Raw genomic sequence first — 55,452 nt, 5'->3', positions numbered from 1 at the left:
TTGTGAACAAAATCCGCACCTATTTCACGCAAATCATTGACAATCTAATATACAATATATAATGCACACTATTCTTGCTTTAGATTTTTTTCCTTTATAAAATCACCTACACAATTTGAACTAAACTAAACTAAACTCAACCCTATATTCCGTGGATGCATATAAAACCATGTACTATTAGAATTTTATGTTGGATCTAACTCAATCATACAAAACAATTTATAAGGTGAGAACTGCACTCATTTATAAACATATATTAAAAAATAACTCATCTAATGTGAGACACTTAAGATACCCCCTCACGCTCTTGACTAGACTAATATAGAGCCTGACCCGAGTGGCATGATAGCAGAAATATGATAGCAATTGGTCGAACAAATCTAAGATATGCTATGATATTATCTGAGTTTTGGGTTGAGTCCAACACAATCTTACAAATCGATATGTAAGGTGATCATTATCATCACTTATAAACATATTGTTATATTATATATCATCAAATGCGAGACACTTAACAACTAATCTAGTGGTTGTGCTAATGCCTTGAGAACACTTGGTCCCAAGTTTGAACTCCAAATCTCCGGTTTCTGAATTTAAAATAATAATAATAATAATAATAATAATAATAATAATAATAATAATAATAATAATAATAATAATAATAATAATCTTAAGCCTAAAAAATTTCTTTTCAATTTAATTAAAATAAGAAATAAGTGAAGAATAAAACTAGATGAAAAAGACTTCACTAAAACCTGATATTATTTAAATTTATAGGTATAGGCAATAATTTTGTTATTTTAAAAATATTTTTTATATAACATCAAGACTTATTTAAAAATTAAAAAAGGAAAGAAAACGAAAAGAAGAATAAGCCAAATGCAGAGAACTTTAGGGAATGTTTGAATTGCTTTATTTTAGAATATTTATTAACGTAAATTTTGAGAGACTATTTGGGAGAATTTATTAAAACAGTTTTTGAACATCATAAGTTGTTTTTAGCTTATTTTCTTTCACAAGTTCTTCAAAATAACTTCTAACTACTTAACTTTATTTTATCTTTTGCTATGAAACATAAACATTTATCATGATTAATAAACGATTATGTTAGTATAATTTATAAACTCCAAACAAGGTCTAAATTAAGCTAACCTTAGCGCTTATTTGGGCTTTACGTCCTACCATCATTTTCTGCAGCAACTCTTGTAATATGAATAATATTATCACATTATTATTAAATAGTAACATTATAATATAATGTATCTTCTCTCTTTTTGTAAGGTACGCATCCTTACATTGTTGACAGATCTGACATTCCGTAATTCTCAAACTTAAGTATAAAAAAATGTTTAATATCTCCTCATTGTGTGCTCCAACTTACATTTCCCTATGTATATTCACAATACTCTATGATACTCATACTACTATATGCTACGTAACTAAGCCTTGTACAATTTTCAACGTGGTTGAAATTCTCACACCCCTTGGCCACGCTCACTAAGCACATACTCCCACATATTATTTTTGTACCAATTGCACCCTATTCCACAGACCAATCGTCTCACTCTTCTCCAACTTCTATGTCTTCCTCATTGCCCAATATACCTCCCTGATTTTGCCACGTGTCACATTGTTTGATCACAAGACATACTATGTAGGAGTAGCATGCACTAGTACTATGTACTGTTGTTTTCATGTTATGTTACTATTTGAGTAATTTTCATTAGAATTGATCACTTATTTAGTTTTGAAAAATAGATAATTAATCACATATTCTTACTTTTAAGGGTCAAAGTTGTGAAGATACTCTAAAAGTGTTACAGAAGGTTAAAGATCTTAATTACAATGGTCTATAAAAAAAATTGTAAATTCAAGACAATTTGATTCTTGATATTAACAAAAAAAATCAAATATGTTCTTGAAATTAAAAGTTATTATCAATATTAAGCTGATTTAAGTAAAACTAGATTCAGATTTGTTAAATAAGATCTTTTGTTCGATCATTGTGAATGAAAAGTCTGTGATTGTAAAGTCGGAGTCTACTAAATGTGACAAATGATGGTAGATTAGTCTGTCACACATCAACAAAACTGATAGATATTTTACATAGTTGAGTACGACTCATATATAGACACAAGTTGAGGCAAGGGGCGGAATACAATTCAGAGGTAATTTTTTAAGGAAAATGCTAACAAGTGTCTTAAGGGCATTGTTTAAGCATCTAAAAGTAGCAATTTTTGCATTGAAAATTGTACGGTTATGACTTTAAAAAGTGTTTGACTTGTATTTTCAAGACATAGTTTCTTTTTTTGGGTTCCTTAAACAATGCCCTTAGGGCACTTGTTAGCAAGACCCATTTTTTTAATTTGAACCATAGTATTATATAGATGACTTGTAACGCTCCAAGCCCTAATTCACTCAAGTAATATACAAAACTATAACGCTCTATAGTCGTAGAGGTAAGCACACAATTAGTCGTTTAAACAATCGTATTCCATTAATTACGATTTGCATTTGCTTTAATCTTCTGTCACTAATCGTTGTTTAACATGCATGCACCCATAACATACATAGAGATATATTAAAATATTAGTTTAAAAATAAACTTTAGAGGTTAAAGTGATAAATGAAAAATGACTAATACAATCAAATTATTTCTATTTTAAGGATATTTTTTGGACCCTTCAACACTTTTCTGATTATTTTTATGTGTATATGCGGTTTCCTCTATACCTTCAACACTTTCTCATTATTCTAAGATTCACTTGCCATTATTATGCAATAAAAGGGAGTGTCATGAACGCATATTGTTTTTTCTTTAACACCTAAACTCAACAAGTTCTTTCACTAGCACTGTCACTGCCACTGCTACTAGCAATGTTTAATGTTGTTGTCCTCATGAAATCTTTTGTTACTAACATTTTTCTACTTCTTTTGTTCTTTCCTTTAACTTCTTCCCTCCAACAAGTGCAAACAAAACTAGTTGAACCACCTTTGCTTCCAAAAAATTCATGCAATGAAACATGTGGAAAACTCCATGTTCCATTTCCTTTCTACATCAACAACACTTCATGTGCTTCATTGTCAAGTTCTTTCCACCTCTCTTGCTCAAATTCATCCACCCTTTTGATCAAAATAGGTTCACAAAACTATCCCATTTTGGAATTCTTTTCAGATGGTTTGTTAGTAGACTTTCCAGGAACCTCATCGTGTCGACAGTACAACGATTTGAATTCATTTGGTGAGAGGAGTTTTGATGGAAGAAACTACTTTGGTGTATCAGTTGATAATGTTGTTGGTCTCTATGATTGTGAAGATTCTTCACTTTGTAAAGCAGATTGTGAAACAGTTAATCTTCCTGGTTGTGATGGAAGTGTTGGTGGTGGTTCTCTTGGATGTTGTTATCCACTTTCTGATCATAGTATATGGCATATTGGTGAAGGGTTTTCTGTTTTTTCACAATTTGGATGTAGGGGATTTTCTAGTTGGGCTGTTTTAAGAGGGTCTTATTCAGGTAAAAGAGGGGTAAAATTGGAATATGGTATTCCTAGGAACTTTTCTAAGGAGATTTGTGCTAAGAATGCAGATATGGTGAATGCTACAGCAGTTAAAGGTGGCTTAAGGTGTGTTTGTCAAGATGGATATGTTGGTGATGGTTTTGTTAATGGAACAGGATGCTTACTATGTGAGTAGTTTTCCCTTTTCAACATCATTATGTATTATACATTATTTTCCTTATTTTGATAATCTGCATAATTAAGTGCTTATCATATAAGTTCTTATGTATATAAGTTATAAGGTGTTTTCGTAAGCTGTCATAGAGAGCTTATAGAAATTAGCTGAAAGCTGCCTATAGACATGTCAATGATGTCATATGTTGTTTTTATAAACTCTCTCAACCAGTCTTACAGGTACTTATGTCAGTAGATAAGTTCAAATAAGTCAATACAAACAACCGTTGACTTCATTCAACATGTATACAAAACAAAACCATTAATTTCTAAATAGAGCCAGAATGTTGTGAAACTGCAAATAAAAGCATGGTTTCTCTTTTTTCTTCTCCTTCTCAGTTCGACCTAAACTATTAAGGCGAAATTTAGAAGAGTTTATGCAAGCTTATGTTATGATATAAGCACTTATGCAGGTGTTTGCAAGAAGTTATTGATTTAGCGTATGATGGTAAAAAGTTCTGTTTAGCTTATTTTCATAAACTCTCTAAACTAGCTTATGTAAAGGACTTTAGAGTTTTGCATAAATGGCTGAGCATTTTTTACAATAAGCGCTTAATTAAGATGTTTATCCAAACGTCTCCTAAAAGGAAGAAAATTTGGAAACCTAAGTATTGCTTGATGTATTCCCACTGCAGCCTGTATCAAGGATGGAAAGGAAGCATATGGAAGTGACTGCTACATCAAAAGACATGATCAAAGAAAAATGGTTATTATTGCTGGTAAGTAGCATGACATTGTAAACTTCTTCTAATGATTTTGCTATCATAAAGTAATTGGAGTGCTAAATACTCAATTAAACTATGTTATCAACCACATTGTCCTTCTATTATGTCAATCTCATGACATCATATATCATGCAGGAATTCTTTGTCCAGTTCTTATTGTTGCCTCCTTAGTTACACTATTCTATCTTCTAAAAAGAAAACAAAAGCCAGGAATGTTCGATTCCGAGCAAGCTTATTACCACAACATTTCATTCCGAAAAACGTGTAGAACTCGACTATTCAGCCACCATGAGCTAGAGGAAGCCACCAATGGTTTTGAAGAAAACAGAAAACTCATGCAATGCAATAACGGCACAATGTTTGCTGGTGTTCTTGGTGATGGATCACATGTAGCTATACACAAGTTATTAAAATGTGAGAATGAAAAAGACATGATGCAAGTCATGTCACAAATTGAAGTCCTATCTGCAATTGTACATAGAAATGTTGCATCAATTCTTGGTTGTTGCATTGATTCTAGCTACACTCCCCTAGTGGTTTATGAATATCCTTCAAATGGTACCTTAGAGGATCATTTACACCAAAAGTTCCAAAACATAGGACAAAAACTTGGTTTGCATTGGTATAGGAGATTGAATATTGCAACAGAAATAGCCAGTACTATTGCATTGTTACATTATGATAAATCTCCTCCAATATTCCATCATAACCTAAAGTCTAGTTGCATCTTCCTAGGTGATGATTTTTCTGTCAAGATTGCAGGATTTGGAATACTTAATGCTGATGTTAATAATTATGATTACAAGAATTGTGAGAATCGCGAACGCTTTCGCTCGTGCAAAAATGATGTCTATGACATAGGTGTATTGCTACTCGAGATTATCTACGGAACAAATCAATTGGACACACCTACATTAGCCTTGAAGAAAATTAGGGATGGAAAGATCGAAGAAATTGTCGATCCACTTCTTAATTATCACGAACAACTGCGTCATTGTCAAGAACAGATTCAGATCATTGCTGACCTTGCCACAAGATGTTTGCTGTTTAGTGGAGATGGAAAGATGGGAATGATTGATGTTGCTAGGGAATTGGTTCATTTGACAAAAGATAGTGTTGATGGAGGAAATGTGAAAGGAATTGCTCTTGAAGAAACATTCTCAAATTCTAGTCTTCTTCAAATGATATCTTTGTCTCCTGATTCTATGAATGTTCCTTGAATTTCAATCTTCAACAATGTTTGTTAGTCACAACAATATGAGATGTCAAAGTTATATGTATCTGTGGATTAGAAATTTCCTACTATTGTACATTGGGACTGGATTCTAAACTATGATGTATAATTAAGCAAGTGTATGTGATTATATTGACCTTAATCAGTTTAATGACGATCCACATGGAGTTTTGCATTTAATGTTAAAAACATATTTATCTTATATGTGATTAATGATTATTCTGAAGGTTAACCAAATTCTTGTTAAGACTATCAAGAAAAGCTAATTAGTTATGATAAACTCATGGTATTAGAGAATTGAAGTGTTCTTTCAGTTGTAAGTTTGATATGGCTATCTTGCATACTTTTTGTTTCTTTGTTTGTTTTCGACCTCAAATCGACAACACTGCATTTTTGAGGTATTGTTTGTTTTGACCTTGTCTGGAAGGTGCCTTGTTGAATTGAGGAATGTGAGTGTTGTTTATAAACTACTATTGGCTCCGACTCCTAAACATTGTTGGATTTTTTGTGTACCGGAACAATTTGTTCTATGTTCAATTTCCTATTCAAATTCAAAGTTATATAATTAGGCATTTTGGTAGAATCAATTTACTAGCATTAGTTTTTCTACATAATTTTTTAGAAGTCCTTGTATTGTTTTCTCCTTGTTTGGAATTAGTTCTACCATTAACAAGGATCGTAAACGATGTAGTCTACCCCCAAATCTACGCTAGAACATATTTTTAAAAAAATAGAAAACACTAAGTCAAAGCTTAGTAAAACTAGACAATGAGACACTATATACACACTCTTTGTTTATAGCGTCACCAACCACAAGGAGTGATGAGTAAGAAGACATGTTTTGATGAAGGGATGCACACATTGGACCTTGTCAATTTATCATACCATGAAGTCTTAAGTTGAGAGCTGAACATCGGGCACCACGAACCCCCTCAACGAGGGAAAGTTAACACATTGCCCACGCAAATAGTCGAGCATGGCCAAACACTGTAGGTCATATATTTTTTGGCAAGTAGGAATAGTTTTGCTTATAAATACTGGATCAATACAATGTATTAGAGACAATCAATCAAAGACAAACTATCTACGCTATTTTGATATTTTACCTTTATTTACATGTATTTCTTAGTCTTGTAGTAAAAAATCCAAAACAACCGTACTTAACACCTCACTGAAACTGTTAAGAAACCCACAATTGAGGGACTAACATTTCTTCCTCATTTCTTCCTCAGTGTTAATCACCTAAAGAAATCATAATCGAAGACTATCAACTTTTAAAATCTACCCAAAAAAAACTTAAAAAAAAAGTTGGTTTGAACTTGTGAACATGGGAATAGATTATATTCTGCATGTGCAAACGTATCACCAGATTCAGCATGAAGCTATAAAAGTCGTTTTCCAGTATAACGTGCAAGCAATTTGTCTTCGTGATCTCAACTACATACCAAACAGCCAAGACTCTCCACAAATCAAGGGCTCACCTTTTATTTTTTATGGGAAAATATTGCTGTGAGATATTATCATGATCATGAATGGTGTATAAAATGTGAATTTAAAATTTTCTTCTTCATTGTAGTTCAATCGGTAGAGATGTTGCAGTATATAAGTTTGAGGTTCAATTTTCGAACTCTAAATTATACATTTATTCGCTTTAAATTGCATTTCTAACCATTAAGTTATTTGACAAAACAATGAATTTAAAACTCATCAATATTTACTTTTTGAGTAATGCTATATCTCTAGAAAAATAACATCAAGAATTCTTCAAGAATAAAGAGCAGCCAATCATAATGCACTATTTGCCACAATTCAAGGAGGTGCGGCTGAAAAATAGGAAATGAACAAATAAATCATGCAATTAAAACTTGCCAATTGTGTCTTGAAAAATTCTTGATGTTATTTTTCTAGAGAAATAACATTTTCCTTACTTTTTTTAGCAAATCCTTTCTTATTCCTTATTTTTATTTTATATGAATTTTGTTTATTCACGTATTTTCCACTATCTTATTGCATTGCTTAAGAAAAAAAACTATGAAATTGGATAGGGAATATTTCCCTTAAATCACGTCGCTCCATTTCGATCATTTTTTCAGTTTTTTTTTTTTTTTCATAAAAGAAAGCATGTGAGTCACTCCATATATTCCACCAAAAAATAGGAACCAATCATATAAAGTTACTATATTTTTTGAAGAAGATATAAAGTTACTATATTATTCCTTTCTTAAGTACAATGATCAAAATTTTGCCTTGTAACAAAAAAAAAAGTAAAATGGTTTATAGAAATTCTTTACTCTTCTTTTTTATATTTTTTTTTGCTAATATTTACTCTTCCTACATTGTTATATATAAATTAGATTTTTTTAACCAAAATAAAAAAAAAAATTGTGCAACTGCATAAACTAATGCATCAAGCTAGACTACATGAATGGAAAAACACTTCAAAATTTGTAACAAAACGACAACAACAACCAAGTCTTATCTCACTAAATGAGGTCAGCTAATCTGTCTGTTATTTTATTTTTAGAAGAATCTATTTGTTATTTGGTCATGATGAAATTATAGTACATGAATAAAAATAAAAAACCCTTAGTCGGTAGTCTAGCTCTAGTAAAGAAGAAGATAGGTGTTCTACGACTAACTCGAGAATTAATTCCTTAGTGATCAAAATAAGCTAAGACGTGGAAATACCTCAAAACGCTTGGATGTCAACAAAGAATAAGGTAAAAAAACAAGAGTTTAACAAAATGAATGAGTAATTTAAATGAAACTAATTAACCTTAAAATCAATTAAACTCTAGGTTTGGTAATATTGTTTGGCTATGATTTACCTTTTGAAAGTTCCAAAGAACATGTGGAGTTGTAAGCTAATTTGTCTCATGCACATACAAAAAGAGTGGTAAAACTTGACTGACTCTATTATTTCCTTTGACTTCTATATATAACATAAACATCACAAACACAAGCCATTACACTTCTTAGGATCATTGTGCACTACCCTTTACACCTTTTCTCAATATTTCCTTTTGCTGTTATTCAAGGTTTGTTTTTTTCTTTGTTTCCAATCATATAGTTAATTTTATGTATCTAGTTATGATCTCTTATGAGTTTACTATCATGGGTTCAAACTAGCAAGTCTCTTTCAATTTTATTCTATTGGGAGTTTATTTCCATTGATTAACCATTGTATAAATTAATGTCATAGTTCTTGAATCATAAATAATCCATTTTTGTGATTTCTTTGATATGTGGTAATAATATAAAGGTCTCTTTGAGATCCAATAATAATCAAGTTTGATTAGATGATCAGCAAAAGTCATTGACTTTTGATGTATAAAGATTGGTATTTGCAAAACAGTGATTGTTGGTATTTGAAATACAATGTTAAGGTGAAAGAAAGTAACATATCATTGAATGAAGCAAATCCTTTTGGTGAAATGTTGACAAATAAGGGTCTTTGGATTTGGACTATGCCTAGATACTGGATCATAATCATTTTCTAATCAATCTTTTAAAAACCGAATCGGACAGTTCAAGTTGAACCGTGAACCGGTATTGTCTACAAACCGCGGCCTCGTTCTGGTTGAATGGTTCAAAGTAGTTGAACCATGACTGGAGGCCTAACCAGTTTGATGTTCGATTCGGTTTTTAAAACATTGGTTCTAATGGAACATAATTTTAGTGAAAGGTTCTGAATTTCTAATTGTGGCTGTGGTTGCGGTTACACTGTGATCCTTGATATTTAGGACAAATGCGACTGCAATTGTGGTCTCGATGCAGTTAGAGATGTCTCCGAAATCTGTATTAGAGATGTCTCCGAAATCTGTATATTGCAGACCACAGTTTAGAACTATGTACTAGGCTTGACTGTCTATGTCTTTTTAAAACATTTTTTGTTGTCTTAAACTAATTTTACTCTTAATGATTCATCAGAAACATTTGATCTTAATTTTTGTTGTTTTCTGTGTCATGTCTTTAAAGATGAGTGAAGAGAAGAGTGAAGAAGTTCAAGAAACCCGCCCAACTCCCCGTTTGAATGAAAGGATTCTTTCATCTTTGTCAAGGAGATCAGTTGCTGCTCACCCCTGGCATGATCTTGAAATTGGTATTCTTATTGTTCATGTTACTAGCTTGTCCTATTTAGCTTGATTTGTGCATTGACACAATCATTTTAAAATTAGATGAATAATGAATTCACTAATGATCTTAATTTTCATGTGAAGGTCCTGGTGCACCAAATATTTTCAATTGTGTAAGTCCAAAACTTTGATCTTCATTTATCCCTTCAATACTTAACATTTTCCACTGCGTTATGCTGTTTCTGCTTGTTCAATGATTAGTTGCTACATGCAGGTTGTAGAGATCACTAAGGGAAGTAAGGTCAAATATGAACTTGACAAAAAGACTGGATTAATTAAGGTATGAACTTATCGCTTTCATTTTGAAATTCGAAATGGACAAAAATATTAACTTCGAATTTATCACTTTAATGCTTCCAATGTTCAGGTTGATCGGATTCTGTATTCGTCAGTTGTTTATCCTCATAACTATGGTTTTATCCCTCGAACTCTATGTGAAGACAATGATCCACTCGATGTCTTGGTTCTCATGCAGGTAATTTCTTACCTTGTTGTGAGTTGTGACCTATTAAACTTTAATCATAACAATAGTTCCGGTTCTGGACAGAATTATCGAACCATGCTTTTTTCTGAATAGTTATTAATTTGATAACTATGTTTGAGCTATATATAAAGAGTTCTATTCATTAGTGAACATTCTGAATTACTTATATGGCAGGAGCCTGTTCTTCCTGGTTGTTTCCTGCGAGCAAGAGCCATCGGACTAATGCCTATGATTGATCAGGTATTTCTTTCACTTTTTAGACAACAAAGCAATTCGCAATTCTATTCCTCTAGTTTACTTAACAAACAAGTTATTATCATACTTACACAGGGGGAGAAGGATGATAAAATCATCGCGGTATGCGCTGATGATCCGGAGTATAAGCACTATACTGACTTCAAAGAACTTCAACCTCATCGCCTAATGGAGATTAAACGCTTCTTTGAAGACTGTATCCTTTATTATCTCATGTTAACAAAATGTTGCATAACAAGCTCATTGGTATAACAGAACATATTTCTTCGTTTACTTTTTAATTACGAAATTTTCATCTTATTTTCTATTTTTAAATTTTTGGTATATGAAAATATTGAATAGAAAATGTTTTCTTAAACCAAACACACATTAAGTGCCTATTTGGATCGACTTTTTTGGACTTATCTACTAACATAAGCATTTGTGAGACAGTTTGGAAGATCGTACCGAAACAACTCATAAAATGTCCATAAGCTGTTTTAAGCTTATTTTCCTAAAATATACAGGATAGCTTATGAAATCAGCTTATAACTTATCTGAAAATAGTTTGACTTTATTTTATCTTCTGTTGTAGAAATAACTTACATACAAGCACGTATATAATAAGCATTTGTGTGCTATAAGTGCTTAATTAAGCAGTACCTCCAAACATATCTTTGTCCTTTTGAAAAATTAGTGTTTCTTAACATGTTGTTTAGACAAGAAGAATGAGAACAAGGAGGTAGCAGTTAATGAGTTTTTGCCACCATCTACTGCTGTTGATGCCATCCAACACTCGATGTAAGTATACATACAACAACTAATTTATTTCTTTTTATCTTTCTTGTATCTAATTAAAATTGTATTTTAGTGAAAGAATTTATCATCTATGGCCAAAAATATTATATACCATTAACAAATATGCTTAATGTAACTCAAGAATTTATCATCTATGTAATGTGCATCATTTGACCTTAATATGATATTTTGTCTCTGATTTGGTGCAGGGATCTTTATGCTGAGTATATTCTGCATACCTTGAGGAGATAGACAAGAATATTCTTCATGAATTTGAATAAACTGCATCACTATAGACAATTTTAGAATGTATTTGGATGAAAATCTATTGTATTTTTTTGTATTAAGTTGGATACTATACCATTTATTTTTAATTGGAGAACAAGCATCAAGTTTGATATATATATTTCATGTAAAATTTGGTTGATTGAATTTTTTTTCCCCTTATATTTCTGATTTGTTAGCCAAAATCTTGTGGCATTAATATGTGCTGCTCCTGTGATATAGTACAAATTTTTCACTTTTCTGTATGTGCTACTAGAGTTGATATCCTCTTCATGTCTTAAAAAAACATGGATGACTCAATTGTTACTATATAGTTTTAAGTTCATAAATGATATAAAATCCTATTCTTTAACATGTATTTTAGGACACACGTTAGCATTACACATGATATAAAATCACATTTTCACTTTATACAAATTTATAGTAATGGAGACCTTCACTTCTCACAATAAATGGAAAGTATCGTTACTCATGCTAGCATGTATCCTAAATTTTACTTAGAAACTCTATGAAGCCCTTTCAAAAATTTAAGCATCGTTGGCATATTGTCTTAAATCCAAAATTTTGGTAGTTGTCGGTGTAAAACTATCACATGTTAGCATGACCCATTATGCAATTTAGACGAAATTTTGCCTTGTTCATTGGTGGCCTAAAGAAATATTAAAGTTTTGCAATTTTTCTGGTCAATAAAGTTTTGCAATTATATGCCTAAAGAAAAAACATGGCATAGTGGTTCCAAAGAAGAAGAAAAATAGAGGTATACAAAACTGAGCCTAAAGGAAAAATATTAGGTTAAGCAACTTGGGAGGTCTAAATAGAAATGTCCAAATATTAGAGGCATGAGCTCACAATGAAAACCATTTATTAAGGTGTTGCATACACTTCCTTTTCTTTTTTCTATTCACACCTCCCCAATTTTTCTTGTTGGCCATCCACCTCCTCCCACTCACCTGCCTAATTGCAAGTTGCAACTTTAAATGAGCAATTATGTGTGGTAGTTTTAGCAATGAGTGATGATTATGGAGGATAAGTTCTAAGGCTCACAGTTTCAAAAGTGGATATGTTTGGGGTGGGGGGTTGGAAGGCAGTGTTATGTTTTCATTAGAAATCTTGTTGGGTATGCCTTGGTGGCATTAGGAGGTGTCATTGTAGGAAAAAAAATAGTCCACATATACGTCACATTGAGGAATATCATAAGGGATCATGAAGGAATAAAGTTACTCAAAAAAGGAAGGCATCATAATCATGATATTTGGAGGGTTGAAAAAGTAATAACTAGAGGCTAAATATTTTACACCATTTGATTTGACCCAAGTTCTTTGATACGCCACTATACATATATCTATCTAAATATATTTGATAAAGACAGTACTGTACAAAGTGATGAAAATGGAATCAAATTCACAAGAAACCATGCATGAAAGAATAAAATCTTTATAGTAAATTCCCCTATAGAATTAAGGAAGCACCGTGGAAGATCATGTAATTCAATTCATGCATATGGTGCTACAGAAACCAGCCGCTAAATGAGGGACCCCCTTGATTCTTTGTTTATAATTTTGGAAGGAACATTGCGTCAAGGAACTAGAGACCTTGAAATTGATGGTTATTGGAAAGATTCCATTAGTAGTTGAAAATGTTAATACAATTTCACATGCCATATGTCAAGGAAGTCCAAAAAGTTGAATAGAATAAAAAAAATTAAAAAAATAATAAAAAAAATGATGTTTTGTAGTGAGAGTGTTTCACTAAGCATTTGACTCAAATGTTTAATAAATTTCAATTAAAAATAAATTATTCGAACGAATGTTATTTAAATCTTCGTTAGATAAACCTTTATTCACACGAGTTTTTTCTCATAAGAATTGAATGGATGAATAATACATGTTTTAGTGGTTGGAGATATATATATTGTTTATAGCTTCATTTTTTTGAGATATTGAAATTTATTTAAAGATTTTATAATTTTTCATTATACGTGATTAAATACACGTATCTATATCAGTTGAGATTAGGTGCAAGAAAATATATTAGTTTTTTCTAACGTGAAGATTGAAAGTCCATATATCTTTTTAATCGTCTCAAATAGAATTACCTCCAATAAAGAGAATATATAAGAAACTAAGAAAAATACACATTATATAAACTATAAAGTCAAATTTTCAACTATATAATACTTGAGAGACTTTACATGCAAGTGACATACCATATTGATGGAAAGAGAAAGATGAAGGCATAATTTTCAAAGGTGATGTGAATCATGCATTGAGCTTTCATGGCATAAAATTGGAATAAAGTTAGATCATCAGGTGGTCGGCGTTCTACCCTGCCCTGCCCACATCATGCAGAGTCACACTTACCATATATACCTAATTTTTGCATTCCTTCTCTATGCTATGCTTCAATATCATCCACACACCTAAGCTAAGCAAATCAATGTTGGAGAAGACTACTCTATTCACATCAATAATTATTCCTCAATCCTAACTTTCACCCACCTCCCCTTGTTCTTTTTCATTTTTGTCTTTATGTTACATTTTTCAACGAATTAAATTAAATCTACTATACACAACACAACCCCTTTTATGAGAAGTTTGTTCTTGGTGGGTGACACAAACGTTCCCCCACAATGTTCTTAGCTTGTTTCTCTTGACAAGGACATAAGATTTGTTATATTGAATAAAAACAATTTTAAAAAATGTCTTTCATTGTTGATCCGGAGTGGACATCAAAACAACGGTCGAATTTGATGAAATTTGATGGAGTACAATGTTAACATTGCTACATCGTGAGAGAGTGGTATACTTGTAAAAACTCTAAAGCTCAAGTCAATAAATGTTTTCAGAGGCCTACGGGTTTAACTAAAAATGATAATGTACCTTTCATCAAGGGTTGATGACCTTTATAAGTGACGTGTAAGGAACGTTAGGTTCTTTGACGGTTATTTTGATTAGTGGATTCCAATATAATTCACAGAATATTTGTCTGCTTTCGTTAGATGATGGTGATTTAATCACGAAAATTAAACAAGTGTTTTGGTGTATATGGTATAGCTCCTTTAATTCGATCATGTATATTTGGTGAAATGGGTCTTTGCCCAATCAATTGTGTTATACAATTATGTGGAAACTCTAAAAAAATTAAATTGGTTATGCAACTAATGTAAAACATACTTTTTACATGGTTAGTATTCATGTAAAAGGTGGGGACCTAACAACGTGAAAAAAAAAACTTTTTAAGGTTTTTAATGTACATTTAAAAAGGGGCAATTTGAATTGATTATCAGCAATACTCTAATCCGAGTTTACATTTTACTTCGGTTAATGTTGTATCCGATTTAAAATTTTAAATGATTAAAAAAGTCACGATTTTTCAATATGAGATTTGTAATGTGGCTGCCTGCCTACCTCCATGTACATATGAAAACAACAAGCAACAACTTTGATGTATCATATTATTCAATATTAAAATAGATGATTATTAGATGTGTGAATACCAAAATTATTCAATACTTTGATGTATACTACTACTATAAACAACATTGGTTGCATTATTAGTGATTGTATTCCCGTTGAAATCCATTTGTCAAACTCTTTGATAGAGTTCTCTATTAGACAAACTAATACAAATAAATACCCAGCATAGTTAGTGTGGATACATTCACAGATTATCCCAAGTTTTTTTTTTTTTAATTTTATTCTCACTTATATTCAAAAAGCTATTGTTGATGAGATTATATGAATTTGCTTGCCTCAAAGATAAAAATAGTGTTTCTTTTAAAATTACAAATGGTACTTGATCCATCAAAGGAAGAAGTATAAGGGATACTATATCCAACAAGAGACTAACAAAAGCAACAAAGAAGAGGATTCATCAACCACCCATAGTACATACAAACCCCCACCTCCCAGTAATTAGCCACCTCCAAGAGGTCACTATAATGTCATTCACCCACCTCTTCTATGATCGAGTCGTCTTAGCCAAAAAAATAATGCAGTTTCACGTCTCTGAATCTTTCAAATCGTTGTATGTTAAATTAACACTAGGCCGTGTATTTAGAGAAGATGAACAGAAATAATCAAGGAGGATATGATCTATCCAAGTAAAATCATGTTCGGTTCATCCAACTTGAAAATGTGATACTACACCAAGAAAATTGCTGTTGACACATTGCAAAAGGCTGTGGCACACATGTAAAATACGTTTTTGCCCCCTCGGCAGTTAACTGCCGAATTATGAAACCGGCTGCAGTTAACTACCAAGGAAAACTTCGGCAGTTAACTACCGAGGAAAATTGAAAACTTCGGCAGTTAACTGCCGAGGAATCCTCAAACCTTTTTTTTTTTACAAAAACCATTAATTCTTTTTATTCTTTAAACTTAAATTTTCCTTAATTAAATTTAATTCTTTAATCCTTTTAAGGAATTAAACATAATTCTTTTCATGATTTCATTCATGTGATTTTGTTGCCATAAATGAAGAAATATGAATTTTGTTGCCATTAAATACACGATTCTTTTTATAAAGTTGTTGATTTCATTCATATGATTTTGTTGTCATAAATAAAAAAATATGAGATCATAGAATTACTACATATTCAATCACTTTTATTAATTAAAAAAATGTTTTTTTTGAAGAATAGAAAAGTGGTTTTATTTGTACAAAAAAAAAGGTATTATTGATAGAATAATTACAAATATAATTATTTGAAAGAGAGATGAATAATATCTGAAATATGATAATCTGTGAACAACAAAAAAATATCTTAAATATTATAATTAATTACTAATAATTACAAATATAATTATTCTATCATTTGTAACGTTTTTTGTTGTTGCATTTTTTTATTGAATTATCATTTTAGGTCCATTAACTACCGAATATTATTCATCTCTCATATTTCTTCATTTATGGCAACAAAATCACATGAATGAAATCATAAAAAAAATTGTGTTTAATTCCTTAAAAGGAATATTATTCATCTCTCATATTTCTTCATTTATGGCAACAAAATCACATGAATGAAATCATAAAAAAAATTGTGTTTAATTCCTTAAAAGGATTAAAGAATTAAATTTAATTAAGGAAAATTTAGGTTTAAAGAATAAAAAAAATTAATGGTTTTTGTAAAAAAAAAAAAAAAGGGTTTGAGGATTCCTCGGCAGTTAACTGCCGAAGTTTTCAATTTTCCTCGGTAGTTAACTGCCGAAGTTTTCCTCGGTAGTTAACTGCAGCCGGTTTCATACACTACAAGAAAAACTGCATTTTGCGACCTTTAAAATGGCAGATTGCGACTGTTAGAAGGGTCGCAGATGTACAATTGCGACCCTTCCCCAACAGTCACGGATGTTGGGGTCGCAAGTGTCTTTTGCGACCCTTCATAGAACAGCCGCACCAACTGCCGCAAAAGGCACTGCGACAGTTGCTAAGGGTCGCAAATGAGGAGATTCAAATGGATTTCAAGGGACTTGCGACAGTTGGGGAAGGGTCGCAGATGCATAAAATTTATTTATAAAAAAAATATTGCGACAGTTTGCAAGGGTCGCAGATGTTGAGTTAATTTAAAAAAAAAATCAGTTTTTGCCTGAATTTTTAATAGAACTATTTACTAATAAAAAATATATAAAACTACAATAATTCATAATAAAAAATATGAACAAATTCATAAACTAAAATATGAATTTTACATTCATATAAAATACAAACAATTGATACAATAAGGTTTCTTGAGTTCCTTACATGAAAATTTAATCAATTATGTAGACGATATTTGGCGAGGAAGTTGTTTTGATCAACTAGATAGACTCCAAAGAATGCTATGCTCTGTTTGGTGATTCCAAGTCTTCCACCTAAAAATAAGTCAAAGATTATATAAGACACATCAATTAACAAAAATAAGCAATAATGTCACGCAAGTCATGATTCTAACTTATCGCGCAATTAAACTTATAATTACTTTCTGATATATTTGTCAAAAATAACCACTATGGAATAACCATTAGCTATTTCTCAAAAATAATCCCTAGACCATGTTTTGTTAGCCTGTTCTATGGCTTACATGGTAGCAAAGTCGCAAGTCAGAAACCTTCTCCATGACTGCCTCGAAGCAAATATAGTGAGGCTGACCTTGAAATATTTATCCACGTTTGGGAAAAGTGGAAGCAGCATAGCTAGATTTCGAGCTGCACCCTCTCGAACAACACTGTACTCATCTCTCCGACATTCTTTGCAAGGCTGACACATGCCTGAAAAGATGACAGGTAAATTTAAATTGTATCCAAACGTTCACAAGAAGAAATAAAGAAAACAGCACAACATACATTCATTTAGGCTGAGTTGCATTTTGATCCTGTTCAGAATCATTGCATCTTCATCATTAAAACAATACAAAAACCTTATGAGCCCAACAATCCAAACCCATTCATTTGATTCTTTCTGCACCAATAATAAAGATTCAAATGAATAAATTTTACCTTGAGAAACTGAAGTAGGAGAGCTGAAGAACTGCAAACCACGGCGAAACCCACGACGAAACCCAATTGCACATAACTGATCGCGAAACTGAAATAAGAAATTACACACAATTAAAAGAATAAAAAAACTAACAAAAAAAACCACTCAAATTAAGAAATTAACCAGGAAAAATTAAGTTGATTGAATTTCTGCGATTGAGGGTGATAGGCGTGGGTGAAACGAACGATTTGGTGGTGACAGGCGAGGGTGGTAGTGAGAGACTTAGATTGACGATGAGACATCGATTGAGAGTATTTTGAGGGAACCGAGATGTAAGATTGAGGGTGAGCGCAGGTGAGATTGAAGGAAAGTGAGATTGAGTGTGAGAGTGATGAAGATCTGGGTTTCAGATGGAGAGAAAGTGAGATTGAAGAATAAAATTGGGCTTAGGGTTTGAAGTTGTAGAAGGGAGACGTACATTGGGAAAGAGGGAGGGAGTGACAAACTTTTTATAGGTCATACTGAACGGAGTATAAAATACATGAAGCTCAATGAAAATACCTTTGCATTTAACATTGAAACCGTGAAATTCATCTGCATTTTGTGAACAAAGAAAAGAATGCAGTTAGCAAAACAAAAGAACAAAATGACATTAAAAGATATGTCAAATGCCAAATAATAAAGGTGATAGACTAATTACCTTCCTCTTAAAAAATACATAAGAACATATCCGAGCGACTCTAAATCATCCCTACGGCTTTGCTCTATTAAAGCAAAAAACTCACATTTTCAGGTAAAAATCAATGGCTATTAAGAAAGGGAACTGATCAAATGAGATTATGAGAGCATACCAATTCCAAGATGAGTATTCATACTAGCATATCTAGCAGTTCCCGTCAGATTCTTATTCTCTCTACAAGGGATTACAAGTAAGACAAACTCACCGAAAACACAATAGAGTATATTTCCTTGACCACTTACAGCAACATAAGTTATGTGCTAACTTGATCTTTAAATAAATAATCGTAAAGACTAGGTAAAAGTGATATTTTTTTGAACAAGGAGGTAAAGTGATATTACACACCCCAGAGAGAAGGAGAGAGTCGGGATCCAATGAAACCAAATTTAATTGGCATAAATTCACCTTTTAATAACTTTTTATTCAAGAGTTTTATTGATCTAGTCATTGAGTTAAAAATTCTCATAAAGTAGATAAAATCTACAAAATGTCATGCAACAGAAAAACTAATTGATACTAATGGCACTGCTTCATTTTAACATTTAAAAGAAGTAAACATTTATTATTCGATTGTATACCTATTATATGGATGTCCAAATTATCTAAAAAAAATAATATGTGATTACCAAAATAATATTAAAGGATTCAAGCATTGAATTAGTTCAAACAAGGCTAACAAAACTATCATCAAGGACAAATAACTTAACGAACTGGTGTAACAAGTCATGCAAGGATTATAGAAACATAAACAAATCAAAGTGAAGAAAATAGAATCAATGCCAGGAATGCAAAACCAGGAAAGTTCCCTGCGCAAAGCTCAAAATTAGTTTTGCATCTTTCAATGATATTAATTTTTCTACTTTTTCTATTACAAGAAAACTCTCCTCCTACTAAATAGTAGTAATCAGCTATACACATAAATAATTCATGATAGCATAACATCCAAATTCCAGATATAGAATTTTCCATGATAATAGATTTTACAAAATAAGAAAGCATGATAGGGAATATATCGATGGGGAATAGTTTGAAGTTGAACTGTGCAACCATGCTGAATAAAATCAGAAAACCATTGATTCCATAAAAGTACCTGTAGGGAATATGCTGATGTGCACTGTCTCTGAATTTCTTAGCAAGACCAAAGTCAATGATGTACACCTACATAAGAGGCAAATATGAAATTGATACATAACAAGCGTTGGAGATGATCATAAATTTTAAGAAAGCAGCTGAAAAAACAAGAATTAAACAAGTACTTGATTTGCACGCCTCCCTAAACCCATGAGGAAATTGTCTGGCTTTATGTCCCGATGTAAAAATGACTTGGTATGAACAAATTCAACTCGATTTATCTGAAAAAAGATGCAGATTGAGACATTATAAGAAAAGTGGTAAATGTCAATTACAAGCTTATGCAATACAGGGAAACCCACCATTTGATCAGCAAGCATAAGAACAGTTTTGAGAGACAATTTCCTATTACAGAAATTGAATAAATCCTCAAGACTAGGGCCAAGTAAATCCATCACTAGGATATTGTACTCTCCTTCGACACCGGACCATTTCACATTCGGTATCCCAGCTAACAAAGAAAAGAAACCCAGAAAAAACCGTTTAAGCCAAGTGAGTAATATTAAGTCTATAGTAAGCAAAGAGTTCCAAAATACACAAATTCACTAAGTTGGGAGCTTACCAGACTATGGTGATTACCAGACTAACCTAATCAATCATCTAATTACCTAATTACTTGCTTCTGTAATCGATACTTCAATTAGAAAGCGAAAATAAACCAACAAGTTCAGTATCGAAAACTAAAACACACCAACGAAATTCAATATCCCATATTGCCTATACAACTCTTTGTTTCAAATTCATTATTTCAATTCAACATCACTAAAAGCATGCAAATTCCACTAATTTCTATAACCCCTTCTCATCAAACTTCAATAACAACAAAAGTATTCGGTTTTCACAATCACCAAAAATTCAAAAGAATACAAAAAAGAACTTTTTTCATTATCTTTTTCAAAATTTGGGTACTTACAAGCTTAATCGCGACTTCTTCATTAGTTTGATTATTGGTACCTGCAACAAAAACACAAATTAAAAACCCTAAAATTCACAAAAAAAAAAATTCACAAAAATGCAAGAAATTGGAAGAAAAACGAACCTAAGTAGATCTCTCCGAAAGATCCGCTACCAATTTTCCTCCCAAGACGGAACTTATTCCCAATTCGAGGTTCCATTAAACCCTGATTGAAAATCGGAATTGAAAAAGAAGAGCTACGAGTTGAAGTGCGTTATCGTAGAAGAAGAAAGGGGGGAGAGTGAGGCTTCAACGATTGAGAGTGAGATTGAGGATGGATGTGAGATTGAGGGTGAGCCATAGTGAGATTGAAGGATATTTAGGTTTCAGATTGAGACAAAGTGAGATTGAGGAATAAAATTGGATTTTAGGGTTTTGGAGTTGTGGGAGGGAGAATGATATTGTGAGAGCGGGAGTAACAAAAATATTTGGGGAAAAAGAATTTTTGTGAAATTGTTAAGGCGTTGAAAACTTAAGGCTTAAAACCTGCGGCTGTTGAGCTTAAAGGTCGCAATAAATGTCGCAAAAGTGTACTTTGCGACAATTTGAAGACAAGGGTCGCAGAGTAAGTGTCGCAAAATGCTAAATTTCTTGTAGTGATAATTCGGCAGTTAACTGCCGAGGGGGCAAAAACGTATTTTACATGTGTGCCACAGCCTTATGCAATGTGTCAACAGCAATTTTCCTACACCAAACTAGCAAATATACACCTACAAAACAAGTGATCCTTTGATTCGTGAGACCCCGAAAACTATACATAAAGTCGGACTGCCGCCAAGAACACCCTTTTTAAGATATTATGACGGGTTGGAAGCCTCCCTTGAATTAATTGACATGCAAATATTTAGACTTTTGCTGGAACTATGCTTGCCCAATATGCTTTCATTGGGCTAGACTAAAAGTCGTGTTTAAATTTAAGCTCTAAAAATACTACATATATATGTTTGACCTTATTAAAAAATTGAAAATATTATAAAATAGACCAAAAAAATCTTATAAACATTATCTAAGATAAGACAAATTGTCCAAAATAACACATTATTCAAACTTTGCAGAAACTTAAATAATCCAAAAACGAGTTGCATATTATCCAACATAATAACACAATTCAAATTAATTATCCAAAATAAGTTTCAAGTTATCCAACATATGTATCGCAAATTCAAACTAAATTCAAATTTCAAATTATAAATGGTCCTTATTTGACTCCAAAGAAGGGTCACACATTCTATATTTAAATATATTGTTTCCGATTAGGGTACAAAGTCCTGGAAAAATAGGTTGACATTTTAAGTTCAAACCCTACATTATACTATAATTTTAAGTTCAAACCCTACGTTATACATTAAGCTTGATTTTATACAGACATTCAATTATATTTCAATAAACTTATTTTTTGAAGAAATTTCAATAACTTTTAAATTATAGTTTGTTATTAGGTTTCTAAAAGGGATTCCGTTACAAATTCTTAAAATTCGAGGACCTAAATAAAAAGAGTTGTCTAATATGGATTTCCTAAAAAGAGTTCAAAGGTGGGACCAAAATTTACTAAAAATAATTAGGGTTTGTCATTGGATTTTATTTTTTTAAAGATCTATATTGATGTGATCTAATTATAAATTATTTAAAAGATCAGTAGTGATCGAATGCAAAAAAGAATTAGGGATCTTATCAAAAACATTTATATGTTCGGAGACCCAATGAATTTATTTCAGTTCAGGACCTATTTAAAGTTGTCAAATAATTAAAAGATGTAAAAGAATAAGTAAACCTATTATAGTTGCACACATCTAATAACTAAGATTTTATACTAACACTTGTTCAACAAGAAAAAAAAGATTTCATACTAACACAGTATAACTCAAAAAATATTCGATTTTTCACATTTTTTTAAAGAATTTCAAATGACCTATACAACATTTGTGCCATCATACAAATCAAGGGAATGACTGATATAGCTGTAAACAAAGGATGTGTACCTAAGTGATGTATCATATGTATGAACATAGTCCACATGATTAATGCAACATATTGAAAAGCAAAACTAATTAAATGCAAAGTTGCAAGAAAGAAATCAAATGGACATATACAATACAACAACCATCAGTCGTTACAGCTTGGCAGATATTCATCCCTCTCATAATTATTATACACATACAATTTTTTTCAGTTTGGAAAGAAACAAAAGAAAAGAAACACAAAAGCAACACATGCATGCTCACAACAATACATGAATAAATGAAAGATGAAGAAGCTATAGCTAGAAGATATAGCATCTAGGTTGAGGCCACACAATTGAAAGTTATAATTGGAAAGTGACCTAACAGCAAGATAATAAACCCAACGGTTTTCTCAGAGTGTAGTGTATAGTAATATGTATATAGTGTGGGGCTAGGTTTTCGTGGAAGGATAGAAAGATGAATGTGGAAAGAAAAAGAGTGTTTTGTTGAAACTGTTCATTACATATGCTTCTACAGACACCTAGTTAGCTAGTTTTGGCCTTCATTTTTTTTTTTTTTTAACCTTTTGCATGGCTTTCAAGTTTCCACCATACTGTGGCCTTTACATTTAGTTATATAAACATTTCAAATGGAATTATTGGGTAAGATAATAAACAGCAACTAAATAAAGTTCCTTTTCCAGTAATCTGGTTGAAATCTTTTTATATACATTTTATCTTCATATTTCTCTTATACAAGATTGTTGTCCTGTACAAGATTCAAGTTGAAGAGTTAAATGTCCAATATTCAAGTACGGCAAGCAGTGACGGATCCAAAAAATTTTGACTTGCGGGGCAATATTATATATGATAAATATTTATAAAAAAAAAATTAGCAATGCAAAAGTGATAGAATAATAACATCATTAACATTGAGAAAAGGCTTGAGATTATAAACATTATCTTATTGTATGTTAGAAAAATTAAAGACTTGTTAACATCTACAAATTAAAATTGTTCTTTACGTGTCTTTATATTTAAAATGTTTGGTTGAAATTATTCAAAATTTCATCTCAATTGCATATACACATATGATTTTATAAAATTCATGAGCGAATCTCTTTATTTTTGTATAAATTTCTATTTAATGTGGGCAATCTATTTTCCGTGACTAACGGCAAGAAGAAAAATACTATCATAATATATTAACATTTGTCATTGAAAAAAATAATTGTAGTCCCAACTTGTGGTAGATCTCCCTTTTATTCCTTATGGTGGTGTGGAAAGAAGAAGTTTTTTTATTTGGAATAGAGCGATTTGGTTCTCAGGAGTTCACCAAAGGCATAGCATACCTCAAGATTCAAAAAACACTTATAGATGTATTTGTAGTTACCCACCAACAAAGGTCTTAATGCTGACAACAGGAGTTGATCTCACACCCTTTGTGGGATATGAGACAACTCCTTACCAACTATACCAATTTGCATTGGCGCAAGGAAATTTTAGATCATTAAGCATGTCGATGCATGTGTGGCAACGGATCTTGTCCAAAATATTAGGGAGACTAACGGTGTAAAACCACTTTACACTATCAACTAATTAAAATAACTCAATTATACACATCATCTTAAATGTTAAAAAGAGAAAAAAAATCAAATAAAATATTTTCTAATAACTACTTATACCCAGATTTTTTTAATTTGGCCATTTGATTTAGCCGTTTTCAATCTGCATTACATCCATCTCGGCAATATCAAAGTAATTTCATTTCATTGATACTCTTCTATTTAAATATTTTACATGTGGTCAACTTTACAACCACTGATACAACTAAAGTACAAGATTGATTCTCTACATAAGTGTAATGACGTGCAGGGCCGTTCCTTGCCAAGCGCAAGGAGCTCTACGGAGTCGAGCCTCTAATATATGGGGGCCTCAATTATTTGTAAAGGTACAAGTATAATTGTTGGGATGTAGTATAATGTTTTCTTTTGTTACATAGGTCTAAATCAAATACTTATTATTTGACAAAAATAAAGAGTAAATGGACAAGTTAGGTCAAACCCACACATCTATCAACAAACAAAAAATTCAACAAAACAAATTAAAATCAAAATAATACTCATTGTTTATTTGCAATTGTTTAAATTATCATTAATTATTTTTATTAGGGGTCATTTTTAATATTAGAGCCGAGCCTCCAATTTTATTGGAACGGCCCTGATGACGTGCAACACGAATGGCCTTTACATATGTTGTATGTATGCTCATGTCAATCAATACATTCTTCCAACATACTAGGTTCTGTAAAAAAAATCTTGTTTAACTTTAACACATTTTGTCACACACATGGTGTCTGTCACACATATGGTGACTTAAAACTAGTGAATTGAAATCAAGCAAGACAAAGAAAACTCTTCTCGTTCACCTTTATTGATGCATCTCTTGGCTCCTTTGGAAATCTCATGACAGAGTTTGAATCAATTGAACGTAATATTTGCATTACATGGAATTCACAATCAATAGTTTCTTTTACGTGGGATATGGCATTTATTATTCATATTTTATTTGATTTTTCTTTTTTTCAACACTTAAGATGATGTGTCTAACTGGGTGATTTTAATTGATTGATAGTGTAAAGTTATTTTACACTATCAATCTATTCTAAATAATCTCAAATGAAATTAATGGTACACGGAATTTTTAGAGTCAAAGTTATCCTCTTATTATCAATTTTAAAATGCTAAAAAACACAGTAATTGTGACCGAGGTTTGGAGGTGTTGTCACCTTGGCTATCCTTACTACATGTCCTGGTTTTATCCGTTATCTCACCCTAAGGTAGTGCCCCCAGTTGAGGGAGAACCACCTAGGCCGGCAAATGTGAAGGTTCTAATTGAGGAGGAGCATGTCATGGATACTTTGGATACATTGCAAGTGGTCAAGACTATTAGGACCATTGTGGTGGAGTGTATGGAAAATGGTACGCCTTTGCCCTAGGGGTGGACCTAGATTCTTGATATTGGTGTGGTTAAAATATCAAAGAAACTATCTATATTAACAAAGCGAAATTGAGACACATTAAGCACAACAACAAAAATGGCTTAGGTGTTCCCTATTTACCAACCTATTACCGGTTCGATTCCTTGCAACCAAGTTAAAAATGGCTTTGCCTCTCCAAGGTTAAATTAAAATGTGCGATTTTGACCCCTCAATGGAATTAAACCTAATAATAATAATAATTTTAATTTGCTAGTACTTATGAAGATAAGTGTACTACTACCAATACCATTATACCAGTAGCATTTTTCATTCATGAGTATAACTAACTAATATCTCTTTTGTAAAATGTCTTTTGCATATGTTTCGGAGCACATTACTATCACAAAGTGGTATAAATTACCCTAAATAGAACAATGTTAGGTAAAGGAATTAGAATTTGTTTATTAGATAGCCTGAAAAAGCAAAGGCATGGCTAGTAGTAGACCAATTAAGTGGGAATATATAGCACATTGGTTTATCACAAAAATACATACCACCCCCACCCAAACATTAAGAATAGAACAAAAAATCAATTAAGATCAAGAACATGTTCTATATTGTCATTATTATGGCTGATATCATTTTGATTTAATCAACTTTTTCTCATTATTTTAAAGGTTTAATTTTCATGCACATGTAAATTTAACAAGTTTTACATTAATATCAGCATAACTTAGCTAGTGTGCACTTATAAGCCCACCCTACCATTGAGTAAGGCCGAAAGAGAAGGGAGGCCACCTCATAAAGCTGTTAAAGAGAGGGATTAGGACTGTATATTGTACAGTGGGGGAGAGGGTGAAAGTAGGACTATATATATAGGAGGAGGTGGTCCTATCCTAAGTTCCTAACAACAAATGCTACATGCATGTAGCTCATGCTATAGCTATATTTGAGAAGACAACAGTTTCCCCGTACCCTTAATTATTGTCATCCATACCTAGTGGTGCTACACAACACTAGTCTTGTGTGGAAAAATTTATTACATGATTTGGTGTCTAATGTTGTGTACAGGTGTGAGTTATATGTCTCACATCGGATAAAAGAGTAAAAGTTGAACATCTTATAAGTAAGAGGATCCGTTAACTCATTGCCTTAAGGTTTTGGGTAAGAGTGTGGCGTCTCTCTTGCTTGTGTGGTTGTTCTAGCATCGATGTGGATGGTCCCCCAAGCTCCCCTTGTGACCCAGCATCTAACACATCTTACAAAATTAACACATCTTACAAAATTATGTATACCCCTCTCCGTGTACATTATCTATGTGCAATGTTTGAGATTTTTTTGTTAAGTAGAAATCCTATCTTGAATTAATTGTCAAGAAAAGACAATGATCTTAGAAGACGTACAATTCTTCGAAACCTTAGCCAAATTTTAGATATTCTCTTCAAAACGATCTCCCTTAAACCGGGAGGCTTTCAAGATCACCGAGTAAACAAAATTAAGCGAGTGAAACTTGTTGTTGTCATGCTTCGAAGATCAAGAATCCTCTACAAAGGAGAGACTAATCTCGTTTAGAACTCCCCTTGTGACCCAGCATCTAACACATCTTACAAAATTATGTATACCCCTCTCCGTGTACATTATCTATGTGCAATGTTTGAGATTTTTTTGTTAAGTAGAAATCCTATCTTGAATTAATTGTCAAGAAAAGACAATGATCTTAGAAGACGTACAATTCTTCGAAACCTTAGCCAAATTTTAGATATTCTCTTCAAAACGATCTCCCTTAAACCGGGAGGCTTTCAAGATCACCGAGTAAACAAAATTAAGCGAGTGAAACTTGTTGTTGTCATGCTTCGAAGATCAAGAATCCTCTACAAAGGAGAGACTAATCTCGTTTAGAACCGTGACAATGTTGGCCACCAGATCCTATCACATAAACAAATTTCTCCTCCAATTAAGCTCCCAACCCCAAACATCACTAACCCATTCTCATATTGCCAACCACCAAATCTCGTTGATCCAAAACCTGAAAAAACCTCTGAAATTGAATCCTTAGAGGTATTGACCCCACCCAAGGGTCATCCCAAAAGGAAGTTGTCAACCCATTTTCGACCATCTTGATATCCCATCAAAGAACCAAATAAGATGTAGAATCAAAGTTGAACTAATTGAACTAATATATATATATATATATTAAGTTCAACACATTTTGTTAAAAAAAAGAAGACATTTTCAGTTCAATTTTAACTCATTTGATCCACAAATTAAACTCAACAAAATAATTGTTGAGTCGGGTGTTCAACGATATATGAGTTAATTAAGTATTCATATAATATTTTAGAAAAGTAATATCACAATGTGACTTACTAATGAAATGTGATTAAAATGCGAAAAAAAAAACCTTAATACCATTAATTAATGCATGATTTTGGTATGAAAAAAAATTATTTAAAAGAATGTGTTCAAATAGAAATACAAATTTTGATACAAATTTTATATAGCATAGTATTATTATACGTACTAAAAAAAAAGTATATACCACTTTTTTTTTTTTTGACAAGTAGTATATACCACATTATTAATTGAAATATCAAAGAGAGGGGTCCCCAATGAACTTGATATTAATTTTATTTTGCTGATGTGGGGTTTCACCTATACTCACCTATACTCTATAGGGTCCGGATTATGTTGGTTGGTATCTAAAAAAAGAAGGGTGAGGCGAGGGCGGCAGCACCACCTTCCTCTCAATATCAATAGGGCCTTAACATGGAATCTATAGGTATGCAGTTCCTTTCTTTCTTTCTTTCTTTCTATCTGTTCTCAACATATATATATATGCACTTGGACCCTATCATATCATATGTGACATTTCCTCGGAGAAAAAACTCTTGGTAAGGGTTACTTACCAACTGTTTGCAGTTTAATGCCAGAAAACTAACAAAAAGAGGAATAAAAAATTAATATATTATTATATAGATTACTATAATTAATTATATGCAAAAACATGTACGGATATAAATTAGTAGCATATTATTTTGGGTATGAAATATATTTCCTCCTTTGGTTTCTATTTCACATGAATGAATTTATATTAGTTTGGTAAATTTAATTTCAATCGCTTTCTGTTGCATTTATATGTCCATTTCTCTAATAACTAAAACAAACAAAAAAAGAAATTAACTCAAACTTTGTGTTTCTCTTTTCTTAGAATTATATCACGTTAACTGAAACCATGCCATGGGAACTTTTTTTAGGAAACAAAAATGATATTTCAGTTTACTCTAGATTTTATTTATCTTGACATGACTTGTGCAGGTGAATAACAAAAATAAAAGACATTTCCCTAAAAAAAAATGTGTGATGTTTGTTTTTATTATTTTCATGAACATTATTATAGTTATAGTTTATTTTTTTTATTTATATTTTTGAAAGATAGTTATCCTTATTTATTAATTTTGTTACGTCTGCAGCAATTTAACCTAATTTTTTCCCGCTCATTTGCTTTATTAGGTTTGCAATTATTTAACCTAACAAATTCCATCTAAAAAAATGCATCGCACCAATTTCATTCCTATCCTCTTGCCTTTTTTTTATTTGTTGAAGAAAATATTTTCAACACTTATTTGATGCTGCCGTTTGTTCTAGAAACTATGAGCATATCAATGATCACGTTTGATGCCTTCGATTTTATACTTTTTTTCCGGCTACCCTAATTTTCATGTAAGCTTGGTTATATATACCTGAATTATTGATAGGATTGCCGAATTTTCTTTTATAATATTTTCAAATTTCAAACATTTTATGAAGTGTTTTATTTTGTCTACTATGGATTATCACGTGTTATTTTTTCACCGTTGCCTATTATATATTGCATTTTATTATTCGTATGTCAATCCCTTTACAATAAACCCGAGCGGAGCACGGGTCAAAAATCTAGTTGTTTATTATTATGTTTAATATTTGGATCATTTAGTGAGCCAAAATTAAGCTTACACAAAACAGTAGAGCACCACATTTTTTTTTTTTGCGGTGCATATATAATCATAATTTAAATGTGACTTGAGGCCAATTGACTTGCCAAGGCCTTATTTGATACCCTTAATTTTTCCCTCTGTTTCTAACTCTACAACTTGAGTATGACAATGTTAATCTTTTTGCTTTCCATGAATTTATGGTGATTGAAGCCTCTGCCCAACCAATAAAAATATGCACATATAGATCACATTGGACCACATGTTATATACCTTTCACAAATATGGCCATCAATTTCGATAGAGCTAGCTAGCAGCAATTTCAATTAATGTTGGACAGTCGACATGTAATAAAATGCAGTGCTATGTTAATAATATACTTAGGTCTAGTTTTTTCATTATCCTCTCCTCTAATTCTCGAGAATTTCTCAACACTAGGTCAGGAAAAACTTAGGATTGTAACGGTATCCATTTTTCTCTTGAGCTAGGCAAACACTCGTGTGAGAAGGTGACTTTTAGGTTACACAAATTGCTAAAGTTATGTACTCATGTACAAACACTCTTGTGACCTTTGATTTATCATTTAAAAAATGAATGGTTAGGATGTTATGATGAGAACCTCATGTCATGTATAGACATACTTTGACTATGTAGTCTACAAAAGCTATTTACTTTTTAAGGTGGACCTTAGTTAAAAACTCACACACATAAGTGGACGTGTTTGAGTTCGATCCCCGATCATGACGTCTGACCTAACAACTTCGATTATTTTCGCCAATTGAACTAAGATTTATAGACTTCTCAGTATACAATTTATAGAGCTTATATTTTACTTTTTGTGAGTGAAAAGTATATGTTTTAGTTTTTATTATTTCTTTTATCTCAACAAATAAACCAGCAATTTTGCAAATTTCACTTTTTATGGGACTCTATTTACCTTTTTACGAATTATACCTGAAATATATGAATGATTACAATCCAACGAGTTCGGTCTAACAGTAGAAGTTAGACTCTACAACTTAACAAATTAATGTTCAAATATCATATATGAGAGATGCTCACTTTTAATGTTCAAAGTATCTAAAATATGATTACCTCATTATAGAGAATATATGATAAATAAAAAGAGTTTAATTTCTAAATGCATTGATTATATATATTTTCTACATATACATTCAATCAAAACATGTCAAATAAGTTTTTGTAGATATATTTTAATAACTAATCTAAAAAGGTGACATCATAAAGTAATTTGATTAAATTCACTTGTAAAAAGGTTTGCACTAGGAGCATACAAATTAAATCCAAATAAAAAACTATTATTAAAATTGCACAAAGGACACATAAAAAAAGTACAGGGGAACAAAAATAAAAGGAAGAAAATTATGTAAGTGTATTTAAAATTATTTGTTACAAATAAAAGGAAGTGACAACGATCAATTTCTTGCTCAAGTGTATGGAGAAAATTTGGTTGAAATAGAAGAACTTACTTTGTGTTTCCCACATATTTTTCGACGGAGATTAACTATTATTAACTGAATGTAAATTTCGTACCATTATTATTATGGTAACAAAAAAAATGGAGTTACGCTTCTCAAAAAAATGGAGTTGCACTATTTTTTGAAGGAAAGAAGCTTATATCATTTCACATTTCCTTCTTCTCGCGGTTGTGCACAAGATGTATTACAAATCCTATGTGCATCTTGTCAATCATTAATATAGCTTTTGCTCTCTCCACAACATAAACTTCAGCATCAATTACCTCATTCCGCACTCTGTTGTTTCTTTGTTTCCAGATACTCCACAAGACACAACAACATATAGCTGCATTTTTCTTAGATAAATCTTGTAATGCTTTGAGGATAATATTCTTGTTATCCATATCTTGTTGTAGTGAAATAGAAATAGAAGAAAAGAAATGAAACATACTCCAAACATTTAAGCTACTTGGACATTGAAAAAATGAATGAAGTGTATCCTCACAACCCACCTTACACAGTGTAGAACTAATAGAACATGTGACTCCTTTATCTTTTAGACGTACACGAGTTGGTAAGCAACTCCTACAGATTTGCCACATAATTTTTTTTACCTTTGGGGGAATTTTGAGCTTCCAAATTATATTCCAAGAGTCTTGTACCTTGAAATGGGATGTATCAAGTAATTTTTGCACACAAAAATGGTATGCACTACTAACAGAGTATTCACCATGATTTTTTTTCTTCAAATGAGTCGATCTGCCGTCACTGATGGGTAGAGTGGTGTGTTCACTATATGTTCAACTACATGATGATAAAAAATTGACTACAGGAAAGGTAGATTTCATTCCTTGCGGTCATGTAGCATGCATTCTGAGACTCTTAGGTCACCTAGAGGAAAATCTCCGTCAACTTGTGGGCAAAGTGTAACATCATTTGCAATCCACTTGTTATACGAAACCGAGATATCCTCACCATCACATATCCTCCATTTGCTTTCAACTTTGAGAATAAATTTAGAATTACATATGCACCGCTAAACAAAACTAGACTTATATATGTCTCAAAGTCGACTCAAAGAAATCACATCTAGGATAGTATCTTGCCTTGTAAATTCATCTACTGACAAATCAGGATTTGGCATAAGAGGGAAAATCAATTGTTACATTGAAAATAGGATCTTCTGGTACAACATGATAAAGATTGATTTCACTAGACAAGAAAATGATTTTGTATTCATGTAAATCAATTTGTGCTTATAAAACATAATCTAACCCGTTCTAACTATCAAATAATTATGTATAAGCATTCAAACATTTAATAATTAACTCAAAAAAGTTTAAAATGTAAATACTAAAAATTTGGGGTGTTACGGTTAACATGTTGGATTAAAAATCTTTTGAGGGTGTATAACTCTCAAATTAAATGTTGGTAAACTCTTTTAACACTTTGGATTTAAATTTTCTTATCAAAGTTCTTCAAGCCTTTAGTTTCAATGTATTGTTTTGTAGTTGGATTAAGGTAATCCTTAATTTAGATTGATTTATCTTTTTAGTGAATCATCTTGTAAAATATGTGCTCGACAAGGAGATCATCTCTCAACTCTATTGTTTTGTTTGGTCGAGGACATTTTAAGGTATTAAAACTCCTTCCCATGTTGCTTTCATGTAAGAGAAAAAAAAACAATGTGATGGATCTTATGAATCTTTTTTAAAGTTTTAGGAAAGCTTCTCTTGAAAATTTTTGGTTTGCCTCCGGTTACTTTTCCTTGTACTTAATTTGCTGTTTCTATTTTTTAAGGAAAACCTCAGGTGGATCATCTTGTTCCAATTGCTCATAAAACAAAACCAAAACTTTCTTCTTGGAAGGGTTCCTTTTATCAATTATGGAAAAAGTATTATAAATCCAGTTTATTGTCTAAGAAATATTAATGTTTAGTTTTCATATTTGTGTCTCACTACTAAGTCTGGGAAACTTGTGATAGTTGTTTAGCCCAAGGTTTGCACCCTTATTTTCTATAGGAGTATATGTTTGCCTTCTTTTAGAGTAATTAATGAATGAGTAGTGTTATTTGAACATCAATTTATGTGACAACCAAATGGACAACCACATTTTTACAAAGAAAAGTGTGTATTGGCACATAAACCAAAGTAATAGAGAGAGAAGATAAAATTATAATGTGAGTATGAGAGAGAAAAAATTGTTACAAAAGTTGTTAAAAAATGGTTGTACAAATATCATTTCTCTTAATGAATATGACACGCTAAAGTTAACTTTGAACATACTTTCCTATCAGGATCAAACTAATTTTTTTTAAGAAGAATGAAAGAATGTCCTTGAGCATTGGTTAAACAAACCAAATAAGTAACTTTTTTTTTATAAAAAGTGATGTAATTATTACTTAATCAAAAATCAAAACTTATATTTTCAAGACAAATTTTATATTTATAGATTCCTTAATCATTACCCTGAAGGCACTGGTTAGCATGACCTTTGTTTAAAGCTATATTTTCAAGAATAATTATCTCTTATCCTACCATCTTTAATCCTCAATTTGGCCAACCATTAGAAATAACCTAAACATTGTCCTTAGCAACTCTAAATGGAATATAGGACATGTATCATTTATTCCTCTTTTATTGATAAATAACTTTCAAAGCTTCTTTTTTCTTTCCTTTTTTTCTTCCTTTGCAGGCTAATTTTTTTTTGCCTTCTAGAGTAAGTGACTACATTGTAGATATTTCTTGGAGAAATTCTCGAGGAAATTATTTGGTTGCCGATTCTAAGGTTTTCTTCAAGTCTTTTTTTTCCTTTTTTTCTTTTTTCTATTTGAAGAAGTTAAACTAGTCCACCGAAATTGATATCAAGGATAATCGAACCTGAGACTTTGATGAGGAGAACCCTTCAGGATCCCAAACCAACACCACCAAACCAACCTAAGTAGATTTCTTTTTTAGGTCTTCTATAAGCTAATAATGCTTAATTATAATTTTTTTTAGGTTTCATCTCCTTAGTTGAATTGGGCTAAATTGTTTTGGAGATATTCATTTCCTTCTTCCAAGTCCTTTATGCTTTGGAGGCTCATTCATGATTAAGTTCCTACGTATGAGAATCTTTGTTCAACAATTTGTATTATGTACTCTATTTATTGTCATTGCGGGCATGCAGAAGAAATTTTCAATCATTTGATTTCTTAGTTGTTCGTATGCTTCTTACATTATTTGGGTTTGCCTTCATACTTCTACAGGTTGGCGTATTTTGTTGTATACTTTGACTTTTCTTCAGAATGGTTGGAGTTATGGGTGTTTACATCCAAACTTAGTCAAATTAAAATCGCAAATTGATCCAAAACATAAAAAGTCGAATAAAACTGAATACTATTAGATGCGTTTGAATGTAATTTCATGAAAATCGTTTGGATCAAATATTTCTTTTTCAAAGCCCGACCAAACTGTTTATATAAATTTTAGGGTTAAATATGTTTATCATCCATATAAATATTTCAACTTTTCGTTTGAGTTCCCTAAAATTTTCCATTGACTTTTAGTCCCGCAAAAGTTTTTCGTACACATTTTTTATCTCGTTTTTTTTTTAAGTTAAATCATGTGTACCCTTCAAATATTTCAATGAGTTTTTATAGAAATGTCTAGAGTATTATAAACATCTCTCCTATGAATATTAGATTTTTTTTTTAACAAAATATGAATTAAATATAAATTTTTAAGCATCAAATAACTCCAATTATAAAAGGTAAATTATAATTTATAACTATGAACTATATATTATAAATGAGAAGGCTAACTAGTGCCCCACAAACATTGATTAAACAACTAAAATAAGTACTCCCTCCGGTCACTATTATAAGGAAAAATCAACTTTCTAGGTTCATTCATTAAATGATGTATTTAGTCTATATTATTGACCAAATACATCATTTAATGAATGAACCTAAAAAGTTGATTTTTGCTTATAATAGTGACCGGAGGGAGTAAGTTTTTATAAAAGGGAAATGTTAACTTGTGCCCTCAAGGCACACAAGTTAATGAAGCAAATATGAAAATGGTTTATTGGAAGATGTGCATTATATTTAATTTTTAACTTTTTAATGAGTTGAATGCACGCAATTTCAAAGAATATTTCTTCTTTTGGGTTTCTTAACATGTGCCATAAGGACACAAGTTCATCAAAAATAAAAATTTATATTTGACACTGTTATAAAAGGTAAATTTGAAAAAATAACACCAATTACCAACAAAAGTTGAATAATATTAGACTCGTTTTTTGTGATTTAGTAGATAGATAAAAAAAATTCTTTAGTACAAAGTAGATGAATTTTATACTTAGACAAAGAGATAATATTCAATCCCCAAAAAAGGACAGAGGTAATATTACCATAGATTTGAGGGAAAATAGAATCTAATTAAACTCTTAATTAAAAAACTCAATTCTCTACTACTAGTAGTAACATTTAATTATGAGAAGGAATTGAATGTAATAATGGATGTTGTATTAGAGAGAGAGTAGCAGAAGGTGATCAGATAGGGTGGCCTGCAGAGAGGTCTGTCTGCTTTCATTCTCTCAGCTAATTACCTTTCCTTACGGCTGGGATGGGAGGGACCAACGCAGCACACAATCAATGGTACCAAAAGTCAAAAAAACTCAAAACAACCTAACACTGTGCACTTTCCTTTACTACACCGTTGGCATTGTATCCATCTTCTACTTCATGTTCTCTCTAATAACAACAACTTGTCATACATACTACTCCCTCCGATCTTATTTACAAGAGACAATTGACTTTTTAGATACATTGAATAATTTATGTATTTGGTCGACCAAATACATAAATTATTCAATGTATCTAAAAAGTCAATTGTTTCTTGTATAAAGGACCGGAGGGAGTATTATTATTTCCTTTTGTTGTATTAATTTAATGGAAAATACTAAGGGGTCCTAAAGGCATGAGTCAAAACACTCTTATAATAATATTTTTATAAAAAAAATGAATATTTTTATAAAGTTTTAAAATTTTTATTTTCAATAAAAAATGTGCCTAAAGAACAATGTTAGTATTTCTGTAAAAAAAAAAAAAGAAAACACGTGTTAGTATACTAAAATAGAATGTATCTAATGGATTAAAAAGTTGAATTTTTTTTAATAAATATTTGTTAATTTAGTTTCTTAATATATGCCCCATGACACAAAATAACATTTTCCTTTATTTAATTAAACAATATATTGTATAAAAACTATTTGTTTTAAGAAAAAAATTATTACTAAAAGAAATATACATAATCATATATATAAAGGATGAGAAAAAAAAAACTCATTCAAAAAGTCAAACGTTTATAAAGTTACACTTTCCTTTCTTTTTAACTCCAAGTAATACTTTTGAACTTTAGATCATAGGTGTGAGTATGAATTATTATTTATTTCATAATTTATAATTGTTATCATTACCACAATGCACTCAAAATCCTCTTCAATACACTTCCATTTGAAGAGATAGATTCATGAAATAAAATAATAAGATTAAAAATATTATTATTCTATTCCATGAGTTTGCTCATAATGTATATAACACACTTAATAAATTGCATTAAAAATATTGTCATTCTAAAATTCAAAAGTAACCTATATGACTTAAGTTTACATTAAGTGTACAATCATATTGTAATTTAATCAATAATCTCGAGTTCGAATTCATATCTTAAAACGAACACGTACATAAGAAAAACTTATTTTTCTTTCGACCGCCTCTCTCTTGTAACCCTAGTTTCTTCCTCCTTATCAACTAGAAATGGGTGGTCTTGAGCTTTTTTTATTTTTTATTTATTTTTTTATATATGGAATCACCCTTTGTATCATTTTTTCTCGATTTTATCTAAATAAGCGGTTATCACATTGATCTAGTTTCTATTTATATTTTTCTATCATTTGCCGTCTAAGTGCAACATTGATTTGTTCATTTTTTTTTTTTGGTGGTGGCCGGGGTTTGAACCCCGGACCTTGCATATTTTATGCATTGTCCATACCAACTGAGTTAAGCTCACGAGGACGATTTGTTCATTGTTTTAATGTGATGTAATTTAATCTTTAATTTTAGCTATAATGAATTTCTAATTTTTTCAATGTATTCTGCTAATTTAAATTAAGGGTTTTTTTTTAATTAAAAAAAAAGAGAAAAGAAAAACCAAGTGTGAAGATTGCTCAATGCTTCATGAACAGCATTGAACTTTTTGATATTGAATCAAAAGAATAAATTGCACAGAAGATTATTATATTATTATCATCTTAAGTATATAATATATGAAAAGGACTAGTTGCTCACATGACCCCCAAATAAGCACATTATTCATGGGCCCCCCACGTAAATGTATAGTAACCCTTTCTATCTCTCTCTATCTATCTCTCTCTTCTAACCTTTGAGAATAAAACTGGGTTTTCCACAAACATTATTTTCCCTTCTTTTTTCAACAACATATATACTTGTAAAGAAGCTTCTTGTGTGAAGTAACTAGTTAGCAAAAAAACTCTCACATCTTCTTCAACACCCTTCACACCTTGTGTTGTTTTTAGGTAAACCAACAATAACCACAACTTGGAATATAATCTATCTATCCACCATGGTTTTGTTTTTGTCTTTAGGGCTTGATTCTTCTCTTAGTCAAATATGAAGGCACCGACTCTTACATGAACCTCTTTTTCTTTGTTTTCCTTTACAGCCTCATAATTCTCCCATAAAATATCTTCCTCATCATATACCATTTTTCTTGGTAATTCTTTTTTCTTTTTTATATTAATTTTGTCAAATTAATAACCCCATATTTTTTTTAATAACCCAATATATTTTTTTCCTTCAAAATTTTCCACTTTATTAATTTTGTCAAATTTTAATACCTTTTTTTTGTTTATATATTTTTTCCTCCCCTCATCATATACAATTTTTTTTCTATGATAAACAAAATTTATTCTAATTTTTGTGACATTTTTATTTATTTAGATTTTGTGAGATCCAAGAAGAATTTGACTTGATAATTATCATGGAGTTGATGCAAGAAGTGAAAGATTATTCACAAGAAGAATTAGAGGAAGATGAAGAAGAAATCATGACAAAAACAACAAGAGAAGAAGAAGAAGAAAGTAGTAGTAAGCAACAATTACAACACTGTACTTTTTCTTCTCCACCTTCTAATTTCTCTTTATCTTCTTCATCTCCTTCAACAACTCATCATCATAATCATAATCATGATGTTACAAATGTTTCTCATCAACAAAATCAATGGCTAGGAATGAATCATCATCATCATCATTCACCAGAATCTCACAATTCAGCAGCATCTAAAGGAGGATTAGGGTTATTACACCATCACCAACATCAAGATGCAACAACCTCAAATTTCACAAATTTAAAGCAAATAGATTTCATGGAATTGTCACTAGGTAACAACAATAACAAAAACAAAGATGTTATTAATGTTCCTCCTGTTCCACAACAACAAGAACAACAAGAACAAGAACAACAACCTAGTACACATGAAAAAGAACACATGTTTGACAAAGTTGTAACACCAAGTGATGTTGGGAAACTAAACCGTTTGGTTATACCAAAACAACATGCTGAAAAGTATTTTCCACTTGATTCAACATCAAATGAGAAAGGTCTTCTTCTGAATTTTGAAGATAGAAATGGAAAATTGTGGAGATTTAGATACTCTTATTGGAACAGTAGCCAAAGCTATGTTATGACAAAAGGTTGGAGCCGTTTTGTTAAAGAGAAAAAACTTGATGCTGGTGACATTGTTTCATTTCAACGCGGCGTCGGCGAATTGTTTAGGCATAGGTTGTTTATAGATTGGAGGAGAAGATCTAATCATAATCATCATAATATTGATCCTTCATCAGCAACACTTTTCACTCCTTTCTTTCTTCCTAATCAACAACAATATTCTATTAGATGGGGAGGTGCTAATAGTAGATTTTACTCTCTTCCTTATCCAACACCACAAAGGTTACAACATCAGCAACAAAATCATCATGACCCTTTACACAATCAGATGAATTTTAATCATAACATGTTTCCATTTCATCAATATGGTGGTGGAAATGTGAATCATCAATACAATTTTCATCATCATGATCCAAGTTCAGTTTTTTATATGAGATCATTACCAGCACCATCATCAATGCCTCAAGGAAGCTTGAGTACAAGACAGCAACAAGAAGGAGGAGGAGGAGGAAGCAATGTCTCAAACATGATTATTGATTCTGTTCCTGTTTCTCATTATCATCATCACCATGGAAATTTAACTAGTAATGCTACTACTAGTACTACTAATGGTGCTGCAAAAAGGTTAAGGTTGTTTGGTGTGAACATGGAGTGTGGTGGTTCTTCTTCAACAAGTGATGATAACTTGGCTTCTCCTTCTTCAATAGTACCATCACTTCAACATTTGAAGGTACCTCATCATGAAGAAACATCAACAAGATTTGAAGAGGATAAGAGAAGAGAAGAAGCTTCAATGATTTTTGGTTTAGATACTTCTTTGCAATATCATAATTACCAACAACAATGATGAAAATGAAACAAAAATAATGAACAAGTTTGCAGCATTTTTATTATATTATATTTTAATCTTAATATTATATATATTTTTCTTCATTTTCTTCTTCTATTAGCATTTGATATTTTAGTACTATTTAGAAGTGGTGATATGAGTTTAATTAGCTTGGGATTTGAGTCAAGAAGAGAAAATGGAAAATGGAAAAATCCATAATTTGAGATTTACCTAAAGAGGGAAATGAAAATCATGGAATTGAATTATATATTTAGACCTTAGTCAAATCTATGTATAAAAAAAATAGAATACAAAATATATAGTATTTTGATCAGCTACTCAGAGTACAATTAAATGAAGTTTTTGTCTCCTTTTGATTTGATCACTCTCTCTCATTCCGTTTACTGCATTTAATGATTCACAGAAAAGATTGTTGCTTTCTTCTTTCCTCTAATGTTTCTGTTAGCCTTGTTGGGTTGATGTGGTTCACAACACTGCTACAATTCTGCTACCTCTCTCTCTGCTCCTTAAGTTAGGCATTTTAGCTTTGCAGATAGACTTCAGAAAAGTTGTACAGCTGTAAAAGGGTAATTTCTTTTTCAACTCTTCATCCATTTAATTTTTTTGATCACTTTTTTCTATTTGCTATTAATAACTATGACCATATTTTTAATTTTATGGATTATCAATGAAATAGTGTCAATATTTCCTTGTTGATATACTTTCTTGACTTCTGTTTGTGAAGCTACCAGCCACCTTCTTTGTTTGGTTTAAACACTGTTCAAACAGACATGTTTTAGGTATGTGAAAATTTAGCTTTTTCTCTTCCACATTTTATTTATTAATAATTAATGATATATATGATCAGCTGCATATCTTTAGGATCGTATGGATAGTCATTAAGGGAATTCGGATCGTATGGATAGTCATTAAGGGAATTCGGATCGTATGTTTTATGCAGTCAACACATCGATGATCATTACATCAAAATCAGACTATTCAGATTTTATTGAAAATTTTGATTTTTCTTTTAAATTTGAAGTACTTGGCTTGAAATCTGAATTGTCTTATCTTGATAACGACCATTGTACTGACTGTGTCAATGCGTATATCTGAATCTGAATTTCATTTAAAGATTTCTCATGCATTCACGTAGTCAGCACATTAATGACCGTTGGATGCGATGATCCATTGAACTTTTTTTTCAAAACTGAAATACTTAGCTTAAAATTTGGATCATCTGATCTTGATCCAAGACCGTTGATGTGCTTACTGTGAATGTGTTGAATTCCAAATTCGTTTATAGATTCCTCATGGATGTGATATTGTGATGATTAATAGTTAATTAGTCTTCATAACAGTAATTCTTACTGTTGAAAGTTGAAAATTAACTACTTTGTTACTTACTTTCAAAGTAGTTATTTATTTATTTTTTATTTGTTACAGCTGATACTTTTTTAGACATTGAATCAAGGAACTTTCCATTGGCAATCAAGGTGAATATCAATATATATAGTTTGTTTTATTTTGTTTTGTTTTATCTCTGAAACATTTCAATAAATAAAAGATATAAATGTTTGTTTCTATAATAAGAAAGTGAACAGTTTGGTTCATCTCCAAGACATATATATACACTACTGATCTAATTAAAGGACAAATTTGACATTCAATTTATGAGTTGGATTCTTATAGAACATTGATGTTCTTTGTCTTTAGGTTTGTACAAGACACAAACACTGTTGATTTTTTTACTTATTTTTTCTTCATTAAAAATTTATAGAAAAAACACCATTGAAAGCAAAAAACAAATAAAAATACACTGTTTGATAGCATAAAAAGGAGATATCAAACAGAATGTTATGTTGTTATGGTTGTGAGAATGGGGAATACAAAAGCAACACATAGGAGTAGGACAGTAAGATCAACAGTATTATAAGGTTAGAGACAAGACATAAACATAGGAGCAGGATTTTTTGTTTTTGATACACAGAATTGAATGTGATGCTTTTTCTTTAGTTAATATTAAAATAAAATAATAGGAGTATATCTTAGATCCTTTGGTAAAGTCAATTTTACTATGAACTTGCCTCCAAAGTCTTGAATGAGTCCTTATGTCTGCTGGAAAATTAAGACTGAAAGAGACTGGAAATGGAACTTTTGGTTTTTTGGGAGGTGGTGTGGATGACTAAGTTTCAAATGCTTGGAATTTCGTTACAAGCCAGAAATATATATATATATATATATAATCTCTTTTCTCTTTGATTTTTGTTGCATTTACTACAAAGGAAAAAAAAAAACCAAGTTATCACAAAAGTAAACCAATTTCTCACATATTAGGAATAGTAATTTACCTCATTTAATTTTCTTGATTTAATCAAATAAATATTTCCACTTTGCAATTTACCATTTATTTTCTTTGCTTATATTTTAATCTGTTAAACATGACTACTTTTTTGTTTATATTTGAGTCAAGAGTAGTGTGTAATGTGTATAGTACAAACAAAAAAAAAAAATGAAATTAAACTTCAATTTTATTGTCTATAACACTTACTACTACCCACAAATTGAAGACAAATTTTATGTTTTTTTCTTCTATAATTTAACGTTTCTCACACTGCTCTAGAGGCTTGATGTTTATTACAGATGATGAATTTTATATAGTAAAAATATTGTTTCTAAAAAACATGAAGGTTGCCACTTCTTTACATCATCCCAAAAAATAATAAAAAATACAGTATATATGTATATGAAAGACAATTTCTATCAGTTGATTGATACCAATTAATGTTAATTGATTCTAGCCTCTTTCCACATGCACCAAGTATTGTTTGCTACATGTGACTATTTTATGCAGAAGGGGAAATGCTAAACATCAAGGTGAGATCATATACTGAAGATTTAAGGTTGTTATTTCAGTAAGACTGTAGAAATATTTAACCAAGGTACATTTTTTCCTGAATATTTGGGCCTTTTTCTTCTAGGGGGAGTCCCCATGTTCTCATTGTAGTATGTGTTTTGTTTTGGAGTTGCCAAACATGAGTTGCCAATGTTATACATAAGTTTGTTTTTTTGTTACAAATTTAATTAGCATTTAAGGCTTTTCAACCATAATTGAGAAAAACAATAAATGATTAAGGGTAGTATAGTTTTATTCGATTGTTATTAGGGTATGTTAGCTTTTGTTCTTAGGACACATGTTAAATATTCCATTAACAGTAAGAATTTATTGAAAAAAAATTAATATTCAACATTTTGAGCAAAAAATTAAAGAAATTTCCAATATATAATTTCTATTAGTGAATTCTAAACATGTGTCCTTCCTTTGTTCTTATTATACCCATCCGGAATTTAGCAAATCATTGTCGACTTCAGAGGTTATTGACACGTTCAAGTATTTCTTGTCAGTGGTTTTTGAAGAAATATTCTATCGCTCTTAACTTATTTTATGAGTTGTTTGTAAACCAAGGAAGTGTTTGATTAGATAAAAGCGTTAAATGAATTTCAATTTTTTGGTGCTGAGGTTAGTACTATTTGTATTAGGTCTCAAAATGTGGGTGGAGTACTCTATTCATATTGTTTTTCCATTATGATCTTGATCTAATAAAATAGTTTTCCATTAAAAACAAGTATCGTTATAAATGCAAAGTAGAGTAAAATGGTTGGAATACATAAAATTATTTGTGGGTAAAATTGGAGACACAATATCAATGTTCATTAAATTTAATAAAATTACATTAAAGGGGCATCTAATATGCACCTGGTTCAAAGGTGCACCTTACAATATTAGCTTTTGTGTTGTTGATTGATTTTGCCCTTTATTGTAACTGTTAATATGGTTATTTGTCATTATTTGATTGTTTATCTCTCCTCTTGTTGGTTGGTTGCTCTCCCGTGTGATTATTTAAAGGGTCATACTAACCGATGTCCTTAGAGCACCGGTGTATAACTTCCTTTTTTATTATCCTTAATCAGTTCCTGAAGACACCTTTAAAATGACCACTACTCGTTAGGATTCTCTCCCCCTGAAATGGAGACAATCTTGACTCATTCTTTAGTTGTTTCTCTCTTCTCTTCCAGTTTGACGTTGGGGACTTTCCATCTTGTGTTTTGCTTGATGTGGTACTTCAACACACCCACTAATTTGATTCAAAGTTTTGACATCATTGGTTGATTATTTTGACATTTTTCGTTAGATTGCTCAGAAGAGATATATTTAGGTTTGATTAATATGTGGGTATTTTTTTTTTTTTGAGAGATAATATGTGTGTGTTATAATCTCTCTTTTTAGATAGGGTAATGTTAACCAGTGCCCCCGGGGCATTGGTTAAGGAGTCAAAAGTAGTAAATATTACATTAGAACTTGTGCTGTCAACTCTTCAAAAGCATAAAAAGTGTTACTTTCATTTTAAAACTTTCTTTTTTTAGTTTCCTTAACCAGTGCCCTTGGGGCATCGGTTAACATGACCCTTTTAGATATATTGGTAACAAGGTTAAAGTTTAATAAACTTTCTCTTGACATGGAGTGCTTGAATATTAGAAAATAATATTAGCAAAATAAAAAAAATATTAAAAAATATATCTAAAACAATGATATTTGGATACATTTTATTTCTTAAGATCCTTTCAACACTTATTTTTTTTTATTTCTTTATCCCTTTTTTCTCATCAGATTAATCACCAATATATTTTTTGTAAAAATAAATAAAAAGGAAAATGCTAACAAATGTCTTTAGGACATTATTTAAGCATTTAAAATAGCAACTTTTGCATTGGAAATAATGTAGTTATGAATTTTAGATGGGTTTGACTTGTATTGTGAATGGCGTGATGTGTATAAGGATATGGTTATGTTGTGTAGAATGTTGAGATAGATAATCCAAAGGATATGAAGTAGTTTGATCTGAAATGGGTGTTTGAATTAATGAAAGGTATCCCTACCCTAGAAAAGTAGGCAGTGTATAGGGTAATTAAGAGGATAGATGGCATTAATTTACATCGATGATCATAAAGTAGCTAGATTGTACCGTGAAGTTAGCAGTAGTTCTTTCCTTTTTACTTCCCATTGCGTTGGCGTGGCTTTCCATTAATTAATTAACTGAAAATTTGGATCATTGGACGCATGCAGTGTTACCAGTGATCAATCCAAATCATTGTAATCGTACTAATTCATCAATGGACCACCACACCATTTCATAATGGAATTGGAAGTGCATATTATTATAATTACATTTTAAAAAATATAAAATATATGAATGAATGGAACTTTGTGCACTTCCCAACTTCAATAACTGGTTTTAATTAATGAAGTTTTCACTGTTAATCTCTCCGTTCCATATTAGATGATCTGTTTGACAATGTGTACTTTTGATCTGTCATACTTTGACCATATTTTTCTACTAATATACAAAGATAAATAATATCATATAAGATGTTGTTGGATCTGTCTTGATTAATATTTTTAAATATTAAATTTTCATAATTTTTTTAAATAGGTAATTAAAGATATTAAAGACCAAAAATATGCATTGGAGTATCTTTTTTTCCTAAAAAAAAGTAGAAACACAAAGGTTAAAATATGGGTCATGCTAACTTGTGTTCTTAAGGCATATGTTAAGGATTTAATAAATGGTAAATATTTATTACAAAACATTAATTTTCAATCTCTAGAAGAATAAATTGGCACAATGTTTTAGACAAAATTTCCACTTTTGGTTCTTTAACACATGCTTTAAGGACATAAGTTAACATTTCTCTTAAAATATTAAGTGTGACACTCGTCATTGCATATTCATCCGAATCCTACAATCGAATTCACTATGCATAAGTTTAATAGTGTTGAGTGTAAATAAATGTACTCGAAAAACTTATATCCCAATTAGTTGAAAATTAATACGCCGTGAAAATAGTTTACGCCGTCCACTTTATAAGAATGGGTTACACTCATAAAAATCTAGTATAGTACACTTTATGAAAATAGTTAAAAAATGACAAGGCATGCTAAGCATATATTTGGTTATACGGTGGAGAGAATTAATTTTGACTGAATTGATTTTGGTCATAACTGAGTCGAACGTTTGAATATGTTTTGATACTTCAAATTTAAATTGTTTTTGAATGTGTAATTAACAAAATGTATTTTACATAAATATATACAGTAAAAATAAATAATAACTAAAGTAAAGGACAATATTGGAAAGATTTACAAATGTGGGACATACAAGTTGGCAAACATGGTTGATAAACACACAGAAGATACTAATTTCAGCTTCAACTGAACTCAATTTCAGATAGTAGAATTGATTTTATGTAAAAAGCCAAAATGACTTTATAGCTTTGGCAACTCATGTTTGGGTGCTAGAAAGATGTGTCTATGTATTTAAACTCCAAACCAAACATATACTTGGAGTTTATGAAGGGTGGCCTTTTCACTCCATTAGATGGTTAAATGATCCGTGTGTGTATACCTAATATTTAAGGGTGTATCTAATAGACCTATTCAAAACGGTATAACGGTGGACTATTACAACTTCTAATAAAAATAAATAAATTTTAGGGTTAAATTTTTAGGGGACCTCCAAATTATATACATATTTCTTTTGTCAATTGAGATGTACAAATGTATAAGTTGATTTGATTCTAATACGGGCTACTAGCTAGTGGCTTTTAAAGCCCTAAAATTTAAGAAGATACAAAGTAGCAATTCCAAAAGTAAATGTTTGGCTACTGCTAGCAGCTTTATATGTTTTGAACATATTCACCATGGAAGCAGTTGAATATTACAAGTTCTAAAATCTTACAATGTATATATAATAATCATTTTATATAAATCAAAATAAGATATATTCTTACATAATTCGATATTACGATTTTATGAACCTTATCTTTTGCAGGACGATATATGAACCTTATTATTTATAAATTATCATTTAGCAAATAAAAAATTTAATAACCTAACATACCAATGTTTAAGATATAGACAAAAACATCATATTCTCATACCAAAAATTAAAACACACACATATTGATGCAGGACCAGAGAGAGAAGGAGAGGGTGATGATGGGAGTGTCAAGGATGGAAGTGAACCCCAAAAGTGACAGATCCTATCTTTTCTTACATATAAGTTTTTTTTTGCTGCTGTGCTGGGCTTTTCTATGTTTCCCAAGATATGATAAGTTAACAGATCAGATGCATGCAATGCACATTAAATTCAATTAAGAACCATGCAGCTAGCCACACAAAAAGGAGATATATAGGACCAGAGAGAGAGATATATCAGTGAGGGGGGGGGGGGCCTGAAACAGCTTGGTTTCTTGCTGGTGGTGGCCAACAAAAGAATTTTGAAGAACCTGAAAAGTTACAATTCAACTCATCTTTACTGTTGAATAGTTAGATTTGATATTGAATAACTAGCTACCGGTGGATCCAGAACTAAGTTTTTGGTGTGCTAAAAATAACAGTTTCAAAAAATATGTTCAATCAAATTAAAAATTATCTACTATTTTTCACTGAAAATAATAGTTTTAGTAGTTTTATTTGGGCTAACTAGTTTTATTAGTTCAAGTTCATTTGTAACCCTAACAATCGTTAATTGAAAAGAAAAAAAAATGAGATACCATCTTTCTTTAATATTTTGTTCTTATAGACATCTCATTCTTGTAAAAAATTGTTTGGTGAAAATTTGATGTGGCTATAGCCATACCAAGTCTTATGCTACATCCACCCTGGCTAACTAGAATGTACACGTTTTAATTCACACTGATTTTTATCCTTCTATTTTTAAATTTGGGAATTTAGTCTCTTCTGGAATAGGTCTAAAGATTTTCCCACAAATAAAATTTGCGTTTATTTTTTATGATATGCAATAATCATTAATGATGTGACACATTGTTGTAGATTTTCCCACAAATAAAATTTGCGTTTATTTTTTATGATATGCAATAATCATTAATGATGTGACACATTGTTGTTTTGGACTAGAAAAAAATGAATTTCCAAAGAATATATATGTTTACATTTGAAATTTGATCAATAAATCTCAACTAAGTTGTAAAAGTGTTTTTTTTTTTTAAGGTTGTAAAAGTGTTTTCAGTTCACTTACAGATACAATTATCTTATGAAGTATGGACCAAACATGCAATTAAACTAACAGCGATTGCAATACAAACCATGACATTTTGGATGTTTAGTATATAATTTAGTTTCACAAAACAAGCTCGAGTGATAGATGTCTCTTAAGTCTTAACTTATAACATTATTTATGTCATATCACGTTTATTGTGAAAGAGCACTAACATTTGAAAATTATCAATCTGATATATTGTATATCAACTTCTGTGTAAAAATACACCTAACATAACCATTATTGTGAATGGAAGAGAAAGAAAAAAAACACAATATCGTATTTTTACAGTGTTTGACAATATTGTTGATGTCAAAATATCATTTTTGACATGTGAAACTTTGAGCAATCAACTATATCTTGGGTTCAAATGTGAAGTTTTGTAGTTGATAGACTATACGTGAATTACATTGTAAATCTACCATGAGTTTGGTGCTTCTACTATCTTTCATGAGAGTTTGTTTCTCCTTTTCTTTGAGGGGCGTTTGTTTTTCCTTATCTAAACTTTTGTTTATAAATAAAATAAAACGGATGTAAAATATGGTTTTGTACATTTTGGGGCATATAGTCCATCATGTATTTAGATTTTGACGTTAGTATTGTTGAAACATTGGAGTAGCGGTGAAACTAGCCAAAATTTTATGAGGTTCAAATATATAAAAGAAACTGAATATACTTTACGAATCTTATCTTGACAATTTTATGAGCAGAAGCATATTTTGTCTGCCATCCCTCAGGGTAAATCCGGGTTCATCACAGGCTCTGCTGGGACTGGTAAAACCCTATTGCTTGAGGAAATAAATTACTCAAAAAATTACCAATATGTGGTTTTGTCAAATAGACTCTAATACCACTGTTGAGACTTTCGAGCGAGCATACATTGGGGTAGATCAACACATCGAGCTAAGAACCGCACAAGTGAATCGAGACATCACATCACATCTTCATACATTTAAGACATTAGGTGTATAAGTCTTCTTTATATATTATATCATGCAATGTAGGACTCTTAACTCACAGTCATGCATCAACAAATATATTATTTTCATATGATGTCTATCTCATCATCGAAAAATGACTTATAACATGAGAGTTGCTACTATTTATTTTCGGGGAAACAATCACTTTGGTCCTTGAATGAGTGACGAGTAGTCACAATAGTCCCTCAATGTATCGAAATAGCAAAATAGCCCCTGATTGTGCACTCTGTTAGTCAAAATAGTCATTGATATTAAAATATTTCGTTAATATTGTCATATTAGTTCTTCAATAGACTTACTTATTGTCATATTAGTCCTTATACGTACTTACTTATTGTCATTTTAGTCCTTATATCAAAATAGTTATAGTAAGTATTAAGGGGTTATTTAAGCTTTAGAGACTATTTTGACTGACAAAGTGGATAATCAGGGACTAATTTGGAATTTTGATACATTGAAGGACTATTGTAACTACTTGCTACACATTTAAGGACCAAAGTGACTATTACCCCATTTATTTTCATCATGAGATGTGAGTTTTTCACATAAAACACTGTTATGTTTGAGGAACCACACAAACAGATAACACACCACACATCAATCTAATGCAAAATTTATAACTCGCACTTAAGATATCAACAATTTTGATTGGTCCCATAAATTTTTATATCTAATCTATTTTCAATTTGAATCATGAAAGTCTTTTTCAATAAAATATGTATATTTCTTCAAAAGAAAATATATACACAAATTTAACAATATAATAGCATGATAAGACAGATTCTCAAACGTTGATAGCACATGTGTAGATACATACCTGCTGCTGGCTGCAGCTTCTTTCTCGAAACCTAAAAGGTAGAAGGTGGTTTGGCTAGTTAGCTAATTGATAGCATCCACGCATCGCATGGCATGTTGTTTCATTTTGTCCTTTTTCGTTTTATTGCAACAAATTTGAAAGAAACAAGAGAATGTAATGTGTACGAAGCTTCTTTAGTGGCATCTATGTTGTTACTTTGGGATGTGGTGTGGCCTCATATATTTCTCGATTAAAGTGCATTTATATGGGTTATGTGTCGCTGTGGTTTTGGACTCAAATGACAATTTGTGGTACTATAGAAAACAGTTGCATGTGGAAATTGAATCTCTCGTAAATGGTGGTGATTGGAATTAGGTAATGCATGGATATATCTCTATAGTAATAATTTATTGCACTTGCCACATTCGCATATTATATTTTAGTCTCAATAAACAAGAATCATTTGACATTTGGATCCTGAATTTGCCTTTTAAATTTGACCTGTAAATATTAATCATTTGAAATTTGGTCCCTCAATCCGATTAATAACAGCCACATTACTAATTTGCTGACATGGCAGTGCTAATTGGTTAATCCATTAGCTAAGTCATCAAAAGTTACGTGAACAGACCAAAATGCCCTCAAGTATCTCATAAAAACATGCAATGACCATTTTACCCCTGAGTTCATCTTCCCTTGAATTGGAAACACGAATTTGGGGATTAGAGTTCTGGGGAAGACAAAGGGAAATTTGTATCACAATTGATCACAACTGCATGAGAATTGAAATTTGGGGATTACTAGTGAACACGATTTTGATTACGAATGAGAAGGAAGAACACAACACTTGGAGAAGAAAAGATGAAGTCGAATCGAAGTGAAACCAAGGTATGTTATTCAGAAATGTTTTTGACTGGTAGCTGAATGTATTTAGTTTTTTTTTCATTTTTCTTCGTTTTCATGATATAGGTTTTTCTGTTAATTTTTATCATGGAGGTAACTTTGTTAGGGATTGGCTTATTTCTTACAAAGGGGGTAACGAAACATTAATGGAAGGGTTAGATGAAGATAGGTGGAGTTACTTTGAGATTACTAGTATAGTAGAAAACGATTTGAATGTAAAAAATCCTTATAGGTTGTGGTGGGATATTAGATGAAGTGGTAAAGTTCAGAGTTATTAAAGTAGATGTTGATGCTGCTGAGATCAAAGATTATGCTTTGAAGAAAAAAAACTGTGTAGTTATTATTTTTGTTGAGCATAATGTTGATGAAATAAGTGGATTAGTTGATGTTCCTAAATGTGTTACTGCTACTCAAGTGGGCAAGAGTTCTCAGGCAATTAACATTGTTGGTACGAAGGTTATCAAAATCGGGACTTTACTTCAAGTCGAAAGGGAGTAGCAAAATCGGAACTCGTAAAATCGCAATCAAAATCGAAGGATTTTACTCAAGGACTTTTGTAGAATCGATGTAGGATAGCAAAGTCGGGACTCGTAAAATCGCAATCAAAATCGAGGATTGTACCAAAACAAAAATAATGTTAAATATATGTTATAAATTGCATATAGTCATAAATGACTAAAGTTCAAAGTTCACAAAATACATATACATAAATGTGGGGGAAGTGAAAGAATGAAAATTTTTAGCCTTTTGGGTATTTATAGAATGGGTCATGAATTCAAATCGGGTCAATTTACGAAATGGATCAAAAATTAACCCTTATAAAAAAAATGAACAAAATCCTTCGAAATCCATCAAAATCCTGCGATTTTGAATGGATTTTGTGCGATTTTGATAGGATTTTGTCTGTTTTTGGGACTTTGCTATGGATTTGAGTCGTTGAAGCTACACAAAGTCGCAAAAACCAGGATTTTGGGACTTAAGTCGGGTTTTTGATAACAATACTATATTCAAACCACCACAACAGTGTAAGCAATTTGTACCAAACAATGCTCAAGTCAAACCAACCTTTTGTCTACATTTGCCAAACCTTATTCACACTCAAACACTAATGTCAAGCCACCTGCAAATGTACGCACCACATTTTACACAAGTAAAAATGTGCACACAGTCGTGAATGCACACACTATTGTTCCTAATGTCCACACTATTGTTCATACAAGTCAAAATGCACACACAGTTGTCAAACCATCTGCACATGTTCACGCCAAATTTCAAGTGATTAATATTTGCATGTTTGATAGGATTAGCAAATTCATGGACCAAAAGTAAAGTGACCCCTATTTGCAGGGACTAAATGTATAAATAAGCCTATAATTATTTATCAATATTGGATTATTTTATATAAGTTCCATTTTGACTTATTGTAAAATTCATTCCATTTTGGGAGATCACAAATTTCCGAGGCGTAAATATGATTTAGACATATTTAAATGTGATAGAAATCTGGCAAGTGTACCAAAACTATCGAAGTAGTAATAAATATCGATCCATAAGGACTGTGTTAATTTCAATTCTAGCAAGCGCGTTAAACGTTAGGATGTGTAAAGTTTGTATTAGTTGCCCTAGGCAGAAAATTTTGGTTTTATCAGACTTAATTGAAGTAGAAAAAGTGCGAGAGAAAATTATATTGAGATGAATGATTAAGCCGGTGAATCCGCTATTGCTCTATATGAAAAATCTCACTCTCTTTACTCTCAATCACTACTCAATCTTTACGATAAATTAACTAAGTGGTTTTGATCAATCTCTTGACTCAAAACCCTTTCCTAAGTTATAACTCTATTAATCTCTTAACTAGATTGAATAACCGTGGAAGCGATGTTGGAACGTTAATTCATATATCATAACTCTCAATTTCCTATCTCTAGGTTCCTAGTGTTGAGTTAAACAAAATTACTATTTCAGGATTAAAAGCTAGGGCTAGTAGTCATTCAATTCCTAAGATCAATTCATGTGATTGCAAGAAGCTAGGGCTAGTAGTCATACAAAACAATAACATTGAAAAGCAATAAACACAAGTAATTTTGAATAAAGACTGAATAACATTGATTATAGAGAGAGTTCAACTACAAAATCATATATTACAATAGTTTCATCATGGCTTAATCAAACTAAAATTTTAGCTACTCATAACTAAACAATCATAAGCATAAACAAGAGAAAACATACATAACCTAGCATCGTGGCACGTTGCATATTGCTTCGTGCCACGAAATTTCCAGAAGTGATTCTTTGTCCCACGCTTCTTCCATCGTGCCACGAAAGTCATAAACGTGACACGATGCTCAGTACTTAGGCAATTTTCCTTGTTTTCTTCAAAGTTTCTTCTCTTGAGCTCTTGTTCCTGTTTTGGTTTGATTTCACCATGAATTCATTGCAGTTGACTCTCTAAATGCTATAATAAAGGCATAAATGCGACTAAAAACTAATGTTGATGCACCGTCATCAAAATGTTCTCGAATAAATTTACATTTGTCTCTTTAGTTTAAATTTCTGTCTCTGCAATCAATTTTAAGCCCCAAAAATGTATTACACGATCAACTTTTACATTAATATATTATAACATAAATCACTTTACACTTAATTACTCACTTTTATTTATCTAGAATCAATTTAAAAAAATTAGTATATATATATATATTAAGAAACCAAATACAATTAGTATATTAAAAGTTGTTAGTTTAGTATTATCTTCTTTATTAGAGTTTGAATTTTGATTATAGTTATATTCTCTAACTTAATCCCACAATATTGGAAACACGAGTCTTACACAATATTCGAAATACAAGTCGTATAATTTTGATCTAGCGATTTACAATTTGCAATGGTAGCAAATGCAAGAAAGAGAGATATCCATTGGTTCGTTCAGACTCACATTTTAGAACCAAAATATGGAATTCAATATCAAGGTATGTTAGTGAGATAAGTTTAGTTGAACTAGGTAAAAAGGTTCACTAGGTAGTGATAAATTAGATAAACTAGAATTTTGAGATAATTGCATGGCAAACAATATGTAGTTAAGTTTGGGTGTGCAATAATTAATTCTAGGAAACCCTTTTAGTATGTTGACTAATGGTGTCGTTTACTATTTTCTCATTGGGATTTGTTGAAACACAGTACAAAAAGGATAGAAGAATCATTACTGAAAGATGAGCAGCAGGAACACAATGCCCCTCAATTACTTGTGCCACAGGCTAACACTACACCTCAGTTACTTGCCCTGCAAGTTACATGAGTTTACACTAGTTCAGAGTTAGTTACCAGAAATAACTAACTTCCTAGTTTATAGGGATGTTAGGGTCCAATGTAATAGGGTTGATACACAGTAACATAGTGTGTGCTTACAATAACAACCTATATAAGAGATCATTGTAACTAACTCTTATTCAATGAAAAAGTTTCCATTTCTCTCTATTTTTCTTCTCTAGTTTTCTCTCTTCTTCAATGTTCTTGGTTACTCAACATGGTATCTAGAGCCTTTTGATTCTTCTTCCGCAAGCTTTCTCAAGCTCCATCAATGGCGCCTCGTAACAACGACGTTCTCACTGATCAATCCAGTCCTTTCTTCGTTCATCCCAGTGATGGACCTTCCTCTGTCACTGTTTCTCCAGTTTTGGACGGTTCAAACTATCATTCCTGGGCTCGATCAATGCGAAGAGCGTTAGGAGGCAAAATGAAGTTTGAATTCGTTGACGGCACAATTGAACCTATCACTGATGATTTTGATCCTCTGTTTCGACCTTGGAATCGTTGCAACAACTTAGTGCATTCATGGATCGTAAATTCTGTGTCTCCTTCAATTGCACAATCCATAATTTTCATGGAAAATGCATGTGATGTTTGGAACGATCTGAAGGAGAGATTTTCTCAAGGAGATTTGGTAAGAATTTCTGAACTTATGCAAGAAATCTATGCTTTGCAACAAGAATCCAAGACTGTAACTGCTTTTTACTCTGAGTTGAAGATTTTGTGGGAGGAGCTTGAGATCTATATGCCTGTACCAAATTGTGTGTGTAGAGTACGTTGTTCTTGTGAATTCATGCGCAATGCTAGACAAAATCATACTCTGCTTTATGCAATTAGATTCCTTACTGGTTTGAATGAGAACTTTGCTATGGTTAAGTCTCAGATTTTGTTAATGGATCCATTACCTTCCATGAACAAAATCTTCTCCATGGTTTTGCAACATGAAAGACAAGGAAATTTTGCTTCACCTAGTGAAGATTCAGTTTTGATTAACTATGCTGATTCCAGAAAGTACAAGGGAGACTCTTCTGGAAAATCACAATCTCAAGGAACCAATTCTAAACATGGTGTACGTGTGTGTACTTTCTGTGGTAGAAGAAATCACACTGTGGAAACTTGTTGGCAGAAACATGGAGTTCCACCTCACCTTCAAAAGACTTTTGGTTCTTCATCTGCTAATCATATTGCAAAGGAGGATGTTACTAATGATGAGAAGCCTTCATCATGTGGTGATAGCAAAACTACTGCTCCAGCTATTACACATGAGCAATATGAGAAGTTAATGTCTTTACTTCAGAATTCATCTCTTAATCAAGGTTCAAAAACTGCACATGCTTCTAATCAGGTTTCTTCTTCCATGTCTCTTGGTCATTCACCAACTGACAGGCAAGCTACAAGTTTCTGTTCTTCCTTAACTTGTCACAATTTTACTCTAAGTTCTTGGATCATTGATTCAGGAGCTAGTGATCACATTTGTGGAAATCTAAAATGGTTTCATTCTTACAATGAAATCATT

General features: G+C 31.4%; 4 protein-coding genes and 1 long non-coding RNA gene across 17 annotated transcripts; 4 read left to right on the top strand and 1 right to left on the bottom strand.

Moving 5' to 3' along the window:
- Positions 1-2,748: 2,748 nt before the first annotated feature.
- LOC146897404 (Protein kinase superfamily protein) lies at positions 2,749-5,844 on the top strand. The gene is made up of 3 exons (XM_085732047.1): positions 2,749-3,685; positions 4,367-4,450; positions 4,592-5,844. The coding sequence occupies exons 1-3, from the start codon at positions 2,878-2,880 to the stop codon at positions 5,674-5,676; spliced, it is 1,977 nt and encodes a 658-aa protein (XP_085588173.1). The 5' UTR covers positions 2,749-2,877; the 3' UTR covers positions 5,677-5,844.
- A 2,811-nt stretch (positions 5,845-8,655) lies between these two features.
- On the top strand, positions 8,656-11,774 carry LOC146897403 (soluble inorganic pyrophosphatase 1-like). The gene is made up of 9 exons (XM_085732046.1): positions 8,656-8,728; positions 9,669-9,792; positions 9,911-9,939; positions 10,041-10,106; positions 10,194-10,301; positions 10,485-10,550; positions 10,641-10,761; positions 11,264-11,345; positions 11,552-11,774. Exons 2-9 carry the CDS (start codon positions 9,669-9,671, stop codon positions 11,592-11,594), a joined length of 639 nt encoding a protein of 212 aa, XP_085588172.1. The 5' UTR covers positions 8,656-8,728; the 3' UTR covers positions 11,595-11,774.
- A 5,518-nt stretch (positions 11,775-17,292) lies between these two features.
- Positions 17,293-21,505, bottom strand: LOC146897402 (casein kinase 1-like protein 2). 9 transcript variants are annotated; one of them, XM_085735528.1, is made up of 12 exons: positions 20,990-21,366; positions 20,864-20,904; positions 20,253-20,401; positions 20,076-20,171; positions 19,910-19,977; positions 18,932-18,993; positions 18,781-18,844; positions 18,642-18,674; positions 18,101-18,188; positions 17,948-17,995; positions 17,686-17,872; positions 17,293-17,476 (listed from the first exon to the last, which is right to left on the bottom strand). In XM_085735528.1, the coding sequence occupies exons 3-8, from the start codon at positions 20,343-20,345 to the stop codon at positions 18,671-18,673; spliced, it is 387 nt and encodes a 128-aa protein (XP_085591654.1). In that variant the 5' UTR covers positions 20,346-20,401; positions 20,864-20,904; positions 20,990-21,366; the 3' UTR covers positions 17,293-17,476; positions 17,686-17,872; positions 17,948-17,995; positions 18,101-18,188; positions 18,642-18,670. The 9 variants fall into 9 exon arrangements, with proteins under 9 accessions (XP_085591654.1, XP_085591655.1, XP_085591648.1 ...); XM_085735529.1 differs by lacking the exon at positions 20,990-21,366 and adding an exon at positions 20,513-20,572 and having other exon boundaries at positions 20,864-20,903; XM_085735522.1 differs by lacking the exon at positions 20,253-20,401 and having other exon boundaries at positions 20,990-21,505.
- A 16,202-nt stretch (positions 21,506-37,707) lies between these two features.
- NGA1 (AP2/B3-like transcriptional factor family protein) lies at positions 37,708-39,935 on the top strand. Of its 4 annotated transcripts, none has more exons than XM_085733635.1 (3): positions 37,708-37,852; positions 37,999-38,049; positions 38,277-39,935. In XM_085733635.1, the coding sequence occupies exon 3, from the start codon at positions 38,317-38,319 to the stop codon at positions 39,847-39,849; it is 1,533 nt and encodes a 510-aa protein (XP_085589761.1). In that variant the 5' UTR covers positions 37,708-37,852; positions 37,999-38,049; positions 38,277-38,316; the 3' UTR covers positions 39,850-39,935. The 4 variants fall into 4 exon arrangements, with proteins under 4 accessions (XP_085589761.1, XP_085589762.1, XP_085589763.1 ...); XM_085733637.1 differs by having other exon boundaries at positions 37,752-38,049; positions 38,277-38,422; positions 38,564-39,935; XM_085733636.1 differs by lacking the exon at positions 37,999-38,049 and having other exon boundaries at positions 37,711-37,852.
- A 320-nt stretch (positions 39,936-40,255) lies between these two features.
- Positions 40,256-43,464, top strand: LOC146897400 (uncharacterized). Of its 2 annotated transcripts, none has more exons than XR_015021908.1 (4): positions 40,256-40,418; positions 40,577-40,631; positions 41,278-41,327; positions 42,686-43,464. It is a non-coding gene; the product is annotated as an uncharacterized LOC146897400 (long non-coding RNA). The 2 variants fall into 2 exon arrangements; XR_015021907.1 differs by having other exon boundaries at positions 42,633-42,910.
- The last annotated feature ends 11,988 nt before the right edge of the window (positions 43,465-55,452 follow it).

The sequence above is a fragment of the Medicago sativa genome, chromosome 8 (genome assembly GCF_051527215.1).
Source record: "Medicago sativa cultivar Bolivia chromosome 8, Bolivia_mono, whole genome shotgun sequence".
Lineage (NCBI taxonomy): Eukaryota > Viridiplantae > Streptophyta > Magnoliopsida > Fabales > Fabaceae > Medicago > Medicago sativa.
Note: the sequence above shows the minus strand (reverse complement) of the source record. Positions and strands in the feature narration are given on the sequence as shown.

Bases quoted from the DNA above. Each gene is read 5' to 3' on its own strand.
- LOC146897403 (XM_085732046.1), top strand. From the start codon at position 9,669: ATGAGTGAAGAGAAGAGTGAAGAAGTTCAAGAAACCCGCCCAACTCCC. The intron at 9,793-9,910 runs GTATTCTTATTG...TTTCATGTGAAG, and splicing joins CTGGCATGATCTTGAAATTG to GTCCTGGTGCACCAAATATT. The intron at 10,551-10,640 runs GTATTTCTTTCA...ATACTTACACAG, and splicing joins TAATGCCTATGATTGATCAG to GGGGAGAAGGATGATAAAAT.
- LOC146897404 (XM_085732047.1), top strand. From the start codon at position 2,878: ATGTTTAATGTTGTTGTCCTCATGAAATCTTTTGTTACTAACATTTTT. The intron at 3,686-4,366 runs GTGAGTAGTTTT...TTCCCACTGCAG, and splicing joins TGGAACAGGATGCTTACTAT to CCTGTATCAAGGATGGAAAG. The intron at 4,451-4,591 runs GTAAGTAGCATG...TATATCATGCAG, and splicing joins AAAAATGGTTATTATTGCTG to GAATTCTTTGTCCAGTTCTT.
- LOC146897402 (XM_085735522.1), bottom strand. From the start codon at position 21,065: ATGGAACCTCGAATTGGGAATAAGTTCCGTCTTGGGAGGAAAATTGGT. The intron at 20,905-20,989 runs GTTCGTTTTTCT...TTTTTGTTGCAG, and splicing joins TTTCGGAGAGATCTACTTAG to GTACCAATAATCAAACTAAT. The intron at 18,994-19,909 runs GTACTTTTATGG...AATCCCTTGTAG, and splicing joins CATCAGCATATTCCCTACAG to AGAGAATAAGAATCTGACGG.
- NGA1 (XM_085733635.1), top strand. From the start codon at position 38,317: ATGGAGTTGATGCAAGAAGTGAAAGATTATTCACAAGAAGAATTAGAG.